The 64,385-nt window shown below is 45.0% G+C and overlaps 3 protein-coding genes across 11 annotated transcripts; 2 read left to right on the top strand and 1 right to left on the bottom strand.

Annotated features, from left to right (window-relative positions):
* Window positions 1-3,748: 3,748 nt before the first annotated feature.
* DIDO1 (death inducer-obliterator 1) lies at window positions 3,749-29,514 on the bottom strand. 7 transcript variants are annotated; one of them, XM_038158713.1, is made up of 9 exons: window positions 24,950-25,244; window positions 20,698-20,790; window positions 19,977-20,076; window positions 12,342-12,529; window positions 10,650-10,754; window positions 9,426-10,332; window positions 8,803-9,121; window positions 6,661-6,873; window positions 3,749-6,165 (listed from the first exon to the last, which is right to left on the bottom strand). In XM_038158713.1, the coding sequence occupies exons 4-9, from the start codon at window positions 12,424-12,426 to the stop codon at window positions 5,737-5,739; spliced, it is 2,058 nt and encodes a 685-aa protein (XP_038014641.1). In that variant the 5' UTR covers window positions 12,427-12,529; window positions 19,977-20,076; window positions 20,698-20,790; window positions 24,950-25,244; the 3' UTR covers window positions 3,749-5,736. The 7 variants fall into 7 exon arrangements, with proteins under 7 accessions (XP_038014641.1, XP_038014643.1, XP_038014639.1 ...); XM_038158715.1 differs by lacking the exons at window positions 19,977-20,076; window positions 20,698-20,790; window positions 24,950-25,244 and adding exons at window positions 27,631-27,743; window positions 29,383-29,514; XM_038158711.1 differs by having other exon boundaries at window positions 19,977-20,790.
* On the top strand, window positions 29,487-37,415 carry GID8 (GID complex subunit 8 homolog). Of its 3 annotated transcripts, none has more exons than XM_038158721.1 (5): window positions 29,487-29,805; window positions 31,220-31,349; window positions 32,489-32,685; window positions 33,169-33,366; window positions 33,704-37,415. In XM_038158721.1, the coding sequence occupies exons 1-5, from the start codon at window positions 29,641-29,643 to the stop codon at window positions 33,875-33,877; spliced, it is 864 nt and encodes a 287-aa protein (XP_038014649.1). In that variant the 5' UTR covers window positions 29,487-29,640; the 3' UTR covers window positions 33,878-37,415. The 3 variants fall into 3 exon arrangements, with proteins under 3 accessions (XP_038014649.1, XP_038014650.1, XP_038014651.1); XM_038158722.1 differs by lacking the exon at window positions 29,487-29,805 and adding an exon at window positions 29,957-30,070; XM_038158723.1 differs by lacking the exon at window positions 29,487-29,805 and adding an exon at window positions 30,080-30,587.
* A 2,965-nt stretch (window positions 37,416-40,380) lies between these two features.
* On the top strand, window positions 40,381-61,035 carry SLC17A9 (solute carrier family 17 member 9). The gene is made up of 13 exons (XM_038159290.1): window positions 40,381-40,549; window positions 48,979-49,176; window positions 50,103-50,242; window positions 50,885-50,984; window positions 51,948-52,078; window positions 52,882-52,978; window positions 53,874-53,970; window positions 55,959-56,046; window positions 56,333-56,367; window positions 56,908-57,023; window positions 57,362-57,417; window positions 58,293-58,322; window positions 58,431-61,035. The coding sequence occupies exons 1-13, from the start codon at window positions 40,455-40,457 to the stop codon at window positions 58,592-58,594; spliced, it is 1,347 nt and encodes a 448-aa protein (XP_038015218.1). The 5' UTR covers window positions 40,381-40,454; the 3' UTR covers window positions 58,595-61,035.
* The last annotated feature ends 3,350 nt before the right edge of the window (window positions 61,036-64,385 follow it).

The following is a 64,385-nucleotide window of genomic DNA, read 5'->3' as shown; positions in this document are numbered from 1 at the left end:
CTTATATTGGTTTCAGCGTTAGTTTTCACTGTTACCTGCCCCATCTCCTTCCACTTTCAAGACCAAATTAAACTTTATTGAACACTAGTGTCTGGCACATGCTGCCTGCCCCACTGCTGCTCTTTGAAAGCCTCCATCAGTTCTGATCTGTACTGCAGCTAAGCTGCCTGTGTGCCAAGCCTCTACATTTAAGCACACAAAGTAAACCTGTCACTAAAGTTAACCCAGGAGACTCAGAGACAAGGGCCTGCCTTCCCTGCAGTGATTTGTGTTCAAGCCAACCTGCAGCTCTGTGCTGATGCACTTCTGTAGCTTTGACACACAGGCTTTTTTTTAATCTACATGATACGGTAGTGATCTATCTGATCTCCATGAGACAACTGCATCTTTACTCCTACTCCCCTCTTGAGGGAGAGAAGCACTAGCTGAGGCAAAAAAAGGGCTTCTTATTTTCCAGACTGTTCATGGATTGGCATCATCACTCCTTGCAGGGACAGGCCATCTTCAGGTTCCAAGTTCAGCACAGACCAGACACAGCGAATCAGCAGGGAACTTGACTCTAAGTGCAAGTGATCACCTCAAAAAAAATCCCTTTTATTTGGGGACTAGCAAAGAACTTTTTCACTGGCTATGCAGTCAAGTGAGCAAGTTCAAAGAACTGAAGTAAAATTAGTAAAAGAAAGCAAAACAGCAAGAGGGTGGTGAGAGTTTTTAATCAAACTTTCATCACTTTCAGTGTTGATGATGAGATAAACCACCCTCATATGCACAGTGCCTCTGGAAGCTGTACCAGGTTTCTGCCCCCCACCCTTCCCCTGAGCAATGGTTCTCACATTCAATCCAAGCACCCCTGATGGCAGGAGTGCTGGCCTGCTGTCTCCGAATGCCTCGGGTGTGCTGCTGGGTGTTTGAGAAGCACAGGCCAGGAGCAGGGACCAGCCTTCCTAACTTAAGAGACGGCAAAAATCTTCACGTGGCTGCCAGCCACAGGGCACGTGTGACATACCTTGCAGAGCAGAGAAGGGGAGCTCCAGTAGTTCAGAGGCAGGAGATGAAAATGACTCCCCAGGAATCTCACTGCTCCTTTTAACTGGCTGGGTCCCAGGGGATGTTGGCTTCAGCACCACTATGGTCTGCCTCTGTGGAGGCACAGGCAGGGCTCAGGTCTCATGCCAGCTCCAGGCCAGCACAGCCCCTGCCAGTCTCACGACGGGAGTTCAGCAGTGGAGCAGCCAGGTTATTCTGCTGTACAACCCTTCCAAGCCAGGTCTCCAAGGTGAATTTTTCAGAATTTCTGGCAGACTCATCTTAGGTATGCTGATCATTATTGGTCTGTCAGCAGCCCCTGTGAAAACTCCTCTAGCTCAAATATTTAGGCCAGACCTACATATGGGGCAGCCAGGTGTCCCAGAAAGTGGACAGTACCACAATCAGTAGTTCTTTCCATTTCCCTGGTACTACTCAATACTTACTGCCTCTCAGATGGGCCTACATTGCAGAATACAGCATTAAGCAGGATACCTTGTCTTTCTAGGAGTCAATTCAATGCCAGCAGTAGTTCAGTTGTAACAGTACGGAACCTGGCACAGCCTAGTTTTTCCTGTGGAGAAGCACACATACCCAAAGGAATCCAGTTTACCTAAACCAATCCTGGCAGGCAAACATATCTACGGCTTAAGAAGCAAAGTTTCAGTAAAATCTATTTTAAGTGAAGCTAAACCAACAGCAGCATATCCACATCCACTGCACTCAAGAGCCATAACTTCAGATGGCACGATCTTGCCTGAAAAGCAGCATTAAATTGGCACCAGCCTGTGGGTATACAAGACCTTATCTTTAACTCTTCATATCAGTACTTACAACTCCCTACATCACTATTACTTCCTGAGCCATGAATCCTGTCTTTAGTGCACTCTATATTCCTTCCTGCTCTCTGTAGTTTATTTTCTTTCTTTCCTGTCTTCATGCTGTTATTACATAAGGAAAAAAAAATCAAGACACAAGGAAATGCACACATAAATTATGCATGCTATAATCCTGCCATTTTGATACCCACAGCAGTTTCTGCTGGTGGTGCATCCCACTACCCGTGTTCCATTCTCAAAATCTCCTTATTTTGTTAGAGGTGTACAGGAACAAACAGTCCAAGATCTGTAACTACACACACACATCCTGCTCCCTTTGTGTGTGGAAGAGTTCAGCTGCAGAAGAGATTAAAAATCCTGAAAATGGGCAACAAAAGGAAATTTGTATCACCAGAGCCAGGGCTCCTACTTCCAGGAGGTGGCAGCGTTGTATCTTCGGAATCCCTGCTGAGAAGCAGGAGCAGGACCACAAACATTGTTTCTCTGAAGGAAACACTCCCCCTTCCAAACCCCACTCATTAAAACTGTAGAGAAATACTGGTACCAAAGGTATGGCCACAAATTGCCACAAATCCACATTGTATCTGTCTGCAGTTAATGTAAACACAAGTTTAGTGATTTGGTGTGACAAGGGCTTGTTACTCTGAAGTTCTCCCACAACAGCAATTAACTTAAGGCTTCCTTTTGACCTTTCATCTAATAAACCCTCCTCACTCTCCTGCAAGCTTAGCTGCTCTTCCCAGGAAAAGCAGGCAAGATATTTAAACAGTTTAACACCGTGATTAAATTATCACTTTGTGTATTTGAGTCTAATAAATCAGGTGAATTTCAAAGCTTGAAAGCACTTAGGAATACTTCGTATACTTAGGACTGGGTAGTTTAAAAACTGGAATACTGCAAATGCTTACCCTCCTCCCCTCCTTCGGGATCCATTTTCTATTTTAAAACTACATTTGCTGCTGACTTCTGCTTGACAATTCTCAGCAAAAATACAGAAAAAAGTCTCTTACAAGTGTTGCTGTTGTAACATGGATCTCTGAACAATGTTCATAAATCTCAACAATCCACATACTTGTATGAATTTGGAAGCCAGGATGACTTCTGAAATGCAATATAAGAGCTCAGCACAGCGTATTAAATTAATACTAATTTTCCTAACAAAAGTAAAAGCAACTCTTCTGAAAGGGAATATGACTCAGGCCTAATTTCCTTTTATGTGTACTTCAAATGGTGTCTGAAACTTTAAATGTACTTGTACTTAATATTCATTTATCAAATCAAGGTACTTCCTGTGCTAGTTTTTAAATTAGTCGAAAGGATTATTTTCACAGGGCACAGAAAGATGGAAGACAGTGTCATTTTTCAGGGACCAGATTCTGCTGTACCAAGTCACTTCCAAGTACGGCCCTAACTCACATCCCCAAAGGAAACAGGAAAGTTAGGAAGTGAGGATAACACAAAGTAATGGGGTAACAGAAGGAAAAAAATATTACTGTTCTGCATAACTACACAGTAGTAGCACCAAATATCCCTTTTTTAACAAATGCAGAACAGCTTGGGAGAAGGTGGCAGGCTTAGATGCAAATACAATATATGCTCTGACCACCCAGTACATCTTTGAAAGTGACTTGATTTCCTTGGTACTACTTAAAAAAACAACTACCTCACGTATTAACAACAAAGTCTTGCAACTCACAAGTACTAAGTAAACACATAAAATAAATCTATGTTTGAAATTATAAACTGTCTGATGTAAAGAGTATTAGAGAGTGATTCTGTCAATCAGGTTTAAGTTTTCTTAATTCCTAAAAGGCCTCCTGCACTGAAGTTGCAAACAAGGATTTGGTGAACATGGCTGGAAGCTCTGGAAGAACACAGGCAGCATTCTTAAAAACTGCATTTGGAAGTCCTTTGCCGCTTCTGGACTACAAGTCCTTCATAATCAATGTTCAGCAATGCAGAATTCTAAAGTCGGAGTTGCTTGGTTTGAAGATTTGCATCTAAACCAGACTATGTTTGGTCCAATAAACATGTCTTCCATGACCAGCTCAGGCTTGAGACTTCTCACTCTTAGATACCTGAAGTGAAGAGACGCTCACAAATTCCCCTAATGCTGCAACTCTTAGGTTTTGAACACCATATAAAGATTTCTTAAAGAAATAAAATCTGGTAGAGTACTTTAGCAGATGGTGCATTGGCAGCTTCTCAGGAAGATTACAGCTCACACCTATCCACTCAAAAACAGGACACGTTTGTCCCCAAATACACAAACAATTTATCTGGGCATTTAGTAATGGCAGAGTTCCCACATATCAATGCAACTTACCTTAAAAAAAAAAATCTGAAGTTCTTCCTTGCATTTGATATGAGAGTTGTTCATCACACGAACTAGGCTGTTCTCTATTTGTTGCTAAAGAATGGTATTTACAATGTTTTAGAATCAATTGCACTATTTAGCTGCAGGAATCCAACTTTCTACTGGAAGTAGTTAAATCTGTAAAACCTATAGTGTGGTAAATCTTAAGAGCAAACTCCCTTGAAAAAACCCTCAAACCTTCTGCCTCAAAACCTGTATTCCTGTCTCTTAGGAAAAAACAAACCCTACAGGAATAAGGGCATTTTAAGTGAAATAGTTCTATGGACACTCGTAACTGTTACAGTCAGAAAAATCCAATGCAAAATAAGCCCTTCTAGTTTCATTTATGTCTTTCCACTAATTTTAGATATGTTTAAAACACTTCTGTTTCTGACAAAAAAGCTAAATTTTCTTTAAAATAATCTAAAAAGTATGGCAGTTAATTAAAATACATATCTTAAGGGAGTAACTATACAAAAGGTCAAGGGCCCAATATGCAGCAAAAATACACAGAGAAAAATTACAACCATTTAACTTGATGTGGGCAAAGACCATTAAAATATACCTGGTATGTGCTATTCATCAACAGCAATTTAGGGTAGCTGGTGTTCCCTCAGTGCTTAAAAGCTTCAACTAGAAAATCTCACCTTAAATATTATTTATAAAGTTATCAGTTACTTTACATGTAAGTGTTCAATAATTAGGTTTACTTATCAAAATAAAATGTAAATTGGCTGAAGTGTGGTCACAAAAGCTGTGAGAACTGAATTTCTGATTCATTATTCTTCAAATGAGAAAGCGGAGGTCACGTGGTTTGTAACTGAAATGTCAGATTTCATCTCAAGTTCCACAACTGCATTATAAAACTACTCAGAGTGAGTCAATCAAAAAAAATGTCATAAGCAAAAAGACTTGTTCAGGCTTCAAAGCAGTATTTACTTACCTTCGCATGAATTACAAGGATGCTACTCAAAACCTGCAAAAATATGCAAGGCAGTATCCCTGCCCAACATCCAGCTGAGATGTGCTCTTGTGTGTGTGGATAATGTGTGGAATATGAACAGAGAAAGGGGAAAAATAAAAAGGAAAATAAAGATAATAGAGTTCTGCCTCCCCCCCAGCATAAAAGTAAAGGATGGTCCTTAAGTTATTTCATGTAAGAAAGAAAAGCAGCAGGAGAATACTTGACAGGTAAAAGCTGTTTGCAGAGGTGTCAAGTATCGTTGGATACCACGTTGAAGATTTCACTCTCGGCACCAGGCACTGAAAATGCAAGACCTGAGAGACAGGTGCCAAATCTAAATTACAAAAATACAATTGAAATTAGTACAGGCAATTGCTGATTCACAGTGCACACTGCACAACCTTTTTGTAAAATTTAACACAAATGTTTCAATACTTACCTTCTAGATTAGAAACAGACACTTTCTTTATGGGAAAGATTTCAAGCTTAACCATGTAGTTTTCATCCAGAAATCAGCCGGGCAGATCAACAGGCTCTTAATCATACAACTGTCATATGATACAAATGAAACTCCTGAAAGTGTCTCTCATTTGTGTGTATCTGTGTGTGAATCTTTGAAGGTGGAGAAAAGTAGCTTGGTGCCACAGTAAGAAAAAACCCCCAAATCCTAAACTCCCTAGTTTTGCAGAGTCAAGAATGGATGGGTACTCAAAGAAAATATGATTATTCAGGAATATCCCTAAGCCATACATACATTTGAACAACAGTGCAGGTGAAATGGCAGCAGTCCTTTCAGGCTTTACAGCATTGTAATTATGATCGCTGGCCCAGGACGGCGTGACGGGTTCTGCCGCTGGCTCTCGAGCAGGAGCTTGGGTGTTGGCCTCAGTCTTGGCTGTGCTCACAACAGTCTTCTTCACATTCACCTCTCTTTTCTCAGGCAACTGTCTCTTTTGGTTTGAAACTGGTTTGATGCCCACCTGGATAATTAAAAGTCACTTGATTACTAATAATCAAATATATTGCATTTCACAAACAAGCAGAGAGAGTTACACACATGTACACTGGTTTCTTTTACAGTAAACTCCTTACTTTTATAGTGCACCATTTGAAGTTATTTGATTACTCCAAAACCCAGTAATTTGAAGTTTAGTTTAAGAAGCCAAAATTAATTTGACTTAAAGTAAAATAAAAAATATGTAACTACTTAAAATAGTACTTTCTTAAAAGTCGTTGCCATCTAGACGACCCTTGCAAGGAACTATCTCCATCTAGAGGCAATTATTAAGATTTTTTAAGAACTACAGAAAAAGATTTTATTATCCTTACCACAGGAAAAGGCAAGAAAATAACAACAAAAAAGTAACAGAAAGCTCCTCTTCAGAGCAGGACATGGCAGTCTTACTTAAAGCAGAGCACAGAAGTAAGGCACAGTGCTCCAGGGCAACTGCTCTGGATCATGAACACAAGCTTACCTGCTGCTGAGGTTTTGGTATGCCAGGCTTTTCAGATTTTGGTTTGATCTTCTCTTTAGGTTTTGGTTTTGCATCCTTGCCAGAGCTCAAGATCTTCATGGTGGCAGCAGCGTGTTTGAGGATGCAGTCGTTGCTGCAGTACACGGAGTCGGGCTGGGCCACGTTGAAACAGCCAGGGCCGATGCACTTGGAAGCACCAGGAGCTTCAATTACCTTCAATACAGACAGAAATGGAGTGAGGTCAGACTTCAAAGGGGAAACAGCAGGAACAGCCTCTCTAGCGTGGAGCAATGCTTACACAGCTCGTGTGCAGACTCTGCAGCTCTGACCTGCACAACAGCCAATGTGAGAACAACAGCAGCTCATGACACAACACAATTCATACAAAGGAAAGAGTTCCACTTCTCTAACACATTTTTTTTTGGGATGTGCTGCATTTTCAAATGGTTGGTCTGCTAGCCCTGAGATAAAGGAAGCTGGTTTCCTAAATTTTCAAATCCTGTAAGTACACAAATGCTTTTCACTGATCCTCGATATCATGTGAGAAATGTCCTTAATAATGCAAAGCTGAGTTCTCAACAGCAAGGTCTCTAAACCATCCCCATCAGCCACTGTCCTCAGCCAGGGACACACGTAAGAGGAAGAACTCAGATATTCAGGTGCTCTAGAGGTTTTACCAATCTTAATTTTAGAACTCCAACTTAGATTCTTAAACACAACTTTCACATAGCCTCCTACTCCTTACACATTTATAGGTTTGCCTCTGCAATCTGAATTTTCCTCTAATTCAAAATCCTTCTCCATTTATATCAAGGTGTTACAGATGAAGAACTTCCTCTTCCAATGTTATGATTCAGAAAATAGCACATTCCTTGAAAACAGAGTGCATTAAGTTGAAGCCTAGAAATACCTGAAAGCTCTTTAGGCTCCAACTTACCACCTCCAGATACTGTGATTTTAATCTCTCTTCTAAATTACTCCTAAAAATGACACAAGACACTCAGAACTACTGTAGTTCTAAACAACCTCTTGCCATTTGTAACTACCAAAATTATGTTTTTCAGGAATATTTCTAGTTAAATAAATATTATTTGCATAGTGCAACTGACTTCTCTGGAATCAAAAGTCAGTACACAGCTTTATCTGCAGCAGCCTGATAAAACCTGGATTTGGGAATTTTCCCATTATGTACACACTTAACAGAGAAGTAAAGATAAAGAGCACTTGGTGATATTCAGTAGCAGAGCCAACACCAACAGCACTGGACTCTAAAAAACCTTTGTGTACAAAGGTGTACAAATGTATTTGAAAATATTTTTGAGAATACTGTTTTCCACATATTTACCTTAAAACAGTAAGTATTTATATATTCAGCTCAAACTATTCTATCTATACATTAATCTCACTGCTGCCATGGTCAGCTCTGAAATCTAAAGGGAAATGCCCAAGACACTGGCACTACTGCAGCACCTTAGGCAGAACAAAGACAACAACTGTAGCACTTGTTTTTTTTTTAGTTCATGTACATTAAGCTGAAGAAGCTTCTATGCCTTTCCAGCTGGGCATGGAACTTTACAGTACAAAATTCAACCTTCTTTCAGGTTTTGAAATAGTTCAAAATATACATTTTTAGATTTAAAAAGGCAGTATAAAGTAATTCATTATTTGCTGATAACCCAAAGCAGTATCAGGACAAAAATCAGAACTTTAAAGACTAACTGGAAGTACAGCTGGAATTAACTCCAACAGAGACTTGTCCATGTTAAGCAAAAAGTCTCACGACCATTGGAAACACCCAAAATGTTTGACATTATTTCAAAGATAGTATAAAACAGCACAGGATTCCAGTATTTTTATTAAAAGAATACCACATTGTTTGACTTCCAAAACAGTATTCAAAAAGGGAGAACAGCACAAACTATTTCCTACACCGATATAAAACTTTTAAATTCCTCACTTGAAACTGAAGTTTTAATTCCTATACTGATAGAACTATGGATAAACTTCTGCTAACCAGCAGTGTTCAGTGGGCTGTTCAGCTGATGTGTAACTTCAAAATCAAGTCAGATTTATAGCCATACAGGTGACTGTCTCCATGTACTCAGTGAAACATGAAAAATAAGAAACAATTAAAATACTTACAGGTTGAAATATCTTTAGTTTTTTCTTTCCACTTGGATTTGCAGCTTTTTCAATCCTACCCTTGATTCCTTGGTCCTCAACTGATTTTTGTTCAATTGTTCCTATGCTTGTGAATTCTGTGCCATCCGCATTTCCTTGCTCCACTTTAGCTTCCTGCTGGTCTAGTTCTGAAACAGGCTCATCCTGTCCCTGGAGAATGGTGCAGTTTGGACAGATATAGTCCTCACCATTCCTCTCCAACAATCGCCCTCGAGCCTCAGAAATACCCACGCAGTCGCCATGAAACCACTCCTCACATCTATCACAACAAATCATAAACCTGGAAAAAAAAAAAAAACCACCAATGAACAGTAAAACACTGTGAAATGAAAAGACAATTAACATTCAATGAATATTTCAAGCAACACAACTTCAGCACCCCAATAAAGCACCAGTGCACGGTTCTGCCTCACTGGTTATTTCTGTATTTGTTTATCCTCTTTTAAGTATTTGTTCTAAACTCCCTGCCAAAATTCAGTACACCCAAAAACTCATTCAAAAAGTAACCACTAGCACCTAGTTTAATTTTTAATCACAGAAAGCCAAGTCCTTGCACTGTGTCTGCAGCTGAGTCCTGTGCCTACCTGTTGTTATGAGGCTGACGACAAATACAGTACAGGGCGTTTGGGTCGTAGATCTCAGACTCGGGTTTGCTTTTGGGCTGTTCTTCAGGTTCCTCATCTGAGGCCCCCTTTGCACCAAGGGCAGGCTTCTCTTCCTTCTGAGCCTCCAGATCTTCAGTGTCCTCCTCAGACACAACCACCTGACTTGCAATCTCAGTGCTGTCTGCAGTCTCAGGCTCCTGTTTGACAGGCAGCTCAGACTCACCCTGTTTTTCAGGTGTGACATCATCTGTTTTGGCAGGATCTTTTTCTGAATTCCTTTTCCTCAGGTGGTTCTGCACATCCTTCAACACCAGCTGAGGAGGATTCTGCTCAACACGTTTCTTTCTTAGCCGATTCTGCAGCTCCTTTAGTGTTAACCCATCGCTGTCACTATCAGAAGTAGCCTCTTCCTCTTCCTCCTCCTCCTCTTCTTCTTCCTCTTCCTCTTTTGTGGGTCTGCTTTTAGCGCTTTTTTGCTCCTTACAACTCCTGGTGCAAATCCTCCTAGTGACAGGTTTTGTATCTGGAGTGCTCTCAACACTGTCTTCAGAAGCAGTTTCAGCATCAGTGGCTGGCCCAGAGGCTGCTTCACTGGAGTCCTCCAGGGTAGTGGGAACACTCCTCCTCCCCCTGCGCCTCACCGTGGTCAGGAACTCTTCCACTCTCTCTGTGCGCTTCGGCTGCCGCCCACTCCTCCTGAGGTTTATGCCTTGCTGCTGCTGAGGCTGCTGCTCGCTGGCGTCCACATCAGCATCTCCTGCACCCTCTCTCTTGGCAATCGTGGTCCTCCGAAACCCCCAGGTTTTCCTGAACTCTTTACTTGTTGGCTTGACAGACTTTTGCTCCTCCTCATTGCTTTGCTCACCTTTATCATCCAACACTGATGCTAAAAACAAGGGAAGAGATAATAAAGTGGTGGTAATCAATGATGTGCTTTCATAAAACCTTTTTTTCAATGTGTTCTTTTCTTTGTAACACCTATGTATCTCTACTTTATGTGATGAGCCTCAAAGCAGATAAAATATTTTCTTGTGAAGGTAGTGCAACAGCAATTAAATACATCACTGATCACTGTGACAACATAATCCAGCTGTTCCTGTTACAAACTCTTGAGTTATTTAAAATCATTTACATGCATGCAACACACATACATACATGATGGACAAATAAGCACATTTTCAACTGCAAAGAAAGAACTCTTACCAGGAGAACTGTTTTCCATGTTGTCAGTATTAGCTTCAGACTCTAATGGCACTGTGTTTCCAGCTTGTTCCATAGTACAGGCAAAACTGTTCCCACTCTGAAATGCTGAACAGAAACAAAATGTCCAAAACTCTCATTCAAAAATATTCATAGCCCAAGTAATTGGTAAATATTCTGATTTCAGTATTAATTGTAACAACCACTTGTATTTCAAGCCACAAATGCTCCTTCAAAGTACTAAGTTAAACATGTGGGTTTGGATACTGTACTGACATATCATTGAGTAGCCTTAGGATTTCTGATATTCTGGTATTTCTCAAAAAAAAAAACAAACCACCAAGCAAAAAACTTCTTCACAGTATGAATCTACCCCTGGGGTTTGTCTAGGCAAAAACTCTACAGCAGTTCCACTCACTTCTGTGTGGAATTAAGTGTAAGAAAGGCTGGTCCTCGACATGGTTATTTACAAAAATGTTTTCAGCCTATCTGATCTACCAGAATGATCCAAAAAAAAACCTGATTCGGCAAAGAACTTCCAACTGTCACAGACTCAGCCACAGAAAAAAGAAAATCTGTGCTGACAACCAGATCTGTTTTCTCAAAAGTCTTTCCCAGCTTATGAGAAGACTGAGAACGCAGAAGCAAATGACAGAAATAAATGTAGGATCTGTATTTTGATAATTTTCAGAATAACCTGGCTTGAACAAGTATTAAAGTTGATATATTTCCAATGAGCTGCATGCCCTGGAACTGCTCCCAAGGGCACAGACACTGCTCTGCAGCCACTGCAGTGACACTGCTCCCAGGGAACTGAGTGTGCACTAGTAACTGCACCTCAAAAAACAGGCTAAACAGAAAGTTATTTGAAAACAAAGGAGACAACTCACTCTCCCCAAGGATGTTTCTGGATATGTGTATCCCTGGCTGAGGAATTGCAAAGGTACTCCAAAAGGGAACATGAGCAGAATTCCTGGATAACAGCACTGAAGGAGCAGGTGCTTTTAACAGCTGTACATAACACAGGTACAAGTTTTCAGAGACATTCTTCAGAAAGCTTTTCCCAGTTTTCCAGTGCTCCCTGGGAATAAATGCCTCCTTATTTCATGTACTGCATCACTTCCATCACTGTTCTGTCTTAACACAATCCCTCCTCTGCAAATCCTCTGCTTTCAGTGTTACATTTAACACTGCTGGAACAGAAATGTTAAGGGGCAGTGCTATGGAAACAAAAATCTATGCAGATACGTTGAAAAAATTAACACTTCAGTTCTAACTGTGAATACTATAAATGTCACTGGAAAAGCAGCAGACGTCAGAACGTTAATTTAAATAGTAACTGATTACTTTTAAGATTACAGACAGAATAAAAAGTGAAATTTAAGCCTGCAGTACACAGGCAAAGAGCTCAAACTGTCTCAACCCAGTATGAAATTCCTTGAAGTTCCCCCATAAAAAAAAAACCTAAAAAGAAATTTTCAACTCTTTTTTATTTTTAAACAGCACTAAAATTATATTTTTACCAAAAATGTCACAATATAATTAAGGGAGCAAGTCAAAACAAAGTTTACACCTTTGTTTACTCTGGAACATGAAGAAACATTCAAACCTACAAGCAGAGCTTACGCAAATTCTGAGACAGAAATTTCAGCTAAAATGTAAATAACTAAGAAGGCTCTCCAATGTCCTCTGTACCTGACACAGCATCAGAGGCTCGGATGGTTTCTCCTTGAAGGGCTGAGCCAGAGGAGGGCAGCACAAGATCAGAGTCATTCAGCATCCTCCAGCCAGCACATGCTGAATTTCCTGACTCACAAGTGTCACACAATCTCTGAGTTGTCAGCAGGTCCAAATGCTATCAATCCTCTTTTTCCTGCTGGCTCCTGGAAAACAAGAAAGGGACAAAATAAGGCATCGATATATTTATTAACTTATCCTACTGCTGTTTAACTAAATTAGGAATTGTTTTGCTTCTATTACATTATAAAGCAAATTCTATTATTTTGTCTTCTTGACAGTTTTGCACTTTCAGAAATACACTGGAATTGGAAAAAAGGTCAAAATTAAGCAACTAAGCAACCTCCCCAGTTACCAACAGCTGAGACCTTTGGAAGAAATACAAAAGATGACTGCACTCTCATTAATTCATTTAGATTCAAATAAAATTTTAAAAACAGCAACAAAACTGTAATGAAGAATTTAGTCCATGTGCAGCATTTAAAAGCATTCTGGGCGTGGAATTTATTAAGTGCAGACTGTCAATGAAAATACAGAAATGCATTTAAACTCCATTAGCACAGCCCAAATTACAATAGGGCAGATTTACTGATTTATACAAAATTTCAATCGGGAGACACTGCAGCTTTGAGTGCCTGAGTTTGACCATCAGTAGGCAGTGCCTGCACTAACCCAAAGCCTATCAGACTGCAAGAGAACTGGAGAATAATTTGGGAGGTAAAGGAGGACCAGCTGGACAGGATGAACTGGACTATGACATTAGTGAAGACAAAAGAACGAAACTGAGCACAGACCCTGTGAGTCAGCACTCTGCAATGAAAGATGCAGGGGAACTGCCACAGCAGGTGTAGTAACTAGAACAAGAATAATTCTCTGAAAGGAATAGAAATTGGTTATTAACACTTCAGGTGAGGAGACATACAAATTTTAAAATAAATTAGATAATCCCTCAGACACGTCAATATATAGTCAAACTTTGATTTTTAAACAATACCCTTTTTTTTTTCCACAAATCTCTGAAGCCCCCAACTCCTAAAGCATCTGTGCTCTTCAAAAATCACTTTTTATTCCCTAATCAATCATCACCTCTAGGTGTTCTCCAATGTGACTGTCCCAAAAAATAAGGAATGGGGAAAAGACAAAACCCTCCCCAAATGCAATTTTCATCAGTGGATCACTTTATTTCATGAACTATAAATCTCAAGATTTGCACGACTGTGGCAGAGCAGAATTAGTAAAAACTCTAATTGTACTAATTGGAAAACACTACTAATTGTACTAATTGGAGTATAGAGCTAGACTCACATCAGTGTTTGTTCTCCCCCTGAGTCTTTCCTATAGGGGATTATGTACATTCTGCACCTCAATCAACCACTACCACTCCAAGAACAGAAGGAAAAACTAAACAGCAAAAAAGAACAGAACACACTAATGATAAAGACCCTGGTGCTGTATCTCATGGCTCTGAGTACTTGCTCTAACAGGTATTTTGCTCCACTGCCTGAATCAGGGATTATATCCAGGGATTCTGTCACTGAGTTTAAAGTGCCTCCTTCCACGGTGTAGTTCTGCAAGAAAGAACCTTTCCATCTCCCTGTTCAGAATCTCCAACTGATCACACATCACTCCATTTTTAAGTGATATTAAAGGGAGAGGCAAGTCAGCTAATCACTTCATTTAACTCTGTATTAAACCACAAAACAAACTCAGCCTGCAGCACACACAAGAAGCACCTCCTGTTTGGGTATTTACCCTGAGGAAGGAACTGTGTGCTGGGCTGCGTTCACAGGGCTGCACCCGGGCACTCAAGGCCTGTGTGCAACCTGCTCTTCAAACGATGTTTGAGTCACCAAGTATCACCACAACATTCCAAACCCAGAACCAGCATCATCTCTCAGGAGACACAGCTGGTTGAACACAAAGTGCATTTTGCAGGGTCACTCACTGCACACCCAGTGCCTCAGCTGCACAGGCTCCAGCTCTGATCCAACACAGAACAGCAGTAACACCTGTGATTCCTGAAAACAAAGATTTATGCCAGAATCATTCTTCTTTGTGCTATAGTAGATATTATCTAATTGCTATTACCTATATTATCACCATTACCTACAGGGAAAAAATTTATGGAACTCCAATTTTAAAATAATTCCAAATAAATATACAGGGCCCTTAAACACTGAAGTTACAGATCCCATATGTTTGCCATAAAATGCCTGGTTGTTTCTTGTTATTGTTTAGTATCTCCACTTTTTCCTTTCCCATGTGGTTCAAAATATTTTTCATGAAAAAGAGGAAGTTTCACACTTACTTTACATGCACCTGCTCTTGCAGAATTGCATCTGAATACAGACTAAACTTACTTGCCTAAAAGAAGCTGAAAAATCAAGTATTATCAAAACACAAAAGGATGAAACCTTAACTATACTTTGCACTTCTAAGCAAATGTTCTACAAACTGCCTGCAAAAATATTTACTACAACATATGGCAACTTTAGAATCTTCAAATACCTCTTTCTCTTCCAGATTCAGTGGGACTTTTTGTTCATTTTGCTCTGTTTGTTCTCAGTTCAGTGTTCAACTGCAGCTGAGACACTGATAGAAATGTCAACAGAAGCAGAAAACTGGCAATCTTGTTTTAAACAAGCTGAACATCCAGGATAATTTTACTTATTTCTCCTAACACAGTATATTAATCGCATTTCTGAAATTGGAAGTTCCAGCTGCAAACTGAAAATTATTGTATTTCCCCCAGTAGACAATTCCCATCAGTATCATCCTGTCTTTCTATCTATGTTAGGTAATTATATCTAATATTCTGCAGAATATTAGAAAGGGTATTTTGTTCCTCTGAAAAAAATGAGGCAAGAACCTCTATAAATGATGGGAAAAAAAGGCAAGCTAACAAGAACAGACATATATTCAAAAGGTGGGGCTCCTGCTGAGGTTCACTGCTTCTGTGAGAAGCAGTCTCCAGTGGGAAAACATCTAAGGTTTTAAAACCAACTATAAATGAATTTAGAAATAGAAATCAGGAGTCGCTGCAGTAACACGAGCATTCCAGTGAAACAGAACAGTCACTTAACTGGAAGTGGAGCATAAAGCTGATGCACACTATCTCAAGAAAGAAGGTCCAGTCAAGGAAACATTTATTTAGTCTTTTCCTCTCCCATTAGTTTTCAGGTAAAATATTTCAAATGTTCCAAAACAAGTGAAGCACTTGATTTCATTCTGGACTGGAACTCCAGAAGCAATGGAAGCACAGAGGTATTGTAACCTAGAAAAATCACACAACTGTCACAAGATTTGATTTCAATTTGGCCAACTTTCTCAAGCAGTAACAAACCCGAAATCACAGGGCTGCCACACTGCAAGAGCAGAGAGCCCAGCACTCACACTCAGTAGCCCTGCGGATTCTCTAACTACTGCAAACCCTTGTGCTTTTCAATAATCAGACTGAAGACATTCCAGACAAGACTCAGCAGCCAAATTAATCAGAGACTGAGAGCCCCAAATTTTAAATCCTGCTACTGCAACACCTCACAACAGACAAAGAATATGATTTGCAACACACCTCCACTGATCAAACAACAACCCACTCTTAATCTCCCTTTCACATTCGGGCAAAACCTCACCGGAAGCACTCTCTTATCTACGGCCTTCCATTGTGAGGCAGCAGGCAGCAATCACAGGTGAAAAAGGACAGATTATCTCTGCCAGTGACAGAGCTGAGATATTCATGGCAGGATGGGCTGAAGACGCCTGGATCTGCTGCTGCTGACTTCATTAAGTCCTTTACAGGATGCCCAAGATAATATCTTTATCTGAGGTGACAGAGCAAACTTGTTAAAGAACATCAACATTTGCCCATTTTTTTGTTTTTCTAGATAAAGAACGATTCAATAAATTACGACAAATGTTCATCCAGATGGTAATTTTTATTTTTTCTCATTTCCCTGAGGAGGAAATAAAAGCTCAATGGGTCCTCTGACTGCATCAAGATTTTGTCTTTTCTGGAGCTGATTATTTAAACTGCATTACGAATTCCCTGCTTCAGGTAACTGGGAAGACTTCACTCTAAAAATGATCTTGAAAGGAAGCCTAGCAATAAAACCTTTAACATGAACGAAATCCATCCCGAAAAAAGTATTTTTATTTCTTGTTTATCTGAGGACTTGCATACAAAAAAAAGTCTGTCAAGAGTCAGAATAAATTCTTCAGATTCAGCTTACTGGGAATTTTATTCAGTGTTTGAGGAATATGCATGAAAGACCAGTGATCTTTATTCCCTCATTCTCACGTCTAGATAGCAAAATATGCCACACTTTATTCCCTGATCTTGGATGTCAGCACTCTTCAACACGCAGCCAACTGCTGTAATCTGCAGCAAAGCTGGTACCCCATTAGGGATTACACCAGCCCCTTGCACAAATACTTTAATCCAAACCATTCATACCTGACACCTGCTCGTTCTCTTATCTGCTGCTGTGTTGAGAACTTTACAGGAATGTCTGTGATTTTGAAAGATCACACAGTACTCACCCCTACACAAACACCCATGGAAGGAAGATTCACTCCTATTTAAGACTTGTGATAGAGAACATTTCCATCTTTTTGATTGTAAAAATCTTCATCCTGAAACTCCAGTTACAGTTTTAGATGCATTAAGGAAATGCAATGGCCATGCCCCAAGAACAGGATGGAAATCTCAACAATTACAATGGCCAGTGTAAGGTTCTGAACATGAGGGTTGGTGAGAAGACACTCTTTGCATCTGCAAAGAAATTCAAAGCATGATTTTACACCAGCTAGGTTTTCAAAGCAGGTATCACTCATCAGTGACCAATTTCATGTCCATGTCCTAACAGAAATCCAGTCTGTCCCAGTATATAAGATACTAGCTTCAGTTAGAATGACTTATATCTGGTTTTTAGATCTATTTTTCTACAGCTTTCTTCAGAATTTGCTTCATATGCAAAGCATTTGGCTGAAACACCAGTCAGGTTTCTTAAATATCAAAGAAACTGCAGGATGTTACAAACAGGGCAGAAAACATCCTTTCAAGGGTGAAATAACAGTGATTTCAGTCCCAATTCCCACTATCTTCTCATTTTAATCCCTGTGAAAGACTTACTTGGCTTGGCCTATGATAACCTCCTTTAAGTGTTAAAAATTCCTAATCAGCAAATAGAATCACACGAGCAAAAGCAAAACAGTGTGAGAACTCATGTAAGGATTTAATTTCTGATGCAAATAAATGTTGGCATGGCTCAGTTGATGCACTTCTACTCAGAAGATTGATCCCACTGAAAATTATTCTGCATCCCTTTTTGGCAAAGCTGACAGCTGGGAAACCTGCACTTTCTGCTGAGCAGCAGCAAAATTAATCCCTTGCATCAACAAGCACTACAAAAGCAGCCCCGCGGATGCCAGTAGGGCATCACCTACTTTGTACAGGAACGAGCAGTTCCAGCGAGGGACAAAAGTGCAATTCAGTGACCCCCAAGAACAGCAGGAACAGGTTCTGCCCTGGCTCTGGAGATGCTCCCTCCACCCGCTCAGCCATGAAAGATGCAAGGACACATACTCTACTGGCATGGAAAGCAACAGAAAATCAGATTCCACAGCACAGCCAGTCTTTTATTTTCATGTAAAACGTATCCATTGCTTGCTAATTTAAGTGTCTTATGAAGGAAGGGAAACTTCTTCCAAACAGTTGTGAGATGGACCTTGTGACAAAGAGAGGCAATGAGAGTTGAAGAATGAGAGGTGACAGCCCTAAAGCTTCAGCCTGGATATTGTGAGACAGGAAAACTGTGGCCCTAACTCCTCCCCTGCACTCCAAATAAGTTACTATATCACTGCTTGACTGCTATAGCCAAGCTGCAGCCCAAGGTCAAAAGTCCAGACATTCCTGGTAAACACAAGAATTTTATGCCAGAAGTTTACATTTGAAATATCATGTTAAAAATCAAGTTTGCATAAAATCACAGCATTTCAATGCTTTTAGTTAGACCTAAAAGAATAAAACTAAAGAGAAATAACACTACAAAACCTGTAACACTTATCTGTAAGTGCTTTGCTGGCTATCATTAAACACACTAATTAATTCCAAGATTACAAACAAAGCCACCTCCTCTACCTACAACACTAAAACTAAAATGGGGCAGTTAATTTCTTCCTATTCTAGAGCCAATGTATTACTCCCATTTGAAAAATTTAACAAGCTTTTACATTTGCAAGATGTAGTTGGAGCAATAACACAGCCATGCTCCTCAGGAACAACCCAGCCTCATTTAAGAAACCTAAGCTCTTCTTAAACACCACAGGAAGCAGTAAATTATTCTAGGCCAGTAGGAACAGTTCTTTACAGCCAAATTAAGACAAAAGATCACCAAGATCTAGTTTTAAGGTAGGTTTTAGTATCAGGACAGTATTTCAATCCCAGATGGACAGAGCATGGCAGGGTAATATTTGGCAGGGACGGCACTGTGGACACGTCCAGTCTCACACCACACCTCAGTCTACTCAGACCTGCTGCTTGTGCCCTCACCTCTCATCACAGAGAGGTTCTACTCCTTGTAAAGCCTCATTTTTCAGTGATGGGGAGTATCCCACTGAGTTTCTGCCAAAAGTAATGGAAAAGAACTGGCTGGTTTGGGAGATCAGGCTGTTCCAAGACAGAAATGGTTGAAGCAGAGGATGAAGAAGCTGCACCCTTTGAAGGTGCAGAAAGAAAGGGTGTTTATAGTACCAACACCACAGGAGGGCAAAGCTCCCCGAGGACACCCGAACACACCAATCAGTGAGATGAAGAGAGAGAGCAGGTGAGCTAAAAATTAATCCAGAAGTTTCTACACATCTGAGATCCCTTTCCTCAATCTCCCTGATGTTTTTTCAAGAAACCTTTGAAGGTACTGGCACCCTGAGGTGTAATGATGTGGTGCCATGAATTATTCAGCAGCACCCATCTCTGCAGCTGGGACAGGAAGGACATTTCAGGGGAGCTTTGTGGACTGCAGACTTTCAGCCTTTTTCTGTTTGGCACTGAAAAACTCTTTCACACACTCATGGTATGAACACTCACCCTGCCTTGGTACAGGAAAGCTATTAAGTGCACATTCACATGACACCACATACCAACACACAGCGCTGATGACAATCAACTAACAAGATTTAAAATGTAAGCAAACATTAACTGTTTTTTCGAAATTTTCAAAGATGCAGAAACAAGGTTTCAATCACCTTCTAGGTTTTTCCATCATGAAAAACAAGACTTAATACATTTATAAATTTCAAAGATCAGTACTTTTTAAAAGCAGAAAATAATGAAGAGTTTAACTTTAAAATAAACTTTAGAGCAAATGAATTTAACAGCTTACTGTTTAAAATACAAGGAAATTGATTAATTTCAAGAAGAAACAGCTTCCCTAAATAACAAGACACACTCATTTGGTCTCTGTACTTGCAATAATAAAGACATTAACCTTTCCAAATTAAAATGTCTTTAGTCACACATTATAAACCCTCTCTGCTGTGTCTGAAATGAAACCACCTTCCAGGCTTTCCATGGTTTCTGTCAGGCTGCTCACTTACCTTACATAAGCCTCATAGGAAGGGCCAGTGCCTCACAGGATGGAAACCTGTGCTCACACAGGACAGCAGCCCTGCACGCTTGCAGGCAGTGCGGGACCTCCTGGAAGTGAGGAATTTCATGTGTGTGCAGAGCAGATTATCAGATTAGCAGCACACACAGACTGGGCCCAGCAGCAGATAGGGAGCAAAGACAACGAGAGACTCCACAGCACCACACAACTGCACCAAGCAAAAACACAGAGCAGCTCCCTGGTTTATGCCAAGCAAAACACACACACACTGAGGTTTATTTTGATGTCTTTCAGGTTAAAACCCTCTTACTTCAGATTGCAGCACACAGGACCCAAGCAGTCAAGGGAAGAAGGGATGGACTGCTGGGTAGGTCATGCACAGAATGAGAATGGCACCAGGCATTACGGGCAGTTTATTCTGGGCAAGTAGCAAAAAGAGCTTCTTTGAGCCAGACTGAAGTTCCTGCAGTTAAATTCAGCTGAATAGCAATTTCTCATAGAAATACTCAAGGCACTTCAGCAGCAGGCCCATCAGATACCTGGCCAACATGAAGATTTAATTTAATAACAGATCCTATCTGTACTACAGATGTTGCCTGTCACAATTGCACAGTCAGGAACGTTAAGGGCTACAACCCCTAATCAACAGAGCTGTGCTGGCACAAGCGCCTCACACTGCTGTAATGAGATCTGCAAAACTGCACTTTTACCTGTCTGAGTTTGCAGGGTGGGGCACGGGAGCACCACCCTGTGCAGTGGGCTCTCAGTGCAGCTGCACAGAACCTCAGCTCCACCACAGGCCCCTGCAAGCAGGGAAACAGGAATAAGACTTGGAAAGCTCAATCCAATTCCTTGGGAGAAGAAGATACACTGGCAAATGTAGGTAGGTGTGTAGGCAGGAGAGGCTTTGCCAGCTCAGCTCTTGTCAGCAGCTGGGGACAGAACTGGGACAACAGCCCTGATAAACTCCAGTAACCCCTAACACAAGGCACTTGCACTGTGCACATCCTGCAAGCTGTAAGCCCGTAACTGTGTTTGGGAAACAAAAATTCATATTGAATGTAGTGCTTTTGGCATTTATAAAAACATTAATTTAAAGTGGGAAGTAAAGTATTACATGCACGTCATTTTTATTTTCTAGTCAGAGCTCCCTGGGTAGCCTAGGCAGATACTAACTTAGTAACAGACTGACATTTGGCATTTCATACTCCTACGACACCTTCTGAAGCCTTTCTTCACATTCTTCTGAGTAAGATAATCCCGTACTCACCCTAACAATGAAAATTTACCCCCCAAAAAACTGAGGTTTTGGGTCAGGTTTACTTGTGCTTTCAAGGTCTGAACAGCATGAGCAAAAATCAGGTAACAAACAGATTTTGTCCATTAAGGAAAGCTGTGAGCAGAATCAAAACAGGGCAGAGAGCTCTACTCTTTTGGTTTTTTATACAGATTAAGAAGCAATAAAAACAATTTTAGGTGATCAAATGCTTAGATTAGAAGCCCAAGCACAATCATCTCTTAACAAGAAACCATCTAAAGGCTCCAGCAAAAGCAAATTTTACAAGTCATGGTTGAAAGTTTAGTCAACAGAAGTGTCAATTACAAACACTGCCGGGGTATCACTCAATACACAGGATCTTTATCACTACTTTTCCATCATCTTAAATGAAAATATTTTGCAAATACATACTATATATTTGCCTAAGGTTCAATTTCTGTAACTGAACTTGATCTCTTTAGCAACTGTCCAGGAAACATTGCTTAGGGAAGGCAATTCACACCCCCTGGCATTCCTCCACCGGGGCACCAGGGAAATTAGTTCGAACATTCAGCTGTAAATGCAACAGCTAAATCAGAGAATCTTAAACTTTAACTTTTCATAATCCCACAGCTCGTTTATCTTTAAATAATCTATCCTGTCTGATCTTACCAGTAAAGCTGCTGAAGAAAACAAAATCATGTGGTTATGCAACATTTTCCCTTATTTCATCTGTAAAAAGTGAGTTAAAATAGAACCTCTGAAACTAGCTATCACTTTTATTCTTATTCCACCAAAACAGCTTCATTAAATAAACAGAAATGAACTTCTTCCAAATTTGGTGAAACACTAATTACAGCATGCTGATTATGTTATTAAGGATGCAGTAAACACAGTTGAGTTTCCAGTTTTGATTAGAATTTCCTGGGAGAACACACATAATGCTCATTTAATATGTGTGTCTGAGCTGCCTAACTGGAAATTTAAGCTTTTTAACCTCACAGTCTATCAGTGCTCTTGAGACCACCATCAATAACACCTGTCAAATATTTCCTTATTTCAGAAGCTGCCTTAGATAAAAACTTCCCAGCAGTGATTCCTCCAAGCATTAACTGGGAGCTGAGAACTCAGGCCTGACCGCACACACCAACAGCAATCAGCTCTTGCATAAACTGGGCAAATCCTACTCCTATTAAAATCCACTCCTGGTATCTCCTACCACTGCTCTACTACTTGTGGCACAAGAGACACAAGGCAGAAAGTGCACCAGAGAATAAAATGGTGCAGAGACACCAGTTCTGTCAACTAAAGCCACCTAATGTCACTCTCACCCAGCCCAGGCTCTCCTCCCACTTCCCTCAGTTATGTTTTATAACTCTCAGCCCAACCCCTTTAATCCTTGCTCTTCCTCTTCCTGCTAAAACCTCCAGCTTAAAGTTTCAGGCTGTGCAGAATTAAAATCCCACAGTCGTTAAGTTACAACTATAAAGACAATTACTATCTTAAAACAGAAACAAATAACGTGATCAACTGCCAGAAAGATTTTAGCAGTAAAGCTGCATTAGCAGAACAAACACTGGCTTTTGGGAGTCCACTAGACACTGAAAAAATATTTATTCAATTTTATCTACTAACCTAGATTCGATTCTACTTGCATTGCTTTGGGAAGTTTTGAGGTTTTGGTGTTATTTGCTTTTTTAATTCAAAATCCATCATTTAGTTATACGAAAACACCCTCTGAATAATGTGTGAATAGATAATAGCTTATATTATTATTTTATATTCCAACAGTTTTTAAAACTGCAGGTATTTTTGCACTGTACATATATTTGCAACACAGCAAAACCTTCATGTGCATACCAACAGGAAATATCCCTTAAAGAAACAACCCAAAAACATTGTAAAAAATTATTTAAATGCTGGTCTTGAAAACACCAATTATTTGATTTTCTAATCACTGGAGTCAAGCAGTCTCAATGGAGGCTGAAGGCCAACATGGGCCTTCAGTGTTTCACCCCGGTGCATTGAAACACCTTTATGTGTGACACAGTTCTGGAACTGTCAAGGGAGAAAAAATTAAGGCCTAACTCAACAGCTATTTTGAGCTAACTTCTATATTTATTCCCATAGAAAGTTCTAAATGTCAAGGAATGATAACAAGTGGCTGGCACACATAAAAGTGGAGCACAACCCAGAATAGCTACTACAATTAACATGGTACACTTGGACAGTAACTACACATCATTTTTCACTGACCAGCAATTGTTTGTAGAGACAGCAAAATTCGTTTGTAGAAGTAGAATCAAGACTGTTAAAGCTAAACTAATTCAAATTACCCCTTAAAACTGAGGAAAATACAGAAAAAGCAAACAGTAAAAAAAGTTATCATAAAATGAGGCAAAATATAGTTTAATATTACTTGCCAAAGAATTTAGTTAATCAAGACTGTGATTGCTAGGTATTCAAAAGAGAAAAAAATGTGAACTCTGTTATCCAGGGAAAAACCAACCAACCAAAAAAAACCCAGGGAATTTAGGAATGCTATATACAATCTTCTGAGTGAAATAAAAGGAATTAACATTTTTTTTTCTCCCTGAAGTTCCTGGAAGGAAAACCCGTGAAAGCCCATACAAGAAAAAGAGCACGTTACACTGTCTCAAATTATTGGAGATAAAAACTGCAGGGCAAGCATAATACACATTCATTTTATAACACATTGCGAGATTATAACATTCTTTCCAAGTTAAGAAGGACAGGCTAAGATAGTAAGATTTTCAAAACCACAACTAAAACATAAGCTGTTGCTTGGAGGTATGAACTATTTAACTGTATGAAACAAAATTTGGTCGCCACCAAATAATGGTTTCTGCAAGCCAAACAAACAGCTCCAAATTATCACCACCTCCAAGAGACAGCATTTAAGTACATCAGTACCACTTAAGTACATTAGTGCCAAGGATAGGAAATTGGCAAGGAATTTATTAAATATTTAAAAACGACCAACAATTCCTACTGTCTAAATATCCGGTTTTTTTCTCCCTACAAACTAGTCAGCAGAACACGATTAAGTTCAGCTCCTCGTATTTAACTCACCAATAAGGAGATCCCCTCCTTTGCCCAGAGAAAACCAACACCTCTCCAGGGCAGGGCAGTTTCAGTCCCACCCTCGGAAGCCCCGGAACGATTTCGGTTGGGCTCGGTTGGGTTTCTGGGTCCCCAAGGGCGCTGCCCCGCCCCAGCCACCGCCGGCGCGGGCCCGGGGCCGCTGGTGCAGTCGGTGGTGCCGTCACGAAGCAGCTTCCCGGCGTCAGCTTGGCCATGACGGCGACGGGCTCCGAGCACACCGGGCCTCTCCTCGCCTCTCCTTCCCCCCAAGATGGAGGAACCGCCTTCAGCCCGCTCCGCCCGGGGAGCGGCCGTTCCGCTCCGGCCCCGCCGCGGCGTGAGACAAACGCTTCCTTCGGGGCCCCGCACGGAGCCGCCACCTCCTCCAGACCGGGCCGGACCGTGCCGTGCCCGCGCCCCGCTGCTCCCCGGGGAACCCCCCCCACACCCGAGCCGCTCCGGCCGCCCGCCCGCCTCCATTTTATAGCGAGCCCAAAGGCGGCCGGGCCGCCTTTCCCGCGACCTCCCAGCCGCAGCAGCGGCCCCGCTCCCAACTCTCCTCCCGCCCCGGTGCTCTCCCACCCGACTCCCGCACTCACCGCGAGCAGAGAAAGGGAGCTCTCGCCGCAGCCGCCAAAGGTCTCAGCCGCGCCGCGCCGCCATTTCCTCCTCGCTCCGCGGCAGCGCTGGGCGGGACCGCCCCGCCCCCGCCACCATCGACACCGAGATGGCGGCGGCGGGGCCAGAGCGCCGCCCTTGGCGCGCGCCTCCCGGAGGACCCGGCGGGCGCGGGGCGGGAGAGCGGCGGCGCCGCCCCTCAGCGGGGCCTCAGCGCCATGGCGGCCGCGTCGGGCCGCTCCTCACGCGGAGCCCTCAGCGCCATGGCGGCCGCGCCGCTCCGCTCCGCTCCTCACGCGGAGCCCTCAGCGCCATGGCGGCTCCTCCTCACACGGCGCGGCCCGTTCTGCACTCACTGCCCGCGCCCGTTTCTGCGCTCGCACCCCCACGCGGATCCCGCGAACGGCAGCTTTAGCCATGGTTCGTCAGGGTGGACGGGCAGCGGAGGAACATGGCAGAGGAGCCAGGCTGCTGCTGCACAGCCACCTGCTCACAGCAGCTGTGCTGCCCACCTGTGCGCATTCCACTTGGGACTTGGTTGGTTTTTCTGTTCTACTCACAATGTTTGCCCAATAGCTGCTGTAATGCCTTCCTCTGACTCCAAATTCGGAGTGCTGAGAGTGGAATGTTCTCTGAATCTGCCCATCCAACACATGGAGCCTCCACAGGAAACATCTTTGGTCAATGATTAAGCTACTAAAAAACCACTGCAGGATCCAAGCTGCTACAAATAGCTACAGAGAGTTAACTTCCATTTACATGTGGAATTCCTTCTGTTGCTTTTTGGGACATTGGCACCCAGAAACATCCACTCCTGACAGACACTGAGGGATCCCAAGGGGTACAGAACACCCCCAACACCGTACAGAGACTCCTGACCTGGGCACCTGAAGAGCCTTTAGACAGCTGGAGGTGTGAGGTTTGGCTCTTTGCTTACCCTGATCCTGCACATTTTTCTCATGGGCTGATAACACAGGTTTCAGGTGGATTCCAGATAGATACAGTGTTTAGTGAGATTAAGGAGTAAAAACATGAGGGGGAAAAAACCTACCTAGGAATAATTCTACAGAATTACAGGATTTTGTCAAGTAATTCGATTACATATTTTAGGAGTCTATTCATGACACTTCTGGTGGCAAAAGCTCAGGATAATGTTAGAAAACCTGCTATTAGCATAGTCAGGCTCTTTCTCCAGCTGTAAAACTGGGCAGCTTTAATACTTCACCCAGGAACACCAAGAGGTAAAAAACCACAACAGATTCCTGTGCAAAAGTACAAAACATCACAATTACGAGCAAGCAGGAATTCAGATTTTGTTCTGCAGCTACAGAGCTGCAATAAATGAAATCACATGGAGGGGAAATACCTTAGAGTTTGGTAGATCAATCTGCACTGTGATTTATGCTCTGGGAAAAGCTAGTAACCTGCTTTTAATGGATAAATTTAGCATCTAGGGAGTGCTCAAAGCCAGGAATTACACACCAACAGAGAGGGAACACGCAAAACAAGGAATTGCACAGCAGCAGTGAACGGGGTATGCCTGCCTCAAGGAATCCTGCAGTGAAACAGGTATTAAATTCCTCTTACACACATTTAGTAAGAGGCTTACACCACTTTAAGGTAGTGGTGATGCAGTCTGCACCCCCAGTGAGCACCCTACACTAACAACCACAAAACCTCTACACCTTTGTGTTAAAGCCAGTCAGAGGATCTACCTTTGCTGACTAAACATGTGTCACCTTCATCATCAGACCTCAGCTCTTTCCCTGCCTTGTTGTCTTCCTAATTCTTTTCCTTTTACAGCCCAATTTATTTTAATTTGGGAATTTTACTCCTGGGTTACTGGTCTGAATCTACATCATCCTGGCAGCAAAGCAGGAGGAGCTCTTTTTGGTTATAATGTGAGTTTTGTTTCACTTTAGGCCTTCTCTCCTGTAACATGCTGGTAATTTGTGACTGGTTTGAGATGAAAACTCTGCTGGGAAATCCTAGAAGGGATTAATAACCATCAATCAGCTTCTAAAACAGCCTAATAAGCACTTTAGCTGTCTCTCCTCCTCAGACACCAGAGCTTATGCTGAGATACCTACAAATCCCTCAGCACTAACTCTCCTTAAAACTTTTTACTTCCTTCCAAAAGTGGGTGGTCAGTGCACTAACTTTCCTCAGCAGCTGACACATTTATGGCTTGGGCTTCCCTAATTAATGTTTGTTCTTTTTTTGTAACTTTGGGTTTCTAAAATTGGCCTCACTTACATTTGCTGTGTCTCACACAAGGGTTGTTCCCTGTGACCCATAAAACCTTGTGACAAGACATCACCGTTGTGTGGCACAATGTCCCCAGATCTGGGATGTCACTTCTTACCCACCTTCCCCTTAAGCACTGTTTGAAGATGCACAACCCTTAAATATAAACACAACACTTCTTTTATGTTCATTCCTTCCCTTAGCTCTCCATCACTGATTGCTCTGAGTGAGCCAATTGCAGCAGCCAGGAAAAAAAACTGCAGACAAGAGTTAGCCCATGAAAAGAGCATGGATGAAAGCAAACGAGCAAGTCCTTTTCCCTCCTCAGTCTCTGGTGATTTTGTTGTATTTAACAGATAATTAATACATTTAAGTCAGAAGAGACTAATTTCTGTTGGCTGTGCTCCAACTTTACCTTTTTTCTTTCAGTGGAAAAAGGCCTCTGTCCTCAGAGCTCTGCACATCACAAAACAGGCACGGCAGGTCTCAAGGTGAGGCTTCTTCAGGATTCTTGATTCTCCAAGGCTCCTGGAGATTTTCCAAAAAGACTGGATGAGCACAGAGAAATACTTTAATGAGGGTTAATCACATTCACATAAATAAAGTAACCCCCTTCTTTACCAGCTGACACAAAGTTGCAAAATTTTTGCCCTTTCCAATTCTAGGTAAATTCCTTCCCTTCTATACAAGCATTTTTGTGACTTCGCCTGGAATTAGTGACTTTGGTTTGGGATTCACGTAACTCCAAAGATTAGTCATCAAAACACCTCTTTGAAATGAGGATTTAACAAATTCTAATTCATGGTAAAAATCTATAAACTGCACTTACAGTTATTATAGATTTGTTTTAATCTCAATTTTGTCATCTTGCCCCCCAAAAATCCAACTTTTCATGTTACTACTGCCTCACCACAGTAAGATTCTTGTAGAACTGTGGCATATGGAAGCTGTATTTTGGGATAATTTCCCAAGAGCAAAGTAGTTGTGCATTTTAATACAACTTGGAAGTCACAGGAGTATCCTGCAAGGTTTTCCCTGAGCAAAAAGAAAGGGTTTTTCCCAACTTTTGGGAGAATTACGACAGAAGTCAGTGTTTGGTGCTAGGAAAATAGAGAATGATGTAAGAAACCTTTTCCCCTGCATTACTGCACAGCTTTGGGTCTTCCTAGAGTATAAAATATGTATCATTTATTACTCAAGATACTGCTCAATTCCCCAAACATGCAGAACTTTCATTGCACTCAGAGCATTAGTAGGAAAAAAAAAAAAGGCATGGATCAAGATTTCCATCCCTGGTGGTGTTCCAGGCCAGGCTGGACTGGGCTTGGAGCAACCTTGTCCGGTGGAAGGTGTCTCTGCCCTCTATCAGCTTAAAGCTATTCTTCCTTTTCCTGCCACTGAAATTCAGCTGGCCATGATATTCTGCATAGAATCAGGACTTAAGACTTTGTTCTTTGTGTGTCTCTTCCAACTCAGGATATTCTATTATCCTGGTTATTTATTACATCGTAGGTTTTCTCTGTTTCAACGTAAGCACAACTGTAATGAAAGTGAGTTTTGAAGCCTGGGCTGATTCATTGCTGTTACAAACTCAAGAGTGAAAAATGTACAACCATGTCTATATTCCCCATCTGTGTGAGTGAAATTACATTTTCCTGAGGTGCATCATTTGCAGCATTTCGCACAGACAAATGTACATTTTATGCCCGTTCTCCCTTTAAATGTACAAATCGAGGTTTTGTTGCAAAATGTGGAATATGTAAAATTTTCTGAAGGGAGGATGCTCTTTGAAGTTTTGGGGAAGTTAACAAAGCTTGGTAAGAAGGATGTACCAATGATAGTGGACACACAGAATGCAGAATTCATGGGTCACAAGGCCATCTGACACAACTCCAAGATAAGGAAGACACTAATAAAGCCAATTCAGCAATTGTTCTGAAATCAGCTCCAACTGGGTTAAAGGTAATTAGGGCAGGGGCAGATCGTGACCACTGATGGATCCAAAACACAAGACTGAGCATGCGGATTAATCCATTTGTAGCCAATGACCACTAATTAATTTGCTAAAATGTATAAATAGTAAGAAATTGTGATAGTTGGTGTGCTGGCTCTGTGGATTTGCCACCCAGCACCCGTTTCTGCGCAGAACTGTAAATAAATCAAATACCTCGACTCTGTGTGTGGATTGGCTTCTTGTTCACCTGGCGCAAGAACCTATTTTGGCAACATTGTGTTCCTGCTTTTTCTGCAGTGACCCACAAACCCCGGCGTGGGTTCATCAACACCTCAGCAGCCACCGCGCATTTTGGCGGAGACCATCAATCCTCAGCCAGGCCAGCTGCCAGCACAGCCGATCGCCACGCGTGGGAGCTGCCGGGGCTGCACAGGGACACCGCAGGCTGTGCCCTGCCCGTGCCCCTGGCCGATGGCGGGGCCGCGGCTCCCAGGGCCGCTCCACAACCGCTGCTGGCACCGACCCCGCTGCGACCGCGCACGAGCCGCCGCCGCCTCACACGGCGGTTCCTGCGCCCCTCGCGCCGCGCACGGCCCGGATCAGCCTCTGCCTCAGCTGCTGGCGGCGGAGCCGGCGGTCAGTGCCGTGAGCCGAGCGCGGAGCGGGCGCGCAGGGCAGCAGCAGGAGGAGGCGGGCGCTGTCCCTCAGCGCCCCGCGGCCGCCATGGCCGCCCCGCCGCCTCCGCGCTGCCCCGGCCCCGCTCCTCGGCCGCGTGTTCTCGCCCGCTCCCCGCGCGCTGATTGGCCGCGAGCGCCGCTCTCGCGAGACCCGCGCGCCTGCGGCCCGGCGGAGGCGGCGGAGGCCCCGCGTTCGTGCGTCGGAGCGGCCCCGGGCGCGCGCGGTAAGATGGCGGCGGGGGGGCCGCGCCGGCCTCGGGGCACGGCGGGAGCGGGGCCCTCGCCCTGACCCGGACCCGCCGCCCCGGCCGCCGCTCCCCCGCCGCGGCCGCAGCGGAGGCGCCGGGCCTGTGGCGAGCGGGGCCCAGCGCTCCCGTGGCCCAGCGCCTCTGTGGCCCGCGCAGGGCCGGGCCGGGGCGGCGGAGGAAACTGAGTCCCCGGCGAGCCGAGCCGGGCCGCAGCACCAGCGCGGGGCGGCGGGAGCCCCGTTCCCCCAGCGCGGTTGCGGGCGGCGGAACGCGGGGCCTGGAGTGGTCGGGGCCCGGGCGGGTCGCGCTCCCGCTGTCGGAGTTGCTGGGTGCGGGGCGGCTTCGGCCGCGGGTTAGAGAAGGGAGAACCTGTTGGAAGCGGCTCGCTGAGAGGAGTCGCGCTGGCCGTGGTATTGTCTGCCAGGGCTGGCGGTGCCTGTTGCTGTGGCCGCCTGTCCTCCCCTTTCGCTGCCCCCGTGGTCGTGACTTGGAGGTAGAAATCACTAAATGCGGCTTTGGTAAAATGCTTTGCCTGCCAATGCGAACAGAAATATTGTTTAGAAAAATAGTGGAGATAACGTTTTAGTAGCGCTGACAGGAGAACTTTCGGGGCGGCGAAGCTGAGCTGGTGTAAAGCTTTGAGTTGTACGCTGGGTAATGTATCATGGACAGTTTTGTAGTAGGGAGCTGTCCGAAGTTTTGGTGAAGGTTTAAAGCAGATATTGTTTACATAGGCGTTGCTATAAGTGTTTGTCATAGTCTTTCTGGCTGGCTGTCAAACTCTGATTCGCTGGTTTCACACTGTGATGCTGCATGTCCTGTGTAAATTCTACACAAGATTTTTATGGAATGGATTTAAGAGTAACTAGAAAAAGATGGTATTTGAATTTTTTTTATTCTGAGATTTCTGAAAGCAGCTTTAGAGCCTGGCAAATAGATATGGGAGAGTGCAGGAATGAGGAGGGGGAAAATGCAAAACTCTGGTTTAAGATAAAAGGGTCACTTTTGGATTATTTATTTAAAAGAGCTCATAGAAGGCTCTAAAGATGGCAGTAACACAATTCTTACACACATTAAACTTATTTCTTCTTGAATCATGTTAAATGAGATGCTTTTCTTTTGTAGTTGGAGTCCAGGATGAGTTATGCAGAAAAACCTGATGAAATCACGAAAGATGAATGGATGGAAAAGCTTAATAACTTACATATCCAGAGAGCAGACATGAACCGCCTTATCATGAACTACCTTGTCACAGGTAAAAACACCCGCTCACGCCTGGAGGCTCTTCACGTGTGTCACGTACTTTATCAGTTTGGGGTAGAATATGGGACTGGATGGAGTGGAATTAAGGGCTGTGAGAACTTAGTCATTGCTGTTGGCTTCTCTTAGCAAAGCCCACCTGCTCTGGTGTTCTCTTAGCTGCAGACTGACAAAAAATCAGAGACTGAGGAGTTCTCGTGGAATACAGATGACATTTATGAGCCTGAACTCTTCTGCTAAATGATAGAGAAAGCACAGTGTTTTCTGCAATGCTGTAAACATGACCTGCTTCTCCGTGATGTCCTTTTTTGTGTCATTGAAGCAGCTCAAGATAAGTTGCTGTTGTTAAATAACAGTCTGAAAGCTGCAAGAACAACTATCAGAAGCAAGGTTTTAACTGGGCAGAAAGATAAACTCTGAAAGGGCACTGTTGTCAAAATAATTTGAGACCAGAATATTAACCCCTTCAGCACACAGCCTGGCTTTATACTTTGAGCAACCTGGGGAATTGTTGCTAGTAATTAGGTGCATGCCATGCCAGGAAGCTGTGCTAGGGCGGAGGTGTTTGTATCCATCTACACCCCTGTTTACCCTGAGCCTAGTGAAGCCTCTGGGTTGAAGTAAGAGCCTCTTAGTGGGTGGTGTAAATCAGTTTTGTGTCTGTGAATGCAAGACCTGGGGTTTAAAAGAGTTATTATAACTTTAAATACTACACAAGAAAGCAAAATTATATCTTCTTGTCTATCTTCTCAGAAAAACTGCTGGATCTGTGTAAACAGACCTGGGGCTGGAGGGCAAAGCAAAACCACCCACTTGAAAATGTGACTTTCACAATCTCATTTTGCAATGAGCACAGTGCTTTATTTAAGTATAAAACAGGCTTCCGTGTTAAGAGATATTGGAACTACAAGTTGCTTCCCTGGAGAGTGAGCATCCATGAGTTCAGAATGAATTAAGCATTTAATCTAAAATGCCTATTGGATAAATGACTTCTTATATAGAGGAGAAATTTTCACAATTTTGGGTTAATCTTTAAACCCCCAAATTGCACAAGTACACTCAAATTAAGCTGATAGGTTTTCTTCTGAAGTGCTTCGTGCAATACATTCTATGGGTAAAATGTTCCTATTTCAGAGGGCTTTAAAGAAGCAGCAGAGAAATTTCGGATGGAGTCTGGAATTGAACCCAGCGTGGATTTAGAGACTCTGGATGAAAGAATAAAAATCCGTGAGATGATCTTGAAAGGGCAGATCCAGGAAGCCATTGCATTGATAAACAGCCTCCATCCAGAGCTGCTGGATACCAACAGATATCTCTACTTTCATTTGCAGGTGAGGACAGGTGGCAGACTTTTATCTTTGTCTTAGAGTTTGCTGAGAGAATGGGAAAAGTAGTGAAGAAGTTAAGGTTATGTTGGGAGGTTTGTGACTGAACATGGGTGCAGTTGTGGGTGTTCTTTTGGTCGCAGTGGGAAACTTTGTGGCATGGTGCAGGAGCCACCATATACAGTTATTAACCTGAGAACTTGTAACAGCAGCAGTGACCTGTGGGTTACCAGCTTCCAGTTGCTGTTGGCCTGAATTCCTTTAGTATCCTATCTTCTCAAACTCTGTTACTCAAAAGCACCAAGTTCCCTTTTTCAGTAGATTTTGCAGCTCCTTGTCTCACACATTGAGAAGAATTGACCTCAAACTGTCAAATTACAGATTAGTGTTTGTCTCGAATTACACACCAAGTGTCTGAATCTTCCAGGCTTGCAGTAGTGGAGATTTGTTAATTTGTTGGGCTAATATTGCTGTGTCTTTCGTGTGTAGCAACAGCACTTGATTGAACTGATTCGGCAGCGTGAGACAGAGGCAGCTCTGGAATTTGCTCAGACCCAATTAGCAGAACAAGGGGAGGAGAGCAGGGAATGCCTGACAGAAATGGAGCGCACGCTGGCTCTGCTTGCCTTTGATAATCCCGAAGAATCACCATTTGGAGACTTGCTGAACATGATGCAGCGACAGAAGGTAGTCCTTTCTCAAAGGGAACTGATGTCTTTTATATGTATGTTATGAAAATAAAATCTAAATATTTTTGAAATGCTCAGAGAAAGCTTATAGAGTGATATGCAAAAGAACAGAAGTGTTTATTGAGCAAGATTTTAAAAATGGTGTTAATATATTCCAAATGTATTCAACTGCTTGGCTCTCTTCCTTGCTTTCTCCAGGCTTGTAGTTTGTGGAGCTTTGTCCTGGACATTTCTGAGGAATTAGCACACTAGGTGTGATCTTCCCAGTGTCTGCTTGACTTTAGCAGTGTTAATCATATGAAAACTGTCACTGAACTCCAGTTTTTCTTTTCCAGGTATGGAGTGAGGTTAATCAAGCTGTTCTAGACTATGAAAATCGTGAATCAACACCCAAGTTGGCAAAATTACTGAAACTACTACTGTGGGCTCAGAATGAGCTGGACCAGAAGAAAGTGAAATACCCCAAAATGACAGACCTCAGCAAGGGGACGATTGAAGAGCCCAAGTAAAATGTGTGCAGATGGACATCAAAAAATCGTAGTACTGCACAGTATACATTTATATCAGTCTGTGACTGAAATATTTTTACTACAGTACAGCACTCAATTCAGATTTTTCAATGAACATCTAATTTGAAGGGAGAAAAGTCCCTTTTAAATGCTGCAAAAACTGCATTGAAAGGCGCTGTATCTCTTTGGAAGTCTGACTTAGGCTATGCACTATAATACATTTTTAAAAAAACAATTAAACAGGACAGGAAAAATTGCATTTTTAAAAGTACAGAACTCAAGCTTTCTAATTGGCTGCTGATGCCTAGTTTAGTGGCCAGTGAGTTAATATGGAGTTATATTGGCAACTGTTCAGTTTAACTGTCTCCTGTTTGAAATGTGTATATAGAACAGTGAATATTTTCTACCTTTAAGTTATAGCCAGATATACATTCCCCTTAAAAGTAACTGGTCAAGTTTTCATCTATAAACTTTGCAGTAAGGTCAACTTTTTGCTTAGGAAATAGTGTACAAACTTGTAAATCATAATTTAAGGACTTTTGTTTTGGTTTTTTTTCTTCCTTGTTTCTGACTTCTTGGTGCTTTATATGGTGAGAGCTATGTTCATAATGGATCAGTGACCCATCTTTTCAGGAGGAGTATTGATGGAAATAGGTTTTTTCTTAATATTCACCAATGACCAAAACGGCCCCAGAGGCATTTGAAGGTTATTTTAACAGGGGCCTTTTCCCCCCTATGTTAAATTTGCAGCAATTCCAGGTGGCTGCTACAGCTTTGAAGGCCACTGGATGTCCGTAAGCTGAAAGATTTGTGTTAGGAAATCACGTGGTGGGGAGAGATACTTGTTGAAGCCTCTGATGCATCATCTTGTGCAGGATCTGCCTTCATGCTTGCTGAATGAGAATTGTAGTTTTAGAGCTACTTGGGCTGTTTTTATGCCTTGAGCTAAGCAAAGCAGGGCTGTGTAAAACCAGAAATTTGCATTTTGTCACTTCTTCCATACCTTTCTGAAGAGATGCAGTTCATCCTCATCTGTATTTGTTTACTGACTGTCCTCACTCCAGTTAGAACTATAGTTTTAATGTGAAGTCCAGACTTTCAAGTCAACAAATTGTAATCTTCTGGGTATGGGATGTCCTGGTCGAGTGATTGCAGCGCTGCACACTGGTTTATACCCAGTGGTAGGAAGCACTAATCTTGCCAAATCTATCTCTAGATTTTTAGGTCTATAGATCAAGTTTTGCCAAGCACAGAGCAAGCTGATGAGTGAAACAGTTTAACATCATGAGACACTGGCAGTTGTCACACCAGTCCCATACTGTACATACTCTAGACTTGTATGGTAGGTATTACCCTGTAGAATGAAACTTAGTTTTCACTTAATTTTACTGGAATACTTAACGCATTAAACTGTATAAAGCTTTGCAGATACACCTGGCTTAGGGGAACTAACAAAACCTGTTACTGATTGCATTACTGTGAACACTGTTTACTCGTGTAGCTATTTTTTGGGGGGAAGCCATTGTTAAGCAGCTGTGAGAGATGCAGAGCACCAAGGTTAAGCGAGAAGATGGATGTAACAAAATCTTTTGTTCCCATTTCTTACTGATTGTTCTGTTCTCCACTTTGAGGCATTTGTGGTAGGGAGGTCTTCAAGTTTATATATAACAAACAAGCTATCAGTAGCCCCCCAGCTACAGCAGCAGTTTGGCTTTCCTTCACCCAGGCTGGTTGTTCTAACACCAAACTTTTTAACAGTTGTGGGTTTGGTTGTTTTGGGGTTTTTTAATTTTTTTTCCTTTTGAAGTCGGTTGATGTCTGAAAACCATGTATAACTTTTAGTTTGTGAGAAACTGTATGGTTAATGTAACTTTGTTTAATAACAAACTGCAGAAACAAAACTGGAATAGCTCTAATTTCTTCATATAGAACTGATCAGCTTTTCCTCTCTGTTCTGACACTTGTGTTGTTGAATGTCCTGTAAAGCTTCTCCCGGGTGAAGTGGCAAGTGGTGCGGTTTTGTGGCATGATGAGCATTTTTCTCCATGAGAAATGCAGTATTACAGCCCTGCGTGAGAAGTTCACTGTCCTCCTAGAACGCTACCTTAATTCATAGAGTATTTGGGCAATGATTGAGCATAGATTACTTGAATTTCCACTAGCTTGTTGGTTTTTTTTCCATTAAAAAGTAAACACGTTTTTAAGGGGGTTAATATAAAATTAGTCTAGAAACTATTTCACTTTGTTTTTATGAACATGCCACATTGATAAGCAGCTTTAATCTGTAAAGTTTTTGGTAACTGCAAGAAGATACTCGAAAGCTATGCATTTTAGAGAAAGCATAAAGGTAGTGATATTGGTACTTCTAAGGATCTTTATATTAGTGTATATAAAATAGTTTGCATATACAAATATAATATATAATCTGTTTGAAATATTCTTGAATGGTAGGGGCTGTGAAACATATTATAATTTATGGAAATATTGTACACAGTAAACAGATGTCTCAGTACACAAATGAATTTTTGTCATATGCATGAGAAGTGTCTTATTTGGTGACTACTAATGAATGGGCTTTTGTTAACCCATTTTTGTTAGGTAACCACTTTAACAAATACTATTAAATGCCACTTTGATCAGTTTGCTTTAGTGTAAAAATACATATTTTGTTCCACTGAATTTAGAACAATATGAAAATAATTTTTGTAAGAAGATTTGTTTCACAACCAACGTTGGCAGACAGATCTGGTCATTAGAGGTGGTGCACTCATCCTCCCCCAGCCTTGCCTTTGCTGAAAGCAAATAAGATTTCTTTCATTCGTTCTGTGGATGTGGAGAAGCTGGATTGTAAAATATCTTGTCTTATACCTCTGCAGAAAGGCTGCATAGCAAGTGTGTTTGATTAGGCTACAAATCTCCCTCCTTTTCCCAAAGCCATCACGTCCCTGTAACTGTCTTTGCTGTTCCCATGTTTTGTTTCTGCCTGTCAAATCTAAGCTGAGCTGTGGCTGCTTCTGTTGTACAAAGGAGGGATTTTGGAAGGGTGGGGGGTTCACAGACTTTCTTGAAGATGAAGTTGTGGTGGTACTTTGAGAACTACTTACTGAACTGTTTAATTTTATGTAGTTGGAAAAGCAGAGGCTGCTGCACAGAAACTTAACAGCAGAATTTTGAGTAAAGCATTTCCTCTCGAGGCTTTTGAAGAGGCAAACATACACCTTTAAGCCAGATGAAGTACCTCTCTCTCTGAGATGATTTCATTGAAACACTTTCAGCTTCTTCCACCTACATTAAAAGAAAAATTGAAAAGAATCCTGCCTCCTTTCCACTCCTTGTAAATACAGGAAAAGCCACTACATTATTCCAGGGTGATTTTATTGTTTTTAATTTGTAAAATTTATGCTTTGTATGCTTGAGTATAAGCTTAAAGGCATTACTTTAAAAAATCCTTGACTAGCTGAGTGTTGTTCGACTTATTTCAAACCACCTTGTGTCCGAGTGGGTTGCAAAGCTCATTAAATGGAGTTGGATCCCTGTGTGTTGTGTCTTCAAATGGGGCTGCTGCTGTCAGCCACGGCTGAGAGCATCCTCGAGAGCCAGAATAGAACAGGATATGGAGCCCTATTTGCCCTAAATCTGCCTTGAGGCTGCAGGTTCTGACCTACACTGTAGCTCTCTCTTCCCTCCAGAAGCGACACCATGTCAGGAATTGTTTCTGCTCTGCTGTCCTTAACAAAAAGGGACAGGGAGGGTTTGTAGCTTTTGTGTGAGAAGGTGGCCCTAGCCCTGCTCGCTGCTGGGTGTGCCCAGCTGAGCACAGACAGAACACAGAGCTCATGAACAGCACCCTCAGAAGGATTTCTACTTCCCCAGGGGCACCTCAAGGTGCTACAAACACAAACTATTTTCATTCCGTTCTGCTCCCCCTCTGCCTTCACCTGATTAAGTTAAGCACAAAGTTGGTCAAACCACTGGTGGGCTGCATGTTGATGCTTTCAGGCACCTCAGACCAGAAAGCCCTTCGTGTTCTGTCATGCTCTTCATGAGGATTACAACGCGATTCCAGCAATGGTGACATGAGGATTCCAACATTATCCTGCTGCCTTATCTCACCTGGATGAGTTGCTGCATGGAAGTTGCTGTTCATTTACAAAGAGGCTCAACTTGCCAACTTCTCTGTTAATTTGCTTTTTTTTCAGTGTATTGCTGCCTAGTACTTTTGCCAAGTTAGATTATGTAGCAGTAGAAACCCACATGTGTTTTCTTTATTGTGTGGAGAAGTTGCATAGAAACTGTGCTGGGTTAGGGAGCTTTCAAGCTGCAGTCATTGTCCTTTCAGGAGACAATAATTGTCCTTCATGGAATGTGTGAGCCTATTGCTCCATTCATACCCTTTCAGGAATTGATCCTAATCTGTGCTTAACTTCATAAAATCTTCAAATAATTCAACCACTGTATGGGTGAACTACAGGGATAGTAAATGTCGGGTCAAATATTAACCCAATAATCTTTTGTTTGGTTTAATCTTTTGACAGATTAAGCTGAACACAGGAAAAATGAGAGGAGGTTATGTTCTTGTGTAAGATTATTTTCTTTAGTCAGCACCTGTCCTCTGAGCTGATTCCATTTGTCATTTAATCAGCTTGGTGGGAGGTTTGCTTATAGAAAATCATACAGCAGCAAAAGGAATGATGTCTGTGTGTTTACTCTTACAATTTATTTATGTGAATGTGATGGATGTTGCACTCAAACACTTTCAACTGCAGCTGGTTTGGACAGTGAAAGTAGCATCTGAGAGGCAGATAGGTCAAGCTCCTGACTGAAGAGGTGGCACTGAGCAAGACAAGGAAAGGAACAAGAGAGTACAAAAATAATGACAATTTGTGCTTGATTTCCAACTCAACTACTAACTCACTGAAAGTATGATTCATTGTTGCAGTATCAGTGTTGGAAGTGTTTGCACCCCTCAGCGGTGAGAGTGAACACGGATCCCTCATACCTTGCTATGAGTTCATAAATTTTATGGATCTGTGGCTACTCTACCATGCCCGAGGCCTCTTCAGTTCTTTCCTGAGCTTATTGCATGGATTTCACTTCTGTAGTTACATCAGAGCTCATCTCCCCTGCTGTCTCAAGTTAACTGAACTCCAAATATACACCCAATTTAAGAAACCCAAAACACATTGTCAGTGGTTTACATTTTTGGCTGCAATTTGCCATGACTTGGCTCCCTCTTCTGGAAAAGGGAACAGTAGCAGAGTGAATAAAAATACTTCATAGTTTCATTTCCTGCTCAAATAAAGGGAGGAAAGCCTACAACTAAATGAAAGCTAATGTGGTTACTACACGTGGTTCCCCTCAGTCTCTGCTTGCAGAAAAAAAAAACCCCACTTGTTTTTGTGTTCTCTGTGTGCAGCGGGTCTGTGTGACTGTGCCTGACTATGCCACAGGCCTTCTGGGGAATTTTTTTTTTTTTTTCCTGAGGAAGAAATAAAAGCAAAGGATAAAGTATGACTTGATGATTTTCACTTTTCCAGTAACCTCCTCTGTGGAGCTTTGGTGTGTATTTCACCTTTTTGCTATTTCAGTCTCAGAGGTTCAGCTCAGCAATAGTGTTATGTCTCCTGATTTATATAACAACCTGTTCCTCAGGGGCCTGCCAAGGGATTCATGTTGGGAGAAGGAGATTTGAATTACCTAAATATTAGTCTGCTAAAGGCTTCGTTTCACCAAGGATTGAGAGGTTTCTGGCTGCAGGAGTAGCAGACAGGAGGTGTCTGCCCTGCACCTGTGTGTTTTGGTGCAGCCCGGCAGCCCTGGTACCTTTCCCGGGGCCAGGCACGACCTTGCTCAGGCTGTGCGGGAGCTCCTCCATCCTCTGCTCACCTGAAGTTCTGCCGTTCCAGCTTCCAGGCTGCAATCGGCCACAGCATCACCTGAACCGTACTTCAGCAAGGCTCCTCCAGCCTGCTCGTTCATGATCTTTAAATGAGTCACGAGTCCTTTTGTTGTGGACTGAGATAACCATCATTTAAATTATTTATTTCCATAAAGGAGTTTGATTATCTCTTTCAGATACAGCAAGGCAGCGCCTCCATCCAACAGACATAAATCAAGCTGTAACACCACTCACCCCTATTTATTTTATCTTCGGAAGCGAGTTACGCTCGCTTCTAATCCTTAAAAAGCAGAGGCAGAGACTTTTCTGCCGGCAAACCCGTGAGAGCAGCGGGAGCAGGGAGCGATTCCCTGCCCAGGTATGGCAGCGGGAGGACAGACCCTGCTCCATCCCCTCTTTCCGTGCCCTCGCTGTGCCCGCTGGCGGTGTCAGCAACGACCGGAGGAGCGGGAACGAGCGGAACCCCGCGGTTCGCCGGTGCCGTCACCTGCCCCTCCGGCACCCTCCGGCTCCGCGGCTGCCGGGGGTCGCAGACCGGGACCGGCACCGGGCCGGGCGGGACTTCCCGGCAGGGCGGGCGGGGGCGGCGGGAGGCGCTGACACGTGGCCGCGGCGCGGCGGGGGAGGGAGCCGGCGGCCGCCGCGATGTGAGCCGGGGAGGCGGAAGGCGCTGCCCGCATGGCCGCGGGGGGCGGCGGCAGGAATGTGCCCCCGGGCGGCGGCCCCCGCGACGGCATGAGGCGGGATGGCGGCACCGAGCCCTACTGGTCCAGGTAAGGCTGGACGCTCTCCCGCACCCGGGAAAGCCGCTCTGCTGCCGGCGGCGCTCTCCGGGACTCCCCGCATGCCCCCGGCCCCCCGCATCCTCGGTCCCCGCAGCTCCTGGGAGAGATGCGGCCCCGGGATGGAGGGGGTCGGGCACCGCTCCCGGAGAGGCGATTTCGGAGGAGCTTGGTGCTCCCCGTACCGGGACCCTCCTGTCCCTGTCTCCGCTGCTGCCCTCCGGGAGGGACACGGTCCCGCCGCCCCGGGCGGCTCCCCTGTGTCACTCCTCCGGACTGCAGCAGAGACGGTAGAAGGAAGGAGGAAGATAGGGAATTACTGTGAAAAACAGTAACGGGGGTGGGGGGGGAAAAACCCAACCAACCATTGAGCTTATTTCTGTCCTCTAAACAGTGAATTAAACACAAAACCGCTATGAGGTTCTTATCGAAGTGTTCCAGTGGGGATGTTTGTACTGGCGATAGTCATTCATTCATATAAAGTGTGGAATAGGAGCTGGGCAGCAGCTAGACAGCATGATCTGCTCTTGATGCAAAGTCATGAAAATACTTAAAATGCAGTTAAACCCCCAGTGACCACTTTGAACAGGAGGGGCACAGGCAAAGGCAGGGCGATGCAGGGTTTGGAGCAGGCTGGCACGCCTAGGGCAGTGCTGCTCTTCTCTGCCACCCTGGCAAAGTCATCCAGCACCAAGACCTCAGGATCAGCCCCTTCTCCCATCTGAGGTGGAGTGAGATGATGACTCCAAAGTACCAGTGGGGCAGCTGGAATTCATGGTCAGAGGCTTTTCCAAACTGGGGGCCCCTGGACTCGCTGTGCTTGAGAAATCTGGCTCGGTTTCAGCTGGCTGATGTCTGGCTGCCACCGTGGTGGCCAGCCCTGGGGCTCCCCTCTTCCTTCCCCTCGCCTTGGGGTCACACTGTGGTGACCTCGCCCTGGCAGGAGAGCAGCGGGACAGCCACAGGACAGGTGGCCCCCGTGCCAAAGCACAGGAACAGGAGCCGGGGCAGGGATTGAGTTGGTGTTTCTCATCCATGGCTTTCTGCAGGCTGACAGCCGGCTCTGAGCTGCCCTCCCGAGGGGGCTCCTCCTGCACTCAGAGACTGGGATGTCTCATCAAACCCACGCTCACTCTTAGAGTAACGGGGTGGGTCTTAAAGAAGACCTTTGGCACAGAAGCGCTTAACATTTGAATATTCTTTCCCCCCAAAGCCCTTAGGGAAATTCCTTCTCTGTCTCCCCCTTGCTAACTTTTCCCCAAGTCTTTGAGAAGTGGGCATGGTGGGACCTCACACCAGAATTTCATGAGGCAAAACTTTAGTTTATAGGCTTCTCCTCTAGGAAAAAAAAAAACCAAAAAAACATTTGACAGAACAAGCTCTCCTGTTTCTCAAATCTCTTCAGAAAAATGCAAAACATAGATAACACTTTCCAAAACAGAAGGGATGAAAACAGCCTGTTGATCGAGGCAGACATTTTAAGTGATTCTGACCATGCTAAGTGCTGCTAATAATTGAGAGAATCCTGTTAATGGGAAGGAGCAGCAGGATAACCCTAAGGCACCTGGGATCATTATCTATATTGCTGTAGTTCACAGAAGCTGAGATCCTGTCCCCACTGTTTAGTGTAGACACACACGTGGTCACAGCCCTTCTTTGGGGAGGTTTTATGGAGGTTTTATGGCCTAAAGTAAACTGGGCAGGTGGAGGGTGAGTAAAGGTGAATGAGCCACCAGATCATTCGAGCAGGTTTGTCAAGTTGGGTGGAGTGAATTTGGTGGAGAATTTGTGAAGAGTATATGCAAATAAATAACTTCATATTTCTCAAGTAGTGAGTTGCTGCCATGGGGGCAAGGTGTTATCAAGTTCGGGAAGTGACATGGGTTCTCCTTTCGTGCTCCAACAAAAGACATGCCAGGCAGCCTTCCAAGATCTGTCAGTGCAAGGAGAGATAAACAGTTATCTTGGCAGGTTCATTTTTCAGTCTTTGTTCATGCTGCTTCTTCTTTTGTCCTCCCTCTTTCCAACTGGCTTTTCCTTCCTCTTCCACTCTTCTTGCCTTGTGTTTTCTCCTGCCCGCCTTTCCCAAACTTTTCTGCAGGTTTCCAATGGCTCCATTATCACACATCTCTTCTTCCAAGAGCAGCACTTGGGGATTTCTGTTTGGGGCTTGAAAAAGCCCTCATGCTTCTGTAGCGCATCTGGACAGTTAGAGAACATTTCTAAATGTTGATCCTAACATGCCAAAGCAGGACCCCTCGGGCAGTGGATATGTTTAAGCTTCTCTGGTTTAACTGAGGGAAGACCAAAGCAGTGAAAAGAGAAATCAGTTGCTGAAGGCTGCACACAAAGCCACCAGCAGATCCAGCACTGGATGTGGGGCTCACATTTCAGATGGTGCCTCCAGGAGAGAAATGCAGCATGAGAAACTCACTGTGCCCTGGGAAAGCAAATGCCTCCTGAAGCCACTCTGCATCTCCCAGCCTCTGGCTACACCTGAAGACAAGGGGTGATTATAAAAGTTTCTTTAAGCTCCAGAGATAAAAGGAGTCCTACCCCGGCCACAGGCTGATCTCCAGTCACCTGATCTTTGCCCAGAGACAACAGTCAGTTGTTTTTTCTGAGTTCTGTGCCTCATCTTTTGTCAACATGACATTGGTTGCAGCTTTAGTTGGTTATTTGGGGTATTTTCAGTGGTTGGGATTTTTGTTTTACAAGTTCCTCACCCTGGGTTTAGTAGTGACTTGCTGAGAACTTTTTTCACGTGGAAAACGTAAGCAGGGCACACGTTTCATTCCTGGCTGATCCATGTATGCCCTCAGATCAGTGTGCAAAGCACGCCTCTGCTTTATTATTATGTTTTCTCACCACCTCCACCTGGACTCAACAACTACTTCCAGCTCATATGAGCTGCTGAAATTTAATTTCATCTTTGCTTTTGCCGAAAGCAAGAAATGAAGAGAGGGAATAAACCCAGAGCTCGTTTGCTGAACACCACTTTGTTGCCATCTGCAGCTCTGTGCAGCGAGCTTGAGCACAGGAGGCGGACAGGAAGCCAGCAGCTTTCCCAGGAAAAAAAGCCCTGTGTCCTCTGTGCTGCTCTTGTTGGCTGCTAGCTGGATTGGGAAAAAAAAATCCAACAACTCTCGTCTAAACCCCAAAGCTGGTTTTGACAGTGACAAATCATTAGCTTGGAGCTGGTCTACAGCATGACAAAGTCTGCTTGAGGAGGGGGGGAATTACTGCAAGCCTCTCTCTTGACAAGTATGTTAGATTTTGAAAGAGAAATTGTTGAGAAAAACAAAGAATGAGAAGTGAAAGGACTGTCAAACAGGGTTAAAAATAACAACCTGGGTATTATCTCCTGGCACAGGGCTGTCTGCATGGCTGCTGTGTTGCTGCCACGTCAGTTAGTCCTGCTTGTGGTGGGGATTATTGTAAATTAAAGCTATAGGCAGGTGAGCTGGAAATGGGTGTTTTTGAAGGAAGATGATCCCATGGGCCTGGGAATGGGTGATGAGGAGGGAAGTGTGGACACACCATGGTTGACAGGTGACCAAACACAGGGGGACCACAGGTACCAGCTGCCCGTGCTGGGGACATTCCCCGGGGGGTGGCCTCATGCTTGGGCTGCTGGGTGTGCTGGGCTTGGAGTGTGGCTGGGAGCTCAGTACCACCATGTGGGCTCATCCCCATCCTGCCCTGGGGTTCTGCCAGGGCCTGGGAAGCCTCCACTGCTGGTGGCTGGGACGAGAGAGAGGGCTGGGGGCACAGGGGGTGGCTGCACTGAGGTGTTCTCTGTGCAGCTCCCACATAAGTGTTTCTGATCTCTTTTTAGAGGGGGGAACTGAGGTAGAGATGCCCTCCCTAGGAGGTGGGTGCTGCGCTCTGCTGATGGTCCCTGTGCCCATCCTGTGCGAATCAGGAGCTGCAGTTCCCAGTTCTTCTTCCAGTTATGGCAAACACCCACAGACATTGCAGATGGCTTCTGGCCAAGAGCTGTTGCTGGGACAGGCTGTTGGTAGTCGTGCTGTCTAACACAGCTCTCTTAGCACCTGAAAATACCTGGCGGTCCTGACTCGTGCCTTGGAGGGGCTAAACTGAGATGTAATTGACAGCCTGAACTCCAGAGAGTCCATCTCAACAGTGACCTGAGTGTCTGCCAAAGCCCTGCAGACTGGGAGAAAGGAGGGAGGCGAGTCAAGAGAAATAAAAGTTGAATAAATATTTGCTCTGTGGCATCTACTGGAGAAATTCCTCCAGCAGGAAAACACACTGCAAATAAAGATACCCTGTGCTGCTGACTCTGCTTCCACTGCCAGACAGCTCAGCTTGCTTTTGCCCCTTTGGGGATCTCAGGCATCCTTGAAAAATCCATCCTAACCACTGTGCCCTGAGTGGGGGGATCCATTTGGTTGGTGGGTCTCAGGGAAATCAGGGGATGCTTGGAAGCAAAGCCATTTCCACGCAGTGTCCAAGGCTGCATTTGGAGGAGGAGAACCAAGGGACATCAGACAGGGCTGCTCAAAAAGCCACCCAGGAAGAGTCATTAGGGCTTGGGCTAATTATAGTCTGGGTGGTGGTTGGAGGCTTGTGAAATAGGAAGTGTTTCTAGCTGCATGGCTGCTTTGCTCAGTGAACAGAGTCTCGGTGCTGTGCAGGAGGAGATGCACCTGCAGTGCCTGTCTCTTGTGGGGAGGAGGGGACTGCACATCAGGCTGGGCACTGAGGAGCCACTGCCATCACTCAGCACCAGATCACATCAGTGAGGTGGCTCCAGGAGAGCTCCAGTGTTTCCCTGCCAGTGGTGTGGAGGGCTGGCCGCTCTCACAGAATGTCACATACAGCCAGGACTGGCCCAGGGATCTTGGTGGGGGATGCTTGGTCTGGAGGGTGAATGGTGGCACCAGTGGCAGCAGTGGCTGTGATTTCCTGTGCTCTGACTTAGGCTGGTTATCTGCAGCACATTCTGTCTCTCTCCCTCATCAGTTAGATTTAATCTGTTACCGCTGGTGAAGTTTCACTTCTCAGATGGCTGATGTCACCCACAAAAACTTCTGCTTGATTTGTCACTGTTCCTTAGCTTTGAAAGGGGGGCTTTAACTCCTGTCTTTGTGCTAGTCCAGGTTCCTCCCGTGTAACCTCTGCTGTTGTTGTTTTGCACTGAGCAGAACATTGAGTCATCTGCAGCCTCTGTGATAACTATAATTAGGAGAAAATGCATTTACAAAGCTCTTTCCTGTGATGCAAGCACGTCATTGTCCTTGCAGGGAAATCATTCCTGCCGTGCTTCCAGGTGGGTGTGAGCAGCTACTGATTACATTTGACACTCATACTCTTTGCATGGATTTTCCTAGCTGGATGTGCTGCCTACAGAGGAAGTGGTAGTCTGAAGCCATCATTATATTCTCTACTTGTTGTGAGCATGATCCCTACTGATGTAATTAAACATAAATGAAGAGACTATAGAATGGAGTAGTAGTCAAAGAGAACATTCAGAGTGTGTCATACACCAAGAGATTTATTTAGTACTTTGGAATAAAAATAAAAGTCAAGAGAAAAATATATCCCTGGAGTTTTGTCAGAACATCCTTTGGAGAGGAGGCTTCTTGAGAGAAACAGAGTAGAGACTCCTTGAGATGCTCAGGTGTTTTTCTCTCCCTCTTACCCCTTGCAGAGTTATACAGGGTGTAGGATAAAGGAAGAACTGTTTATCTGGTAATGAAATGCTGCTGTGCTTATCAGGATAACTGCAGGTTGTTCTGCACACCCCAGAATGACTGGAGAGACAGAGCTCAGCCCCACTCCAGTGAAAGCTCATAAAGGTCTCCCTTTGCTGCAAGGGAAAAGTACAATTTACAAACTATCTTGGTGGCTAAATAATAGAAAATACCTCCACACATCACTGGCTGCTGTGCTTTACTCCATCACCTCGATTGTTGCAGGTTCAATAGCTCAAATTTAGCAGTGCTGTGCTCTTGGAGATAACAGAGATTATGGCCCTGGACTGGCAACAGCCATTTGGGCAGGGCAGGCAGGAGCTGTGCCTGGAAGCACCAGATTCCTGAGGGCTCTCTGGAAGGTTTGCCATGGCTGGTTATCCCCACCTGCCCTCTGCCTTTGGTGGGGGATTTATACCCAAAAACTCCCATTGTATTGTCCTGCTGGGGTTTCTCTGACCCAGGCATGCAGTGTCCTGGAGCCTTTGATTTCCCTGTGCTTCTCGGTGGCGAGCTGTAGTCAGTGGAGCCACTGTTCCTGGAACTGGCTGGGGCTGGTGATTAAAAACCAGCCCACCTTTGGTTTTGCAGCCAATGGAGATATGATTGAAGATAACTTCCTCTCAGGAGGGGATCTGAGAGCATTTCCCAGCTAGCTGAAATGACTGAGGCGGGTCAACCCCTGGTTACTCATTCCTCCAGCAAAGATCCGTGAGGTTGGCCAGTTTCTGTGTTATTCTGTGCACTCGTGCGTGTGCACAGTAACAGTTCCAGTCCTCTAAACACCAACTGAAACACTTCCAGTTCCTCCTGCCAGAGGTTAGCCCTGAGCTGCTTATCTGCCTTGTCAGGAAACAGCAATAAATCCATCTCCAGCAGGTTCACCTGCCTGCTGTGTTCTGCTTTTCATTGTTCCTTCACCTTCCCCCTGTGAGGGCCCATTTACACCTTTATAAATGGGTTTGTGCTGTGTGGGATTAACCCACATTTATCATCATTCCAGTACAGAGAAATAACTCTCTGTTTGTTGTCAAAGGTGACCCGGGTTGTTTCCCACATGGAGAGTGGGTGTGTTTAGCAGGGTGGAAAGCCCACAGGTTACTGCCCTGGGACAGTGAATTCCCCTGGAGCACAGAGTCTGCCAGCTCAGTGCTTTGTGCTCTGGCCTCCGGGCAGAGAAATAATCAAATACAAACAGTACCAATAGTGGGTGTTCTTGCTCAGCCTTTAACTCTGTAATTCACTGGCAAAGGGGGGAGCCCAAAGTGGCATGGCTGAGGGAAGGCAGAGGGATTTACCTACACCTGAGCCTGACATTTGCAGCAAAATGTGTTTGTTCCAGAAGCCATCACTGGCTTGCTTCTCACTTACTCCTGCAGGAGCCCTTTTCTTGAGGCTGAGAATTCACACACCAGAGATATATATTCTGTTAACATATTTTGACTCTTATTATCTAAAATTTCTTATCTCTCCAGGCTTAATTATTTTGCTTATCTGTCTGAGCTCTTCAGGCCCATCAAGTCTTGTCTCTCTAAAGAATTCCTGCATATCCCTCCTTTTTAGGAAGGGTAACACACAGATCACCTCCCCTGGGGAATGGGTACAAATGCCAAATAACTAATGTTTGCTACCAAGAGGTGTGTCTCATGCAGGTGCTGCCCTGACCTTTCCTTTGTAATCCTTATCTTTTAAAGAACAGTTTCTTTTCTGAGGGTAAAAAAGCAAACAAACCAGGTTCCTTCCTGCCTTTCCCTCCATCCACAGCCAGTGATGTCCAAGCAGCCCGTTTCACCTTGCAGCCTATGGACAGACGTTTGCTGCTGGAGTCAAATGGTGTTTGGGATGAAGTTGGCACTGTTCCTAAAAGCCAGCAGATGGGATACACTCTGTATCAGCACTGCTGTGCCCCAGGGGACTTGTGCTGACCTTCATTTTACCGAGACAGACTCGGCTTGCTGTGGAGACCCAGGGCACCGGGAATATTTCTCTGTCTGCCCTGGGGTGTCCTGACCCCCAGGGGAGCACTGACTTTGACCCTCATTCATGGAGAAAGTTTCCTAGACTTCAAGATAGACTGGAATCCACTAAAGTGTGAAGTAGATTATACAGAGTAGTGTAGGTGCATCACTTGGTGAGAAATTTAGGTTTTGGGATTTTTAGTATGTTGTGGATGGAAGCAAGATGGAGGGCACAGGGTGTCATCCTGAGTTCCTTCTTCATGCTTCTTCTTCCTCCTTCTTCATGGGTTTGGGTGGCATTTTGTAATTGGGTGGCAAAATCTGCATTATGGGCTCTTTAGGATCAGTTATTGGGTTAAAAGGGTAAATAATCGAGATGTCAGCTCTTAATTGGATAGTTCAGCTTTAAAAGACCTTGTAACAAGACATTGTTGGCCATTTCTGTGGTGCTTTTCCAGCCCACTGAGCCGTGGGCAGCGTGCAAAACTCAGATAAGATAATAATAAACAAGAACCTGAAGACCAAAAAAATCCAGTGTGACTCTCTTTCCCAACACACAACTGCTCCAGGAGGGTCTCTCCCAACAGGGGAGGGCCCAGCCTGTGACCCAGAAGCCGGGGAATCGGCAGCAGGTACCCCGGCAGCTTGCAAAGCCAAGCTGAGCCCTCAACCCTGGCTGCGCACGGAGCCACGGGGCCCAGCATCCCCCTGCCCTTTCCCACCTTGCTCTCCATCCCTGCAGGCCCGAGTCCCGCGTGTGGACGGCGATGCTGCTGCTGGGGACGTGCCTGCTGTACTGTGCCCGTGTCACCGTGCCCATCTGCGCCGTGGCCCTCAGCTCCTACTTCGGCTGGGACAAGAAGCAGTTCGGCGTCGTGCTCAGCAGCTTCTTCTGGGGCTACTGCTTGACACAGATTGTTGGAGGACACATCAGTGATCAGTACTGGAAATTACTCTCATGTTTTCTTGGTTTAACGATGCTTAGCTTGGTTTTGACCCCTCAGTTCTAGTTCCAGACCCCTGTGGTGGGGTGGAGGGTCTAGTGTGTCCATGGGGAGAAGTTCTGGCTGAGAAGGGGTGTGGGTACTTTAGACTGGCCAGATAGAAGCTGTGGATGTCTCATCCCTGCAAGTGATTCTAGGATTCTGTGAATACAGCTTGTTTGATTTGATCTGCACAGGTGATCTTTGTTTTCAGTTCAGCATTTCCAGTCTCTCTGCCCTATATTCTCTTTTCTCCAGCAAGTCCCCATACACTGTTTCCAGCATGTTTAGAAAGACTGTCTCCATTGTGTCATGTGAATTAAAAAGCAAACAATTTCTCCAGCTGGCTGTAAGGGAGGATCTGAATCATTACGTGCTTGAGTCCCTTTCCCCAGCCAGTCTATTCTTAGTGAGAGAGCTTTTCTGTGAAATCTTTTGTGAGGAGCACATGCCTGGAAGGGATGCATCCTCTGTGAAGTGCACTGTGCTATTTAATTGGGGTCCTTAAGAGTTGGCAAGAAAACACCCGGAGAAACCTGAATGGTAAAAGGCAGAGCTGAGGATTGCAGAAGAGCAAATGGAAAACCCCATCACTGGTTAAGAGAAGCAGAATGGTGGCAGCAGTTGGGCTTCCCCTTCACCACCATCAGAGAGCTGAGTGGCTCAGTGCTGTGAGATCTCTGGGATCAGTTGGATGGGCAGTGCTGGCAGGAGCTGGGAAGGGAAAAGGTCAGAGCTACTCCCCAAGGGCCAAGAGAAGAACAGGTTTGACCAAAAGGTTGCTCCTAAAAACAGGTTAGACTGGGAAGGGCTCTTGAGTCTGGACTGGAGGACTTTGCACTTTTGTCCTGCTCTCTTTGATAGTGTGTGTTCTGTCTTCCAGGATAGGAGGTGAGAAAGTTCTCCTCCTTTCAGCATCAGCCTGGGGGTTCCTCACAGTCCTCACCCCGCTGCTCACCCACATCACTTCAGCCCATCTGGTTTTTATGACCTCCTCCAGGTTCCTCATGGGGCTGCTGCAAGGTGAGACCCCTGTCCTGAGCGTGTCCGTGTGTCTGTCTGTTCAGGGGCTTCCTTGCACAGAGGCTCACATGCAACACATGGAGATGCAAGTCCTGTGGTTTGCAGTGCATGAACCCTTCCCATGGGTGTCTGGGCAATTCCCTGCGTCAAAACAGCCTCCACATCCAGAAATTCCATGGGAAAAACCAGTGACATTTCTAGAGAAAGTCACTGACAAGTCATTTCCCTGTAGAAATCTCTTTGCCAGACAGGGGCTGCTGGCTTTGGAAATGATCTCTGGTCGTGTTTGGTTTTCCACATTTTAAAACTCCTTCAAAACACTTGGAGAAAATTGGCCCTTGCCAAAACTTTTGGATAATTTGGAGTGATTTTCCTTCCCTCTTGCCAAGCTGCAGCACTGGGAAGTGCATTGGCACTGATGGATTTACAGTAGCGGTGGTAATGATGAGAAGGGATTATGGAGAAGGCACCAAAAAACCTTTGATGGCGATGGATCCACTCAGTTTATTTTATATCCCTGTTTTGAAGTCACCAAAAATTTTGCTGCTTTGTCTCAGTAGTTTGCTCACTCTGGATCTTTTAAATTTGCTTTTTTTTTTTTTTTTGCCTAACTGCTCCCTGCCTTGCTCCTGTTTCTCTCAGGGGTGTACTTCCCATCCCTGGCCAGTCTGCTGTCCCAGAGGGTCCGGGAGAGCGAGCGAGCCTTCACCTACAGCACGGTGGGGACTGGGTCACAGTTTGGGTGAGTTCAAAGGCTCTGAGCAGCCAGTGACAGTCTCTGGACATCCTAGCTGATGAAATGCCATTAAATAGTTGGAGGCAAAACTCACAGCCCAAAGTACCTGTGGATTCACGGGTCCTCAAGGACTCGATGCAGCTGAAGAAGCCTCAGGCAGTTGCTGTCCTGCCTGCCAAGGATTTATGTATTGTTTTCTCTTTCTTTTCAAACCAGACTTTGAAGACTGTTTGCAGCGTTTAATTACTATGGGAAACAGCCCAATTCAGTAGGAAGAGCAAGGGTCAGCCTGACACTGGTCACCTGTCCTCTCTGATAGATGGGAAGAATAGAACTTCTCCATCTCTGCTGATCTCCATCAGAATTTCCCTTCTAAATAGAAAGGTTGCTTAAAAGCCAAATAGAAATAGCACTGTGTTGAATCACTTAGTTTTCCAGTGTTCTCATTTCTCTTGCTGCATTAAACATTCTCTGGGATACTGCACACCAGCAACCTCCTCTCTTTCCTCAATGACCATTTTTCAGTGAGGAGCTGGTGAAGGTAAGGCCCCTTTGGGATTTCTCCTGCCACTGAGGATCTGGCCTGAGATGCCCCCCAGGGAACAGAACAGGTTGCAGAGCCATGGTGGGACTGGTGGCAGCACCCACACGTGCAGTGACTGAGAAATTCTCCCCTGTGAGGGTGCTGAGGCCCTGGCACAGGGTGCTCAGAGCAGCTGCGGCTGCCCCATCCCTGGAAGTGTCCAAGGCCAGGTTGGATGGGGTTTGGAGCAACCTGGGATAGTGGGAGGTGTCCCTGCCCATGGCAGGGGGTGGAACAAGATGAGCTTTAAGGTCCCTTTCAACCCAAATAATTTTAGGATTCTGTGGTTCAGTGACAGCAGTGTTGACCCCAGGGACAGTCTCCCATCGATGTGCTCAGTCTGAGCTCTCATCCAGGCCAGTAAATCTGAGTGCTTTCCCTTGCAGAACGCTGCTGATCGGTGGTGCAGGATCTCTCCTCCTGGATTGGTATGGCTGGGAAAGTGTTTTCTACTTCTCTGGTTTGCTGACTTTGCTCTGGGTTTATTGCACCTGCAAATACCTCCTGAGTGAGAAAGGTGAGTCCAGCTGCATCCCTGGGGCTGGCAGTGCTCCCAGGGATCGGGGAGCTAAGTGATTCCTCTCCATTACTTTTGCAAATCCCGTGTGGGCCTGGTTTTACACAACAGCCTTTTGCTCAGATGTGTTCTGTAATACATGCTGTGTCTCACCCAAGATCCCCAACCCAGAAACCAGGATTTGAGCTCTTGCAATGCTGATTTCCTATTTCAAGTCCCATGCTGGATTATGTCATTGCTGAGAGCCTGATCTGGCTCCTCAGTACTCTTTAAGCACCAGTGAAAACACAAAACAGAGCATGATCTTCAAAGTGGATTAAGCTAAAGCAGGACAAGATACTTACTCCAAACTAAGAGCATCTACACATAGAGCTTTTAAAAACCAGTTAATCCACAATATCTCTTCCCAAATAACTGCCTAGGAGTAATTCCACATATGGACAAACCATTACACCTGGCTATAGCATTATTAGGGTGAGTGTGGTATGTAGAAGCTCAGCTCACTGGGAGCTGGGTGTGTGCCTGGTGCTGCACAGAATCCAAACCCAGTCCCTACCAAGGGACTTTTGCTTAATTATAAAAGAGATATAACACATGGGTGAAGGTGGCTGGGTGAGGAGGGGTGTGGAAAAATTTGGTCAGTGTAACAAGATGTTTCCATGAGCATTCAACGCTGGTAGAGCCAAAAAACCAAAGGCTAGAAGGAGATTAAAAGTGGCTGTACAGCAGTGTCCCAGGGCTGCCTCCAGCTGCACAGGTAATTACTGACCACAGCATTCCTTTGGGTGTTTTCTTCCCTGCAGAACTCACCATCCCCATGAACTATTTAACCAGAGGCCTCCCAGTACCCAAGCAGACCAAAGTTCCCTGGAAGCAGCTGTTCAGGAAGGCACCAATCTGGTAGGCAGCTGCATGCATTGGCCAGGCTGGGAGCATCCTCTCTTTTCTCCTCTCTGGGCTTATTTCTTCAGCCTCTGTGGTTTTTGTCCACTTACTTACATATTTGAGAAGCAGAACCAGTTTTCTAATTCCTTCAGTATAAATAAAGAACTGAAGAGGTAAGCTTGGCAAAGGTGGTTTATGTTCTGTCCACAGGACTGTCAGGCTCGAATGTTCCTGGCAAATCTTTCTCCTTCCTAGGCTGTTCCTCCTGGATGAGTCCTGTGCTCCTCCAGAGTGATATTTTCCACGGCTCTTGTTAGAAATGCTGATTGCAGTGGGCTCCTAACAAGTGCTGCTCAGGGGCACTGTGTGGCACGGGCTGTGTTCTCATTGCTGGCAAACATCTTTTTAATGGCCATTTTCCCTTTGGGATGCTGCAGTGGGTACCGAAGCCCATCCAAGCGTGTTCCCAGGGGCTGTTTTAAGGCAGGGAGGAGGAGGAGGATGGGGCTGCAGGGCAGCAAACCCATTCCTGCCTTGAATAACAATGGAGCTGATAACAAATCCCTAGCAAACCCTAAACAACACCTCTCCGAGCAGGAGGGCTCTTGCAGGGCTGGAAGGGACCGGTGGGAAATGCAGTGGCATAATTAGTGCTTCAATTAACCTCGCCTGGCCCCGGGCCTGTTCCGTGGGGCAGCAAGGAACCAGCTGCAAGGAGAAAGCTGAAAGGAGTGACAATCTGAAGCTGAAAATCAGCTGGAGCTGAAAATCTCAGGAAGCCAAAAGGAGTAAGTTCTCCATGACAAAAAAATCTCAGGCATTTCTGTTAGGAGCTGACATCTGGAGTGCCCTTTCCCAGGCAGCACGACCTGTCACTGCTGATTGTTTCCTCTCAGCTGTGTATTTGCAGGGCTGTCATCATCGCTCAGCTCTCCACGGCCAGCACGTTCTTCACTCTGCTCTCCTGGCTGCCGACTTTCTTCAAGGAGACTTTTCCCGAGTCCAAGGTGGGTTGGCTCCAGAGCAGAGGCATTGCTGTTCAAAGGAGGCCGTGCTGGGCACCTGCCAAAAGGGGGTGGAGATGAGGAAGATGATGGCAGAGGGGTTTGGTGGGAGCAGCCTGGGAGGCAGGAGGAGGTGGGAGGTTTCCCTGTGGTGTTTGCAGCTGTGGCACCTCTGCTCATACTTTTGGAGATCTCTCCAGGCTGCAGGGGCTGGTTTCTAGTCGCTTGTTTAGGGGTGCTGAAGGGTGCAGGGAAGAGCAGGTTGTATTGGGTTTTAGACTGCTTTTCTTCTGAGGAAAATATAATTTTCAACTAACACAAAGCTCATGACATTATGCTGTTGCAAATAACCATTGTTCACTCCTAGTTTTTTTACAGGGTTTTTAACTGGACTAGCATTGTACAGCTCAGGCTTGCCTGTGAAAATGATAATTTACCATTAATAACAATAATGTGCACTTCAAAAACACTACAAAAGCTTCTCTCTCCTCAGCACAAATGAAACTCCCATTTTTCAGAAAGCCAGGCAGTACTCATCTGGGCTGAGAGCTGGTATTTTCATCTTGTTCTCAGAAACTCAGAGAGTCTCCTCCACAATGGCTCTGTTAGCTTTTTACAATTTCCAGAGCTGCTTACAAATGCCTTTTCATATTACATATGTAAAGCTCTTTATGGCACACTTGATATTTATATTAAAATCATGTGTTAAACCAGCAAACATATTGTTGTGACAAGATCTGTGCACCTCGAGTAATGTGCTTGTGCAGCAGTAATTTACCATCTGTTAAGCATTATATCATGGTGCCCTTACGTAAGATGCTCTACAGAGTGCTCCTGCAGCTGATAATCGTTTTGTGCAGCTTCAAACGGGCTGAGGCTGCTTGATTTTGAAGGATGGCTGATAATCCCTCATGTGGGTAACCTGTGTCACCTGCTGGCCGAAATCCCTTGCTGCAGGTGGGCTGGGCAGCTGCCTGTGGCCACCTGAGTGAGGGTGATGGAGGGTTTGGCTCAGGGTGATGGGCTGTGGGATGAGACAAGGCTGGGGTTGATGTGCTGAGCTGCTGTTAACAGACAGCAGAAGCACCACCCTACAGAGCCTGTGGGCTAACATTGTCAAAAATGACCGAGACTCCAATTTCAAAGGCATGGAAAGATGCAGATGGACCCTGATGTGATTTCCAGGAGCATCTTTAGCAGGATTGTTCAAAACCAAGATCATTCAGCCCTCCCACACATCCCAAAGCCAGGCAGGAAGGGGAGATGCCCCCACAGGGTGATGGGCTCTGAGCAAAGGGGGAGATGCTGGGGGTGGTGGGTGCATGGATGGATGAGTAGGTTCAACCAGCTGAGATGAAATCCAGCCCAGCCCACACTGATTTCAGCTCCTGTGGGATCTGGGCACCAAAGTGCCCCTGAGCAGCTGTAATCCAGCTGACCACTAATCGTCTGTGATTACAGTTGCAGCTCACTTAATTGAAAATGGGCCGAAGGATGTTGCTACCCATAATGTTACCTAATCCTGCCATTAGAAAATCCAGCTCTGCTCCCTCAGCCTCACACTGTAATGCTGCTAATGAGCTGAAAGCTGCTGGAAATTTTGACAGCAGCTTTGCTGGGGACCTGCAGGAAACCCACACTGAGCTTCCCAGGGCTCTGTGGCTCCTCGCCACATCATCTTGCTGAGCAGTGAACTTTGCCATGTTTAATCCCTCTTTCCCAGACTTTTCTGCCTCTCCTCTGGATGCAGCATTTCTGGGGAAGAAGGAAAGACAACAAATTTATAAATGCTGTAGGCTGTGATGCTGATCCCTCACCAAGCTTGGAGTGGGGCACGGTGCAGCTGAGAGCTGCAAAGGGGGTAGAGGTGCTGCAACAAGTCCTGAGAGCTTCATTATTTTTCTTTTCTGCAGGTACCACAGGCTGTCAAAATATTTGCAAACAAACCCAGCTCTGACAACACATCTCTCTTGATTTTCACTTCTTTTCAGGGTTGGGTGTTTAATGTAGTCCCCTGGTTGGTTGCAATTCCAACAAGCTTGTTCAGTGGATTTCTGTCTGATCATTTAATTAGTCAAGGTGAGAGCTCTTTATGGCTTTTCCTCAGCTCTTATGGGATGTGAAGAGGACCTGGGTGGGAGGAGGTTGGCTTGTTGGTAGGGAGAAGACCCAGCAAAGAGACAATGTGAGGTTCTGATACAAAAGTAGAATAGATTCTCCAGTGTCCAAATCCCACTGACGTGTTTGGGGCACCTCATCCACCTGGAGATGAAATGTGGGCATCTGAAATCTACTGGTGTTGTAGTTTCCTGGCTGGGCAGCAAGGTGAGCTGTGCTTAACTCCAAGTGTCTCTTTCTCCTGCAGGGTACAGAACCATCACCATTCGGAAGTTTATGCAGGTGAGAGAGCTGGAGCTCTGGAGAGGTACCTGAGCTGCCAGTTGAACTCTGATTGTGTGGCAGGCTAGACCTTGCATGGAGCTGGCTTGGGGGTTTTAGATGGAAACAGGGAAGATTTTCTGGCTTTGCACATTACCTGCTGGTCAGAATGTGTGAAAGGAAATCCAGAGGAAAACCCTGGCTGAGGAACAGAGCCTGGGTTAATGGCAGCATTGAGCACGGTGAGTGCTCTGGAGGGGTTTTCTTTCACAGCCTGTCCCTGGTCATTCCAAATGACCCTGTAGGTACTGAGGAAGCAGCAGTACAAGGGTGAGCAGAAATAGAAATGCTGGGAGAGAACAGAGTGATCTCTGATCTGCAGCATCACATCCCTCTGGACACACCTGTGACACAGGAGGACATTGTGGGGGGGGGAGAAAAGAGGAGCACAGGGTGCACACAAACTCATGGCATTGGAAAAGGGAACAGTTTGTTCGTGGCAGGAGTTGCTCTCTTCCCGCAGAAAATGTGCTGTGGTGTTTAATTTTCCCTTTTTTCCAGGTCATTGGCTCTGGTGTCTCAAGCATTTTTGCTTTGTGTCTGGGCCAGACCTCCAGTTTCTGCAAAGCAATAGTGTTTGCCTCAGCCTCTGTTGGACTGCAGACCTTTAACCACAGGTGAGGAGAGCCATGGGGACGCTGGCCCTCAGCTCCCCTGCACATTTGGCATTTTGGGGTCTCGGAGGAGACCTGGCTGTGAGAACAAGAACTGGCACCTGCCTGAGCAAGAGCCAGTAAGAAGAAGATGGAGCAGAAGGGGAGTTCCACTGTGGCCCCTCTGAACACTTTGAGTTGAATTGTTTTCCTTCTGATACCTGCTTTACTCTCAGCTTCTCCTGCCAGTGCCATTTCTTATCCAGGAGCTTTTCTTGTGTTTGAAAAATCAAACTGTGTAATGGAAAAGCAGTCACGTTCCATTCAAACAGCCATTTATCTCCCTCTCTGTCTCTCACCAGTGGCATTTCAGTGAACGTGCAGGACCTGGCCCCCTCGTGTGCTGGCTTGCTCTTTGGTAAGGATTCTGTTTTTGTGCTGGAGAGGTGGCATCTGGTGGGGCGACGTGGTCACCAGCACCAGGGTTTGAGCAGGAGCAGCTCTGGGCAGTGTCTGCCCTGTGTGTGCAGTCTCAGCTTCCTTCTGTGACAAACCTGCCAGTGCTGGGGGCAGGTGACACCACCAAGGTGCCTTTGTGTATCTCTGGGGGGCTCTGCTGCACCCAGGGCTGGGCTGGGGCTGTGTCAGTGCTCTCAGGGGCAGCCAGAGCTTCTCTGGACATCCCTGGAGGTTTCCAAGGCCAGGTTGGACAGGGCTTGGAGCAGGGCTAGTGGAAGGTGTCCCTGCCTGAGGGATTTGCAGGCAGCCCTGACAAGGAGAGAGATGAGAGTCTTGACTCCATGCTTCAGAAGGCTGATTTATTATATTATGATATATATAATAATTAAAAATGCTATGCTAAAACTATACTAAAAGAACAGAGAGAAAGGATTCATCAGAAAGCTGGACAAGAACAGAAGAATGAATAACAAAAGCTCGTGACCACGCCGAGCCTCGACACAGCTGGACTGGGATTGGTCGTTGAGTAAAAACAATTCACATGAGACCAATCAAAGGTTCACCTGCCACATTCCACGGCAGCAGATAATTATTGTTGACGTTTCTTTTCTGAGGCTCCTCAGCTTCTCAGGAGAAAAAATATGGCAGTGCCACCTGCCCATGGCAGGAGGATGGAATGAGATGAACTTTAGGGTCCATCCCTGCTCAAACCAGTCAGTGATTCCCAATCACAAAGGCATTTTGCCCAACATGCAGACCAGGGGTTGGTGGCAGTGATGAAACCACTCCTATCTGTGGGTTTTGACAATTTCTTTTCACACCTTTTCTTTCCAGGGGTTGCAAATACAGGTGGAGCCCTCCTAGGTAAAGTACTTTCCTGCACTTTCTCCTTTCCTGGGGAGCCCTCTCCCTGCAGAGGGCAGGATCCAGCCCAGAGCCTTTGCATGTGCTTCTCTTCCCTCTTCTCTGCAGGTGTCATTTGTGTGTACCTGGCTGGATACCTGATTGAGACCACGGGCTCCTGGATTTCTGTTTTCAACCTGGTGGCTGCTGTGAACAGCATTGGGCTCTGCACATTCCTCCTGTTTGGAGAGGCCCAGAGGGTGGACACAGACTCTGTGTACATGGATCTTTAGAGATGAGCCCAAGAAGCAGCTGAAGGAGAGGAGAGTGTCACATCTATGGATCCTTCTTGCACAAGTGCCAAAGAACGTTTTACTTTTCTTTTTTTTTTTTTTTTTAGGTGTTTTAACAGGAAAAAAATATGCTGAAACCAAGTACATAATGGGTCTGGATGAAACCCATGGGAGAAAAGAAATGTAGAGTTCATTTTTTTGCTCAGGGCTGTAGCTGGTGGCTTGCAGAGCCATCCAGCTCAACATCTCCAGTGAGGATATGGTCCGTGGGACCAGTTTGTCCCAGTCTGTGTCTCGTGGACAAATATCCTTGTGGCCAAAGCAGCTGCCCTGGCCTGTCTCCCAAGGCTGCTGTGGCTCCATGCCCTCTCGAGGGGAGCTGTTCTCATGTGGGAGTGGGGCTGCCATGCTCTGCTGCCCTGGGACCAGCAGGCTCTGGGGCTGCTGTGCCACCAGGTGTCCTGTGAGGTGTGACAGGAACGTCCCAACGAGTACCTCTGCCCTTAACCCCCACGTGTGCCTTTGTTCTTCAGCAGGTACCAGCCAGGTTTCCAGGGCTGTGAGGTGAATCCAGGCTTCCCTTCAGGGGATGTGAGGCTGGGTGTGTGCCCAGGGCCATGGCGTGTGTCAGTACTGCTGTCACAGAGCTGGGAGAGGGCTCCAAGCCAAGCCTGGCTTTGCTCAAGGGCCCAAGGTGTCCCTTCTCTCCCTGGTGGCTTCACCCCAGCCCTGAGCCCAAGTGGACCAGCTGCACCATGAGAGCAGAGCTGAGCTGTTCCCTGGGGTCAGGCTTAGCTGGGCTGACCCAGCAGGGCAGCAACAGCTGAGGAATCCCTCTGGAGCTGCTTTGTGAAATGCTGTGAATGTATGGGAAGAACTGGTCACACTCTGTGCTGTGGATCTACAACTCCCAAATGCTTTCTGCGTGATTAGATGTGTCCTCCACGTGCTCTCAAAGCACTGAGGGAGACTTTCCAAAGAGCTTGGCATGGGCAGGTTTTGTTTCTATGTTAAGCATAAATCAGATTTCTGCGTTGGGCATCCACAGGGATGTGGATCCCTGTGGTTCCCTGTGTCAGAGGGAAATACTTGGCTCTAGACACCTGAGCCTGAATGTCTTAAAGTTATTTATAAATATTTTAAAATTTAAGCACCAAATCCTATATTTTATGTACTTGAGGCCTGATTCTGCATGCTTGTTTTGAGTGGTACTCCCACCAAATCCAGCACTATTTCTCAAAGAGGAGGATCTACCAGCCTCTAGTGTTTGGTTCTGTAGGATCAATTTTAAAGGTGAATTTCATGTTAAAGTAATTAATTGCTTCTCCTCCAATCCCCTGATTGCAGCCTGAAAGGATCTCTTGGGTTTCTCTGGTGCTTCCAGAAAACTCAGGCTGAGGAGCAGGTTTCCCAAGGACCTTGCAGTGCAGGAAAGCCATAGACTCAGGTGAAAAAAAATCCTGTTATCCTCTTCCTCACCATTTTTTGGGCCAAATTTCTTCTTGGAAGACCTGTTGGAGCTGTGTAAAGTTTCTGAATGGCCTGGTTTGTAGTGAAAATACTGCTAGAGACACTAATGGGCATCACTAATCTGAGCTGAGCCACTTACTGGGCAGAGTTAGAGATGAGGATGGGACTGCCTGATGTCTTCCCAAGAGAATAAAGAATCAATGTGCCCCAATGGGGCAGAAAGATAAGAAAGTATTTTATTTTTCTCCTTCTGTGCTCTTTTTTTCTCTAAAAGGCCATTTGCTACCACAGGTACCACTCTTTAGTGGGGTGCTGCAGAGCCAGGAAGGCTGCTGGGAATCTTAAATCAGTGGGTAAATTGGGAAGAACACCTAGTAACAAACAACAAACACAGCCAGGCTTGCCCAAGAGGCCTGAGGCTGTGCAGCCATCTCTGTCAGCTTGTCCTTGGTCCAGTCTGAGCAGATTGCTTGCATGGCCTTTTCTTTAGGGACAGAAAAAAGATCCCCGTGGGTTTTGTGGGGTTACAGAGTATCTTCCCTGGCCGTGCAGTGCTGCAGGTCGGGAGCACAAGGAGTCAGTTCTGGTTCTCTTTGCTGGTTGCAGCATCTCTTGTGGAGGAGTTGATGAGTTTAAGTCACTCAGTGACAATTAGGCTGCTTGGCCACCCTTGGATCTGCCAGCTGGGAAATTGGGAACTGATCTTCAAAGGAAAGTGTTTGGCTGTGCCTTCTTTGTGAATCCAGCTACCGTTTCAGTGAGCTGGCCAAGTGATCTGTCTCTGGAACTGGCTAATAAGTTAAATATTTGACCTACACTTGAGGCTTATGTTTCATTCTCATCATACCTCTTTGGTGAAGTATTGAAACCCTTTTATCTGTACTGTTATTTGTTTAAGACTAAGCTTGTTGTCAGCAAGTTTTTGCTATGGAAGGACCTAAAAAGAATAAAAGCAGAGAAACATTTGCAAACTGTGGTTTTGCTTTGACTGCAGAGGTCTTAATTTGTGTGATCAGTGAGGGCCAGAGGAGTGTATTTGATATGACTGACTCCTGGGGGAAGCTGTGCAGGGAGAGTAGCTGGGGCTGGCAGATTTTCACAGCATCCTCACGTGTACTTGTGCATCAGACTCAGAGTTCATCCAGCTACATCTTCTTACTGATTTGGGAAAAATGAGTGAAAAGCTGCCTTCAGCAAAGGTGTGGACAGTAAAGCATCAGCAGGCATGATCCAATATCCCTTGTTAAGAGTGATGCCACAAACCAAGTGATTCTTGGGTGAGGTGGGGCACACCCTGCAGGCGGGTCACCTTCCACAGGGCGATCCTGCTCAAAGAAACCAAAAATTCATTTCTGCCTTTCTGTATATCCTCACTGATCTGTTCGAGCAGATGCCAACAGAGGGAGCTGTGAGATCTGCGATGTGGCAGCTCCTGGCCGGGAGAGTGCAGAGCCCAGCCCTGGCACAGCTGGCATGGGTAGCGTGGCTGGCACAGCTGGTTTGGCTGGCACAGCTGGTTTGGCTGGCACAGCTGGCAGAGCCTGGCCCTGCCCAGGAGCAGCCCTGGCTGGAGGCTCTCGTGGCTGAGCTGCCTTTGGGAGCACCAGGATTTGCTGTCCCAGCGTTCACTTTCACCCCTCACGGGGCAATGGCACAGTTACTGTAGGGAGGAAAAGTTTTGGACACATTTTAAAAGGAGAAAGAGCCATTAAATGAATTTTAACACCTCATGTGTAGGGTCATGTAATCGAGAGAATATCTCTAAGTACTGTAGGCTCCTCTAACTTTCTCATCAATGTTCAGAAAAAAAGCCAACATGAAAATTGGTGGCATGAAATTGATGCTGAGAATAATTTAGCAGAGTGCAAGTAATCTTCAACTTTTCCTGTCCTTTTGCTCCCCTTACAGAGGTATCAACAACCCCTGACATGCACATTTGAGCTTTTTTTTGACCTTTTAGGTCATTTAGGTGATTTAAAGCTTTTCAGCTCTAAGAAGCCACAGTCCCACCTTAAAGCCTGCCCTGTTCTTCTCCAGCTGTGCGGAGCCTGAGAGAAGAGAAGGGTTTGGTATTTTTGTCCTTTTTTTTAAAATATATATATATTTAATATATTTCCTCTATTTTTTCCCCCTTTCCTTTTTTTAGTTTCTTTTTCTGCCACATCCCTTAAATTGTCAGTGTCCCAGGTTGGATCTCAGCTTTCCAGCCTGCCCTGAGCAAGCAGGGACAGGCACAGTGCAAAAGGGCCTTCAAGGCTGATCAGTGGCAGGTACCTTGCATTGCTCCTGGGGCTTGGTTTGTATTTAAATTATTTGGGATATATTCTGTAGCTGGCTGGAGATCATTAGAAGGATGCTGTTTTATTGCAGTTTGCATAACACTAAATCAATAAACACATTCAGGCAGATGGGAAGCAAAACACAGGAGGAAAGTGGCACTATTTGGAGGAGAAAAGGGATAGCAAAGAGCCCTCCTCACTGGTAGTTTTGCCTGGAGAACACAGGCAGATGCTCTCACAGCAGAGACCTGATCTAACATCCACCTGGCAGCTCCCCAGGGCCAGGACATGCCCCAAAGACAGCAGCTCTCAAAGGGCACCCAGTCCTGTAACAAGCAAAATATCACCATTTATTGCAGCCGTGACCTACTGCACGGCAAGTAATGAGGAATTTTCCATTTCAAACTTTAATGCAATAATTAAGACATCCATTAAGGTCTTTACAGTTTGGCTGCTTGTAATTAAAAATGGGGTGATGGGGGGGCAGTGGCAGGGAGTTGCAGTCCAGAGCATCAAGCTCCCACCTGCAGCTTCTCTCTGTTTCCCTTTCTTCTCTGGTTTCTCTCTTCAAAACAATTCTGGTTTGGTTTGTAACTGTCCCCAGAGCATGAAAAACATGTGAAGAACATTCTTAGTTCCCACAAGTATAACTTGGGTTCCAAAAAAGAGCTTTTACCTTCTATCAACACCTCCAAAATACTGATCCTCCTGTGGGGCAGTTTGTGAGGGTGTCTCTGAGCAGTGCCAGGGGTTCTATGCTCCAGTTGGTTTCCAGACTGGTGTAGCTCCTGCTTACACAGTTCCTGGAGCAGGATTAAGGGTGGGGTAGGTTTTAATCCAATAATGGAATGAGATGAAACCCCATATAAACCCACATCTTCCAAAGTGTCTCTGCTCCTGGGAGGCCAAAGTCCCATTATCCAGTAATTGGATTTGGCCTTCTAAAGCAGGACTGAAACACTGGAAAATTTTGTCCCCAAATCACCAGATTTTTGCAAAGGATTAAGAAAAATTAATGATTTGACTGAGGAAGTAGTTGCCAGAGGAGCTTTGGCTGATCCCTTGAATCCCTTCCTGAATTACTTTCCCCTGCTCTTTACAGCTCCCAATATGTGGGTGACTCTCTCTTGCATCTCCAAACACAATGCTGGGCATGACCTCGTGCAACTTTGACATTCACTATTCTCTAAAAACTTGTTTTTCGTTGCAGCTCCAAAGGAGAAAAAGATTGCAATCCCACTTCCATGGAAGACAATGGAAATGTACACGTGTAGCAATTACCAGGAGGATTTTACACAAAGAATTAGCAACCTATTCATGCATGTCCTGCCTTCTCATTAAAGGCAAACTGTTTGTGGGTGACAGGGGATTTTCCTGTGCAACCATCTAGGCTCATTGCAGCTGTTAAATTCCTTTCATGTCAGGTTTTTTTTGCCCCTCTCCTACCAAGTTTCAGACAAACCCACTCATTTACAGCCTCTCCCTGTGAGCTACAGGTGGGGTGGATGTTCCATAAGTGTCATCCTCAGCCCTTCAGATGCTCAGAGCTGCTGTGGACCCTGGCTGGGCACAGGACCCTTTCTGTATTTTGCTTTAATTTTGCCCACAAACCTGGTGTCACAAATTTCCTGGTTTCAGTCACCTTTGTGTGATTTTGCTGCTGAGCCAGCCTACTCCTCAGGGCCTGCAGATCTTCTCTGCCTCCTCCAGCATCCTCCCTCCTGCTCCTCCATTCCCCAGCCCCATTCCACAAAACCACCTGGCAGGTTTTGGGGAGCAAACAAGACCCCCACATGTCCCCGGGCTCATGGGAGGGAGGATGTGTCCTCTTATTGTGCATCCCAGCCCCTGGTCAGTCACTGGCTATTTAGCAAAGTAACCCCCCTGAACAAGAAGTATTATCAGCAGGAGCATAATCAGATATCAGAGAGGAGGTCTTTAGATGAGTAATTTATTGAGCTCTCTTATTTCATTTTATTTCAGCCCATCTGGGACACAATTGTTCTTTGGAAAGGGCTGGAGGCTGCAATTCCCACTGCAGG

This window comes from Motacilla alba, chromosome 20 (genome assembly GCF_015832195.1).
Source record: "Motacilla alba alba isolate MOTALB_02 chromosome 20, Motacilla_alba_V1.0_pri, whole genome shotgun sequence".
Taxonomy (NCBI): Eukaryota; Metazoa; Chordata; class Aves; order Passeriformes; family Motacillidae; genus Motacilla; species Motacilla alba.
The sequence above is the reverse complement of the archived record's forward strand: the minus strand, read 5'-3'. Positions and strand labels throughout refer to the sequence as shown.

Excerpts from the sequence above, each read along its gene's own strand:
- GID8 (XM_038158721.1), top strand. The coding sequence starts at position 29,641 with ATGGCGGGGCCGCGGCTCCCAGGGCCGCTCCACAACCGCTGCTGGCAC. Across the intron at positions 31,350-32,488 it reads CATGAACTACCTTGTCACAG|AGGGCTTTAAAGAAGCAGCA; the intron begins GTAAAAACACCC and ends TTCCTATTTCAG. Across the intron at positions 32,686-33,168 it reads ATCTCTACTTTCATTTGCAG|CAACAGCACTTGATTGAACT; the intron begins GTGAGGACAGGT and ends TTTCGTGTGTAG.
- DIDO1 (XM_038158715.1), bottom strand. The coding sequence starts at position 12,426 with ATGCTGAATGACTCTGATCTTGTGCTGCCCTCCTCTGGCTCAGCCCTT. Across the intron at positions 10,333-10,649 it reads CATGGAAAACAGTTCTCCTG|CATCAGTGTTGGATGATAAA; the intron begins GTAAGAGTTCTT and ends CCTTGTTTTTAG. Across the intron at positions 9,122-9,425 it reads CGTCAGCCTCATAACAACAG|GTTTATGATTTGTTGTGATA; the intron begins GTAGGCACAGGA and ends TTTTTTTTCCAG.
- SLC17A9 (XM_038159290.1), top strand. The coding sequence starts at position 40,455 with ATGGCCGCGGGGGGCGGCGGCAGGAATGTGCCCCCGGGCGGCGGCCCC. Across the intron at positions 40,550-48,978 it reads ACCGAGCCCTACTGGTCCAG|GCCCGAGTCCCGCGTGTGGA; the intron begins GTAAGGCTGGAC and ends CCATCCCTGCAG. Across the intron at positions 50,243-50,884 it reads CCTCATGGGGCTGCTGCAAG|GGGTGTACTTCCCATCCCTG; the intron begins GTGAGACCCCTG and ends TGTTTCTCTCAG.